Source organism: Cajanus cajan, chromosome 1, assembly GCF_000230855.2.
Source record: "Cajanus cajan strain Asha chromosome 1, NIPB_CcT2T_4, whole genome shotgun sequence".
Taxonomy (NCBI): domain Eukaryota; kingdom Viridiplantae; phylum Streptophyta; class Magnoliopsida; order Fabales; family Fabaceae; genus Cajanus; species Cajanus cajan.
The window spans coordinates 63,883,083-63,955,171 of NC_138517.1; the positions used below are offsets into that span (position 1 = coordinate 63,883,083).

General features: G+C 37.3%; 1 protein-coding gene and 1 long non-coding RNA gene across 2 annotated transcripts; one reads left to right on the forward strand and one right to left on the reverse strand.

The window, feature by feature from the left end:
- Positions 1-23,551: 23,551 nt before the first annotated feature.
- LOC145950411 (uncharacterized) lies at positions 23,552-26,356 on the reverse strand. The gene is made up of 2 exons (XR_014428370.1): positions 25,256-26,356; positions 23,552-24,067 (listed from the first exon to the last, which is right to left on the reverse strand). It is a non-coding gene; the product is annotated as an uncharacterized LOC145950411 (long non-coding RNA).
- Positions 26,357-34,892: 8,536 nt separating this feature from the next.
- LBD20 (LOB domain-containing protein 20) lies at positions 34,893-39,416 on the forward strand. The gene is made up of 2 exons (XM_020355451.3): positions 34,893-36,740; positions 38,957-39,416. The coding sequence occupies exons 1-2, from the start codon at positions 36,342-36,344 to the stop codon at positions 39,287-39,289; spliced, it is 732 nt and encodes a 243-aa protein (XP_020211040.1). The 5' UTR covers positions 34,893-36,341; the 3' UTR covers positions 39,290-39,416.
- Positions 39,417-72,089: the final 32,673 nt, after the last annotated feature.

The following is a 72,089-nucleotide window of genomic DNA, read 5'->3' on the forward strand; positions in this document are numbered from 1 at the left end:
TAAAGATAAGAAATAAAAGGAAGAGAAGAAGATTAGCTGAAATACCTCTTGAACAAGCTTTATTGAATCTTCAAATATGAAAAAGGTGCTTTGTGGCGACCTTTCACACTACAGTATGCCTCACAAATCTCAAGAAATACAATAGGAGGGAGAGAGAATATAGAGATCCGACACAAATCTCAAAAAATATAATAGAAGGGAGAGAGATAGAGAATTTTCGTGCTCAAAGGAGTCTTATTCGAAATTTCTCTGGCCCCCCCTTGGTGAATTGTGCCCAAGACTTCAATTTATAGGGATCAGCAATGGGCCAGAACGGCCTGTTCCGGTTTCGGAACGGCCCGTTCTGGCCCAATTATTATGTGTAAATTTCGTACCCTGGAACGGCCCGTTCTGAAAACGGAACGGCCCGTTCCAGAGTAGAAAGTAACATAAATTTTCCTTTTCCAGAACGGCCCGTTCCACCCAAAATATTTAGTTAATTTCAGTTATGTTAGAACGACCCGTTCTTATATTGGAACGGCCCGTTCGGGGGTTCAGAACGGCCCGTTCCGATTTTGGAACGGCCCGTTCTGAGTTTTGGAACGGCCCGTTTCGATTTTGGAATGGCCCGTTCCGGGCTATTGAAATCACCTTATTTGGCTTTTAGGCCTTCTGATGTCTTGTCTTGTTGTTTGCCTACTTCGGAAGCCCCTTCCCTTCGTAATGGAGGTCCATTTCTTTGTTTGTGTGCCCCCCGGACGAAATTGGGTGTCTTATGGACCAAAAGGAACCAAAAGGAATAGGATGATGGACCATGGGCCAAGGGCCCAATCACTAGAGCTATGGCCACCTTGAAGACTAGTAGGCTTTCCAAGCCCAAGGAACTCTTCAATTTGGACCACTCTATCATGAAGAGAAGGCATAGTTCTAGTTGTAAATATCTTGTACATAGTTCACATGTATAGGCTTATTTTTGCCTTTGTATTTGTAAGGCACTTTAGTTTCTTTTATTAGTCATTGTATATTGATTCTAGGGTGGGTTACTTGGAGAGTTTGACTCCATTTAACCTCCTTTGTTGATACACTCATTTTCTATTTTTTCAGTAGGAAAAGAGGGGTGGAATTTAGCAATGCTTGAGGGTGTGACTAGTAATTGGGCCAAAATTGGGCCTAGACAAAATTTTACATATTAGACTTATTTTGCTCCTAATTTTTCATAGATTTGATTTAGGTAGGTTTCATCATCATTGGATGAACCTAACTAAACTAAATCAAACATTTTTGAAATAATCAAAGTGAGCAAAATGACACATGGCCGCCCACCTTGCCTAGCTCCTTCTTTGGCCGAAATTGCTTCTCTACTTCTCAAGGAGTTTAGAAGCTTGTGCTACAAGCTTCTCCTTAGCTTGCTTCCCAAGCAAGCTAAGTGAGAAGTTTTCTCCACAAGTTTCTAAACTCACCTAGAAGGTCAACTAACCTTACCATGGTTACTAGTGAACCATGGTTAAGGTTAGCTTGCTCCTTAAGCTACCTACCTCTATATATTTGTAATTTCTACTCTTGTAATCACTTTTGTCAAATTTGAGAAATAGAATTCAGAATTCTCTCTCAACTTAAGAGTCCCTAATCCGTGGAGAACAATTCTCCTCGCTCTCTCTCAAAGGTTTTTTAACCTTGAAGCTTGGTTTATCAAGCTTCCTTACTTTTTTCAAGAGGTAACCGAACCTCTTTGGATGCTTCTCCACCATTGGAGGCTTCTCCAAGGTGATTCCGCCACCTTTAAGAGAGTCTAACCTCAAAGAGCTAGGTCATTGGAGATGGAGCAATGAAGAATCATCAACGTTCTTCCATAGTTCTATCACCTGTTATAGGCAAATTCTATATGGGGCAACTACTTATCCCAAGATTTGTGGTTTCCTTAAAGGACCGCCCTCAACATGGTAGATATGGATCTATTAACTACTTCTGACTGCCCATCAGTTTGGGGATGACAAGTAGTTGAGAAAAGTAGTTTAGTTCCTAGCCTACTCCAAAGAGTTTTCCAAAAATGGCTAAGGAACTTAGTGTCCCTATCTGACACAATTGTTTTGGGTAGACCATGAAGTCTAACCACTTCCTTGAAGAAAAGTCTTGCTATGTTGCTTGCATCATCTATCTTGTGGCATGGTATAAAATGGGCCATTTTACTAAATCTGTCCACTATCACAAAGATAGAATTCATGCCTCTTTGTGTCCTGGGCAAGCCCAATATGAAGTCCATACTTATATCAACTCAAGGAGAGTTAGCAACAAGCAACAGTGTGTAGGAGCCATGAGGCATTACTTTAGAATTTGCTTGCAAGCAAGCTATACATCTAGAGCAAAACCTCTCAACATCCCTTTTCATGTGAGGACAAAAGAATTTGTCTTTAAGAAAACTTAGAGTCTTTTCAACTCCAAGATGCCCCATGAGACCACCCTTATGACTTTATTTCACAAAGAGTTTTCGAATGGATCCTTGGGATATACATATTCTTATTTCTTTATAAAAGTGCCCCTTAGAAACATAGAAACCTCCTTGAGGTTTTATTAGGCATTGGGTATATGATTCATTGAATTCAGAGTCATTGGAATACAACTCCTTAATGTGATCAAATCCCAAGATTTGAGATCCGAGGGAGACTAATAAAGCATGTCTCCTTGAAAGGGCATCAACTACAACATTATTTTTTCCTTTCTTGTATTTGATCACATATAGGAATTTTTCCAAGAACTCCACCCATTTAGCATGCCTCTTGTTGAGTTTGCCTTGAACCCTCAAATATTTTAGTGACTCATGGTCACTATGAATGACAAACTCCTTGGGAATAAGGTAGTGTTCCCAAGTTTGAAGGGCCCTAACTAAAGCATAGAGTTCTTTGTCATAGGTAGGGTAGTTAAGGGAGGCACGTTTAAGTTTTTCACTAAAATAAGCAATTGGGTGCCCACCCTGTAACAAAACCACCCCTATGCCAACCCCAAAGGCATCACATTCTAGCTCAAAAGTTCTTGAAAAATCCGGAAAAGCTAGAAGTGGTGCATGTGTGAGCTTATCCTTTAAAGCTAGGAAGGCTCTCTCTTGTTTATCTCCCCATATAAAAACATTTTTCTTTACTAACTCATTCAATGGGGAGGCAAGTGTGGAGAAATTAGGAACAAATCTCCTATAGAAGCTAGCCAACCCATGGAAGCTCCTAATATCTCCAACACTTTTAGGAGTGGGCCATTCTTGGATGGCCTTGATTTTCTCGGGTTCCACATGAACCCCTTTTTTACTAATAATGAAACCTAAGAATACTACATTATCTACACAAAATGTACATTTTTCTAAATTTCCAAAAAGATGATTTTTCCTAAGAATATTAAAGACTTGCCTTAAGTGTCCTATGTGATCACTTAGGCACCTACTATATATAAGAATATTATCAAAATAAACTACAACAAACTTTCCTATGCAATCCCATAGGACATGATTCATGAGGTGCATGAAAGTACTAGGAGCATTGGTGAGCCCAAAGGGCATCACTAGCCATTCATATAATCCAAACTTGGTCTTGAAAGTGGTTTTCCATTCATCTTCTTCTTTAATTCTAATTTGATTGTAACCACTTTTAAGATCAACCTTAGAGAATATGATGGCTCCATGAAGCTTATCTAGCATGTCATCAAGCCTAGGGATATGATGTCTATATTTAATAGTGATGTTGTTGATGGCTCTACTGTCACAACACATTCTCCACTTGCCATCTTTCTTAGGAACCAACAACATTAGGACAACACAAGGACTTAAGCTCTTTCGAACCCAGCCCTTCTCCAACAAATCTTGGACTTGAGACTCTATTTCTTTAGTCTCTTGGGGGTTGGTCATATAGGCTGGCCTATTCGGTAGGCTAGCCTCAGGCACCAAATCAATTTGATGTTCTATTCCTCTTAAAGGAGGAAGGCCCATTGGACCTTCGGGAGGAAATAGATCATCAAATTCCTTTAAAAGAATTTTGAACCCTTTTGGTAGAGTCTCATGTCCACTAGATGTGGCAGTGCAAGTTAGAGTCCCTGTGCACAATAGGATAAAAGAAGGTTGTTTGATCAAGAAATTTTTTTTTGAAATGTCTTTTCCTTGATCAACAACTTCTAGGGAGGGGACTCGTTTCTTCCTAGATTTCTCTTTATTCCTAGTTTTCATGGACTTTTTCTCTCTCTCTATTTTCTTCTTTTATTTGAAGTCTTTTTTCACCTTCTCTTTTGAGTTTCATTTGTGCTTGATCCTCAGCCACCTGTTGAGGAGAAAGAGAATGAAGCACAAATTTCTTTTCCCTATGTGTAAAGGTTATCTCATTAGTAAGGCCATTGTGCATGGTTTTCTTATCATATTGTCATGGCCTTCCTAACAAGATATGACAAGCTTCCATTGGTACTACATCACATAACACCTCATCTTCATACTTCTCAATGGAAAGCTTGACTTTTACTTGTTGGTCAACTACTAAGTCACCATCCTCATTAAGCCAATGAAGTTGATAAGGTTTAGGATGGGAACTAGTAGTTAAACCCAACTTTTCAACCAGCCTAGTGCTACAACATTTGCACCATGATCCACTATCAACAATAAGAGAACAAACATTGTTTAAAACATTACATCTTGTATGAAAGATGTTCTCTTTTTGTGATAGGGTACCACTAGGTTGGTTGTTGAGGAGTCTTCTAATCATTAAGAGCTCCCTTTCATAAGGAAAAGTAACCTCCACATTCTCTTCATGCTCACTTGCTTCTTCCTCACTATCACTAGAGGAAGTAGTAGTCTTTTCTTGACTACTATAAGTGTCATGCCCCCTCATGATCATAACTTTCTTTGTGGGACATTGGGAGGCAATGTGGTCTCTCCCTAGACACTTAAAGCATTTAATAGCACTAGTCCTAGAACTAGTGTGTGGAGTAACCTTCCCTTTTCCATTGTCTTTTTCTCTAGCTAGATCCTTGGAGGGTTCAAAAAAAAATTTTCTTTTCAATAGAATTTCCCTCCCTCTTGTAATCTTTCCTTAGAGATGAGGAGTGGAAGCTTTCTCTTTTAAAAGAGGATTTTCTCATTTTTTATTGTTCTACCCTTACACAAAGTTGGACCAAGTCATTTAGGTCCCTTTAGGGTAGTAGCTCCACTTGGTCTCTTATCTCTAAGTTAAGACCACTCAAGAATCTAGCTACAGTAGTAGCTTCCTCTTCCCTTATACAAGCCCTCATCATGTAAAGCTCCATTTGTTGCCTGTACTGATCTACAGACATAATTCTTTGTTGGAGCCTTTAGAGCTTATTCATAAGCTCCATTCCATAATAGGTGGGAATGTACCTCCTCCTTATGGAACTCCTAAGGTCATTCCAATATTGGATAGGAAGGTCATTATGGAGGCGCCTTTCTCTCTCTAAGGTTGTCCACCAATACATGGCATGCCCTTGGAAGCTAAGGGTAGCTAGATGGACTTTCCTCTCTCCACTTACCTAGTGGCAAACAAAGAGTTGCTCAACCTTCATCTCCTAATCTAAATACAACTCCACATCATCCATTCCAAAGAATTGTGGGAGGTCAACTTTGACTTCCCTAGGCTTAATAGTTCTCCTAGGTGTGGGTTGGTAGTGATCCCCCATGTTCAAACTTTCATTTGGGGATGAGTATTGGGAGTGTGAGCTCGTACTCCTTCTCTTTTGTTTTCTCATATCTTCTTTGAGTTTTTCTTCTTCTTGTTTAAGAAGTCTCAATTCTTCTTCTAAGAAAACAAGTTGGACTTCTCTTTCAATTTTCTTCTTCTCTTTTTGTATGGCCTTTGTTTTCTCCATAGTTTAAGTGATTTTAGCTCTTTAGTGATGGAAGAAAGACTTTTTGGAGAGCTATCACTTTCACTAGGTTCAGAGTCTTGAGACATTTTAAACAGAAGATATTTTCAAAAAAAAAAGTTTTTAAAGAAAATAATATCTTTTTTTGAAGTGCTAGACTTGACACTTAGAGATTTAAGAGTACAAATTGAACTATGGAGGGAGGTAAGCTACAAAGAGCCACTTAATAACCAAGCCTCTTCAAGTAAAAATCTCTAAACCCCCATATACTTTGCCTTGCACAAAATGTTTTCACAAAGTATTTTTCAGAAGAAAAATTGTTTTAGAAAATAATGGCTCAATCCAAGAAGGGGGGTGAATTGGATTCTATGACACTTAAATTTTTTTTAGAGTTCTAAGGATCTTTATTTCAACTTAAACTTTTCTAATATGAATTCTCAAAGAAGTTCCTTAAAAGACTTGCCAATAGGAATTAGTCCTATATGTTTTCTTGATTAATCTTGATTAAGTTCAATGTTAAGAACACTTAATATGCAACACTTTGGGTTAGTTTAAAGTAATGTTATGCATGCAAACATATTAATCAAGATCAGCCACTTTAACACACAACCAAGATTTTGCTCAATGTAAAAGATAAGAGTGAGAGAGAAGAATTCAGAAGTGTTTTATCCTGGTTCAGCCACTCCAAATGTGACCTTCATCAAGTCCTCAATCATAACCTGATCAAGATTTGTTCCACTATCTTAATGAAGAAGTTTTACAAGCACACAATACATGCATATACTCATACATTCAAGATAACCACTTTCTTTCTCCCAATAAAACACTTCTTGTAGAAACCCACTACAACAATTCCTTACCACTTGAGACACCTACTCAAGATTTCCCTTACACTTTTCACAAAGAATTAAAGGAACGAATTCACCTGGAAGCTGAACAAATCAGACTGTGAATTCCAAAAGAAAATCTTAATCTTTCTCTCCCAAGAATGTAATGATGATGATGATCTATCAAAGCATTTCAAAATGTTTTACTTCTTGGTTTCACAAAGAAAACACTCCAAGAAGGTCATAAAGACTTCACAATATAGTTTTTCTCTTTTTGATTCTCAATTCATTCTCTGTTCTGAAGTTTCAAAGTGTGAAAGCTATTTATAAAAATTTCAGAACCAGATAATCGATTATTTTAAAGGATAATAGATTATTTTGGTCTTCATGATTTATAAAAATCACTCAAGGCTCTTTTCACCTGTTGCTAGAATAATCAATTACATTTAATGATAATTGATTATTTTGAGTTAGTTTTCAAAAACTCAATTTTATACTTAAAAAAATCTTTCCAAGTATTTTAAATCATCATCATACTCACTCTCAATCAATTTAGATTAAAATTAACTCATGCACAAAGCACACACATGCAAAATAAGCTAATCAAACCAATACAACTCATAAGAACTTATAAACTATTCCTATTACACATCATAATAATCATATCTTCTTCTTAACTTGTTTTTGACTTGTTGATGTCCTTGGTCAGCTTTCATTCTCAGAATCCACCCTTTGTTATCATCAAAACTTTCATACTCCAAATCTGAGTTGATTCACTACTCCATGAATCTCAACAATCTCCCCCTTTTTGATGATGACAAACCATACAAGCCACTATGTTTTGCAAACCAGCATTTCACATTTTTAAATATGAGCTTATCATGCCTTATTCATATTTAGTCCTGTAAAACAAACTCAAACCTTTCTCCCCCTTGGGACAACATAAAAAACTAACAAGTATATATATATATGTCCAGATATAGATTTATAAATTTTGCAGATTGCACATGTATAGATTTATGCACAAGAGTCATTTGCTCAAAATCAATGCCACAAGACTAACTTAATACCAAGAAATCAGTAAAGCATTATCACCATAGGCATTGTTCCAATTAATCCAAATTAATACCAGAATTTGTATCAGAGATTTTGATACATTATGAACACATATGTACTTCATACATCAATGATTCCACATGATACATCAGCTACAATCAGCATCATCTCAAATATACCAGTAAACATCAACATATATGCATCAATACTATCACATATCAATGTTCAAACCAGAATATAGCAGTATCAAACATTCAAATCAATGTTACCATAACCAAATCATATCAAACACAATATAACCACAATTAAATTCATATTGCACCAGAATTGAAATTGTTCAAACCAAGATAAAACCAAAATAAGCAAAATGTTCAAAAATTAAAATGATTACAACCCAAATGAAATTTAAAACAGAAATTTAAAACTAAAACTTCCAAAATAGAACACTAAAAAATCCTAAACGCATCACTCCAAGTCCTCTTGCATTCCAAGCTGAGACTTAATCCTTGCAATCTCATGATCAAGGTTATCAAACCGATCAAGAATCCCAGAATAATATGACTCATGCTTCCTTGACATCTCCATCACAGCATCAAGCTTGTTAATCATAATTTTTTCAAACGGAGAAAATGCTTTAGGCTCCGATTCCTACTCTTGTTCAGGTTCAATCTCCACTTACGGTGGCTGTTCCTCATCATGAGATGGAACACCATCTTCATTCGTTGTCGGTTCCGGTGTTGGAGGAACATCACCTTTGAATACCCATTTATCTTCCTATTTTAGCATCCCCATATGATGCAAAGAAGATTTTTCAATCTTGTTTGAGGCATGGAGAATTATCTTTTTCTCCCCATGAAGATCCACACCAGCTTTCTCAAAAATCTTGGATAGCAATAAAGCATATGGTATTGGACCATCCTCCTTTCTCCTAGCCTTCCAGATACAATCATTCACAACAGACACCCAATCTATCTTTTCCTTTTTCTTAATGACATGCATAAGCAAAATATCATCTCTAGACATTTGAGCATGGTTATGAAGTCTAGGCTTAAGCATCCAAGCTATTATAAAAGAAATCAACCTAGAGTTTTTCTTCATACCTCCAGCTAGAAATTTGTTGTAATTTGTGGTCTCCAGGTTCCTTTGACAATCTCTAAAAGTTGTCAGGTCTTCAAAGTCACCAAAATTGAAGGGTTGGGGTTTCATACTCCTGGTTCCACTCAGCCCAGCCGCTTCCTTCAATGTTGGTCCATCAAGCTTTATGAGCTTGCTTTTCACCACAGATTGCATTATCCCCTCATTGCTTGAGGTAAAACACAAGAACAGCCTTATAAGGTCAGGGTAATACAGACCTTCCAATTCCAAGAACTTCCCAAGCTCTTGATGCTCCAAGAAAGGAGGAAAACTGAAACCCTCACTCTTGAACCAATCCAACTTCAGAGTTTTCAAAGGGATGATTCTCCTTCTCGCATACCACTCAAAATAGTATTCTTGGGACTCTTTATCAGCAAACCACTTGGTAATCAGTTGATCCACTCCGGTGGGCAGAGGTCTTTTGCTCCCCCTGACTTCAAGCTTCTTGATTCTCTTGGAATATGAGGCCAATTTTTTATTAAAGATGGGTTCTTGGTTGGAGAAGAGAAGATGAAGAAGAATTTGAGATAGAGGGGTTAAGGTTTGTGTATGAGAGTTGAGAGCATGTGTGGGTTATTTGTAGAATAAGAGGGTTAGGTGTTATTAAAGCCCTAGACACCAGATTGGGTAGAAGAGAGGTGTCACTTATGAAGGAAAGTGGGAGGTTGGGGGTTGGCACGAATAAAACCATTCAAAAACCATATGGAAAACCAAGGGTCGCGCAAATAATCGATTATCCATACAAATAATCTATTATTTGTATCAGTAAATTTTTTTGAAAAACCCTTTTTGCACTAAAAATCAATTGTTTTTGGAATAATCGATTATTTCAGAGGGTCATTTCCTCTCACTTGCCCAGATAATCGATTATTACCCAAATAATCGATTATTCTAGAGACTTCTGGAATTCCTCTTCTTCCAGATAATCAATTTTTTCCCTAAATAATCGATTATTTTCCCAGGCTTACTTACAATAATCAATTAAATTTTAGAATAATCGATTATTTCAGAGAATTTTTGTTTCTCTTATTTTGAACCTTTTAAACTATTCCTGATCCATTTGAACTCTTAAAAACCGCTCTTTTATGCATCATATTTCAATGTTTTATACACACATCAACCAAGTTTCAATGAAACAATCACACTCAAGTGCACATTCACAATCAATTCAAACAAGACTCATTGATAAATCCAAGTCCAATTCTCAATTTGATTAAATCTTTCTTTTGGTAGAGGTTTTGTAAATATGTCAGCTAATTGTTTATTTGTTTCAACAAACTCTACAACACAATCATTCTTTTGAACATGATCTCTTAAAAAATGATGTCTTATTTCTATATGTTTTGTCCTAGAGTGTAAGATTGGATTTTTGGTTAGATTGATTGCACTTGTGTTATCACATCTTAAAGGAATTTTATTCAACTCAGTTCCATAATCTTTTAGTTTTTGTTTCATCTAGAGGATTTGTGCATAACAGCTGCCAGTTGCTATATATTCAGCCTCAGTTGTACTCAAAGCAACACATGCTTGCTTTTTGCTATGCCATGAAACTAGTGCACTTCCAAGTAGGTGACAAGTACCACTTGTTCTCTTCCTATCAGGTCTAGAACCAGCATAGTCTGAATTCGAATAACCTATCAGACTTAGTGAGTCTCCTTTTGGATACCATAGACCTACATTTGTTGTTCCTCTTAGATATTTAAGAATTCTTTTGAAAGATTTCATATGAGACTCTTTTGGATTTGCCTGAAATCTTGCACACAAGCACACAACAAACATTATATCAGGTCTACTAGCTGTCAAATATAAGAGTGATCTAATGATACCTCTATATTTTGAGTTGTCAACAACTATCCCTTTTTCATCCAACTCAAGATTGCATGAGTTTGATATTGGTGTTGCAGCCTCCTTACACCCTTCCATACCAAACTTTTTCAACAATTCATTACAATACTTGCTTTAACTTATAAAGATTCCATCACTCATTTGTTTGATTTGCAACCCCAAGAAAAATGTAAGCTCTCCCATCTTTGACATCTCAAATTCACCTTGCATGGTCCTAGCAAATTCTTTGCATAGAGAGGAATTAGTAGATCCAAAAACAATGTCATCCACATAGATTTGAACATACATTGTATCATTTTTAAATTTCTTACAAACAATGTATTATCTACTTTACCTCTAACATAGTCATTCTCAATCAAAAATTTGCTCAACCTGTCATACCATGATCTTGGAGCTTGTTTCAAGCCATAGAGTGCCTTTTTAAGTTTGTACACATGATTAGGATACTTAAAATCAACGAAACTTGGTGGTTGCTCCACATACACTTCTTGTATTAAACCATTTAGAAAAACACTTTTCACATCCATTTGGTAAAGCTTGAAATTCATTATTGAAGCATAAACAAGAACTAATCTAATTGCTTCTATCCTTGCTACAGGGGCAAAAGTCTCATCATAATCAATTCCCTCTTCTTGATTATACCCTTTAGCCACTAACCTTGCCTTATTTCTTATAATGATTCCAGATTCATCAAGCTTATTACTAAAAACCCATTTAGTTCAATAATTAGATAATCACTTGGTAATAGAACTAAATCCCAAACTTCATTTCTTTCAAATTGATTTAGTTCCTCTTGCATAGCCATTAACCAATGTTCATCATGTAGTGCTTCATCTATTGTCTTAGGTTCAACTTGTGAAACAAAAGCCATAGTGTTACAAATATTCTTGATGGATCTTCTAGTTGACACTCCTTTACCAATGTTTTCCAATTATATTTTCCATTGATAAGTCCTTAGAATTTTTCCATTCCTTAGGCAATTGTTTACTTATCTTTTTAGTGGTTTCAATTGATTCACTCTCTTTAGGCATTTCATTTGGTTCACTTTCTAATGGTGGTTAATCAAGAAAATCAGTCAAGTCCTTTATTTCAGTTTGCTTTGTTTCTTGCTTGTTAGTCTCATCAAACACAACATGTACGGATTCTTCAACTATTAGAGTTCTCTTGTTATATACTCTATAGGCTTTGCTATTTTTAGAATAACCCAAGAAAATTGCTTCATCAATTTTAGCATCAAATTTACCAAGTTGTTCCTTACCATTATTCAACACAAAACATTTACACCCAAATACTCTAAAGTATGAGACATTAGGCTTCCTTCCATTATAAATCTCATAGGGTGTTCTTTTTAGAATAGGCCTAATTAGAACCTTATTTAACAGATGACATGCTGTGTTAATTGCATCAGCACAAAATTATTTAGGTAGTTTAGTCTCATTTAACATAGTCCTAGCTAATTCCTCAAGAGATCTATTTTTCCTTTCCACGACCCCATTTTGTTGAGGTGTCCTAGGTGCTAAAAAATTATGATTAATGCCATGCTCTTCACAGAATTTTTGGAACAAAACATTTTGGAATTCACCTTCATCTTCTAATTAAGGTGACATTTATGTTTTTCTCATTTTGAACAAGCTTAGCAAATTTCTTAAAAGCATTGAAAGCTTCACTTTAATTTGCAAGAAACATAACCCAAGTGAATCTTGAATAGTCATCTACCATAACCAGCCCATCAACAAGCAATACATTTTCAATTAATGCTGAGGAGGAAGAGTTACCAATATTTCCATGACCAAGAATCTTCCCTTTGTTGTTGTCACCATATGTAACAAATCCTTCATTCTTTAATTTCAGACTTAAGAATTTTGAAGGATCTCCAGTCATATGCCTTGAGCAGCCACTATCAAGATACCATAATAAGCTTTTGGCTCTCAAGCATTCTATTGTGTCTTGATTAGCTCCAGCCATCAAACATAAGTTGTTTTCCTCAAATTCAGATTCATCACTTGCTGTGCTTGAGTCATTGTCTTCCCAAGCTATGTAGGCTCTTTTTCCTTTGTTGTTTTTCTTCCCTTTCTTTTCTTCTTGTTGCTTCTTTAGAAGGTTTGGACATTCAGCTTTTATGTGGCCTTGCTTTCTAGATTCAAAACAATTGTAAGAGGATGTGCTTCATTTTTCTTTCTTGTTGGCCTTCTTGTTGAACTTGTAGGGGGAACTCCTATTCTTTCTTAGGAATTTTCTGAACTTCTTCACTAGCAAGTTGAAGTTCTCTGAATCAGAATCTTTGGAGCTTAAGTCTTCACATATTTCTTTGCTTTTGACTGATTTCCAAGCTCTTAGAGACACTCCTTTTCCCTTTTTTTCTTGCTGATCATTTTCCTAAAAAATGTACAGCTTTTGCTCATGCTCTCTTAGCTTTCCAAAGAGAGTTGAAAGGGTCAATGAGGTCAAGTCCTTTGATTCTTCTATTGCAGTAACCTTTGCTTGCCAAGATCTATCCAAGCATTGTAGAACTTTTAAATTTAGTTCTTCCTCTTCAAATTTCCTTCCAAGATCAACAAGGTGACTTATCAAGTGTGTAAACCTTTTTTGAAAATCAGAAATTGATTCACCATGATTCATTCTAAAAAATTCATATTCTCTTATAAGAGTATGCTTTCTAGATCTTTTTACATCACTTGTTCCTTCATGAGTAACTTGTAATGTGTCCCACATTTCTTTAGCTGACTTGCATTGAGAAATTCTAAAAAAAACTCATCAATAGACAATGCAGATGTAATAATAATCTTTGCTTTATAGTCATATTGAGCTCTCTTTCTCTCATCATCACTACACTCACTCCAATGTTTTTCTCTCTTTCCTTCACCATCATTGGTCATAGGGATATAGGGTCCATTTTCAATTGCATCCCACACAGCAATGTCAATTGCTTCAATGAAAATTCTCATCCTAATTTTCCAATAGACATAGTTTTCACCATTGAAAACAGGAGGTCTATGAATAGACACACCCTCACCATAGGGTAGGTTGCTGTTGGCCATTTTTGAAATCTTGATTAACACTCAAGAACCTTGCTCTAGATACCAATTGTTAGAAAAGAATGGTTCAATCCAAGAGGGCGGGTGAATTCGATTCTATGACACTTAACATTTTTTTTAGAGTTCTAAGGATCTTTATTTCAACTTAAACTTTTCTAATATGAATTCTCAAAGAAGTTCCTTAAAAGACTTGCTAATGGGAATGAGTCCTATATGTTTTCTTGATTAATCTTAATTAAGTTCAATGTTAAGAACACTTAATATGCAACACTTTGGGTCAGTTTAAAGCAATGTTATGCATGCAAACATATTAATCAAGATCAGCCACTTTAACACACAACCAAGATTTTGCTCAATGTAAAAGATAAAAGTGAGAGAGAAGAATGCACAAGTGTTTTATCCTGGTTCTGCCACTCCACATGTGACCTACATCCAATCCTCAATCATAACCTGATCAAGATTTGTTCCACTATCTTAATGAAGAAGTTTTACAAGCACACAACACATGCATATACTCCTACATTCAAGATAATCACTTTCTTTCCCCCAAGAAAGAACTTCTTGTAGAAACCCACTACAAGAATTCCTTACCACTTGAGACACCTACTCAAGATTTCCCTTACACTTTTCACAAAGAATTAAAGGAACAAATTCACCTGGAAGCTGAACAAATCAGACTGTGAATTCCAAAAGCAAATCTTAATATTTCTCTTCCAAGAATGTAATGATGATGATGATCTCTTTCAAAGCATTTCAAAAATGTTTTATTTCTTGGTTTCACAAAGAAAACACTCCAAGAAGGTCATAAAGACTTCACAATATAGTTTTTCTCTTTTTGATTCTCAATTTATTATCTGTTCTGAAGTTTGAAAGTGTGAAAGCTATGTATAAAAATTTTAGAACCAGATAATCGATTATTTTAAAGGATAATCGATTATTTTTTTCTTCATGATTTCTGGAAATCACTCAAGAATAGAATAATCGATTATTTTGCAGGATAATCGATTATTCCAAGAATGCTTCCTGGAATAATCGATTATTACAGCAAGGCTCTTTTCACCTATTGCTGGAATAATCCGTTACATTTAATGATAATTGATTATTTTGAGTTAGTTTTCAAAAACTCAATTTTATACTTCAAAAAATATTTCCAAGTATTTTAAATCATCATCATACTCACTCTCAGTCAATTTAGATTAAAATTAACTCATGCACAAAGCACACACATGCGAAATAAGCTAATCAAACCAATACAACTAAGATTACACTATAGTAGATTACAAAAATAAAATCTAAGATTACAAAACAAAACAAGACACAATCTCAAACAATGTATGGCTGGAAATATTTTAAAAATAAGCAACAATAAGCCAAAATCGAGAGCAATTTTCAAACAAATTTCCCTACTCCTTGGCTTTTTCTTGTGTTCTTTCTTTTGTTTTCTTTTGTAATTATTTTGGTAACTCTTTTCACTTTCTTTTTCTTTTGACACAAGAGTTTAATGCCTTTTCAAAACATTTATAAGTCTCGTATTTGGTAATGACAAGGTTGCTAAACAAATTGCACAAACAAGAGGTAAATAGGTGTGTGTGTGTGTGTTACAAGTGCTCACAATTTAATCACAAATTTGTTAAGAAATTTTTAGGTAAAATTTTTCTTTGAGTTTCTTGCACTTTTATACACCTAATACCTCTGTTTTTCCTCTATTTTAATGCACAAAAAATAGAACAAGTTTCAACCATACAAGAGATTGAAGGAAGAAACCTAATAGGAAAGTGTTTAGTAATTTTTTGTGACAAACTTTTTAACAAGACATAAAGGAAACCTAACTCTAGGAAATTTGCTAGAACTAATAGCAAGTTAAGAACTCAATCATGTAAAGAAAAAGAACATTTAGGTCAGCCAAAGATTATGAAGCAAAAACCGCACCAAATAATAACTCAAAACAATGCAACAAAAATTAAGGTTTAACAAGCTAGTCTAGGATTCAATGACATATAAAGGACTACACGTGACTCTAGACAAAGCATAAGATTCAAAACCAAAAAACATGCTAACAATTATTAGTGTCCAGTCACGGACTCATGTTATAGGAATGGAGAAGACTCAAGCAACAACAAAAATGCACAAGAACAAGAACACCTGGTGCACAAAACAAATTGATTCAAGGAATTAGGAAACAAGCAAACATATGAATCAATTAACAATATGAGACAGAAGGATCCATCAAAATGTTTAGAAGAACTAGATCCATTCAGCAAACATGATTTATGACATAGAAAAAGGAAGAGAACAACACAAATTCAAGCTTAGAGAAAAAGACACATAATCTCAAGAGCACCAAAGCTCTAGATACCAAAAATGATGGAACCTCTTGAAGATGATTGTTGTTTCTTCAAGTTGAACCATCCAAGATCTTTCTGTTAAGTCAGATGAAGAAATTCCCAAAAAGGTTTTGAATGAGACAAATATAATATATGTTGTTATCTCTAACAAGTGAGTTAGTGTTTTCGAAAGACATAAGAAAAGGAAAATGACGAAGAGGCATAAGAATCAGACGATACAAAATGAAAGGACAACATAAGCACTCAACAAGCCAAATCAAGAACAAGACCATGCCAAACACAATCTAAGGCAGCACATAAAGACTCAGACGAAAGATGGTCAACGACCAAGAAGAAACTCCAGAAGAAATGGAAAGCCTGACCAGATACAAGGTTGACCAAGACGAAAGGAAAAGTCAAAAAGCTGATGATCAGACAAAGGTCGAAGTATTAAATTAAATGTCGACTACCAGACAAAGACAAAAATTGTCACGCAATCACCTGAGGAATCAAGCTTCAAAGGACAATTTGAATATCGTTCACACTCACAAGAGAACTCACGAAGTCATCGAAATTGTAAGAAGAAAAGAAGAAAGGAGAAAATCAAGCTCAGAACTAAAAGCATGCTTGTGTCAGGAAAAGTACATCACTTTTTTTAGGCAAGGACAAAAGTTCCACAACTATAGGATCAGAAAAGGACAAAAAGTTTCCTAGGATTCTGCTACATTCAGATACAGCTACTAACTGAGCAAGAAAACTTCACACATTGTCTATAAACAGGAAACAACATTTAATGCAAGAATCAAAGCATTAAATGAGAAGATCAAACTAGTCGCAAACGACTATATTTGTTTCAATGGACACTTGCAACGGGCAGAATCAACAAGAATATATATATCACTACTTCAAACCTCAAAAGGCTGGCTTTTGATTAGAAGAAAAAGAGTGATATCAAGACCACTAGACAGAGACCAGAGATAAGTGTTATTAGTTATTTGAACAATGTAATATTGTATCTTTATCTCTGTAGACTAAGGTGTTTGAAATGAATGGACTAAACCTTAGTGAGTGTTGTAAACCTATGTATCCTCTCCATGAGAGTAACCCAAACACTTAAACACAAGTCTCTGTAAGACTAAGGTAGAAAACCTTAGAGAGTGTTGATCCTATATGTATCCTCTTTGGGAGAGTAACCAAAACACTCAAACATGATTATGCATCTATCATTTGTAAAGCTTGAAGAGGCTAGGGAAAGAATACTTGTAAAGCCCGGAGGGGCTTGTCAAAGAATACTCACTGCTAGCCAGAAGTGGCTGAGAAGAATATACTAGCGCTGGTGAGTGAAGCTAGCGAGCCAGTAGTGGTCGAGAATACTTGGAGAACCAGAAGTAGTTTAAGAATACTAGCGTTAGTGAGTAAAGCCAACGGGTTAGGAGTGGTCGAGAATACTCAAGGCCAGGAGTGGTCGAGAATACTCAATGCTAGCCTAAAGAGGCTGATAAGAAGATACTAGCATTGATGAGTGAAGTCAACGGGCCAGAAGTGGTCGATAATACTTTTGTATTGAATTGCATATCTAGTGGAACCCTTCAGTTGAAGAAGACTAGAAGTAGCTCAGTTGAGCGAACCAGTATAAAAATGCTTGCATTACTTTTCCTGTTTAACTAAGAACAAATCCTCTTTACTGAGTAAATCCTTGTGAAAAACTTCGTCCAACATTTACATATAGTCAAAACCAATCTTCAGACGAAGACGCAATTTTGTTTAACAAGCATATTACACTAAAAAACTTTATCTGCTGCCTGTCCTTGAACAAAACTATTTTCAAAAAGGAAAATGCAAGAACTTCAATTATTATTTTTATGAAACATTTTCTGTAGCAAACGATAAACCTTTCTGACACATTGACCTTATGTTAAAGAAACTCAGCATAACAATTTGACTCTTAAAAATGTACTGGACAAAGAGCATTCCACTTGTGAAAACATCTTAAAATTTCCTCATTTACACACACACACATATTCAACCCCCTTTCTATGTTTTTTTCATGTCTAACTTCACTTTCTCCGCTTGAAGATAGACGTGCCAATGAAGAGGAACCTCCTTTGAAGAAACTTCAATGGAGGATGAACCACTTGAGAGTGTTCGACCACTTCTTGAGAGAATGAAGAAGCTTGAAGAAGCCTAAGGAGAATGTTCTCCACAGATTCTAGGTGACTCTGATAAGAGAGAATTTGTGAAAATTCTGAAATTCATTCATCAAAAGTGAGGGAAAAGGTTGGAGTTACAAATATATAGAAGGAGGTAGCTTAGGGAGCAAGCTAACCTTAACCATGGTTCAAGTGAACCATGGTTTGGTTGGCTTGATTGTCCAAGCTAGTTAGGAGGCTTGTTGAGCAAGCTTCTCACTTAGCTTGCTTCCCAAGCAAGCTAAGGAGAAGCTTGTAGGACAAGCTTCCCAAGCTTGAAGAAGGAGAAGCAATTCACGGCCAAAGAGAAGCAAGGCAAGCTAGGAGGATTTGGCTCATTTTGGCTCCTTGAATTAATTTCAAAAATGTTTGGTTTGGTCTAGTTAGGTGATGGAACCAACTTCTCCATGAGGGCTAGTGGTTGATTTCTTCTCTTCTCCAAGGTTAAGATGACATGAAGGGTGAACTCTTCAAGGGTATGGAAGTTGTGGAGATGGTGTTTAGGTAGGTGAAAGGTTGACACACAAAATGGAGGGGAGGAAGGGAAGGTGTTTGGTGGTGTAACTCCTTTAGGCTAGCTCACTTCACTTAGGATGATGAAGGCCAACCAAGGAAGACCCAAGCTCACTCAAGGAAGAAAGGAGAGGATAGGGGTCCATGGAGTTCCTAGGGGACTAAGGAAGGAATAAAGAGGCACAAGGCTCACTCAATATCATTAATTTCCAAAGTGGCTACAAGGTGGGTGACCTAGAGTACTTATAGGGAGAGAAAGGCATCTAGGATTTCTTGGGTGCATTTGGCCAAAATTTTGGAGTCCAAATGCATCCTAAATGAGCCCTAAATGCAGCCCAAACGAAATAACTATCATTCCTCCTAAAAGACTAAAGTACCCTTAGGCCTAGAAAAAGAAAGAAATGGACTTTGAGCTCATAAATTAAGGTTTAAGTCCTAAAATAAATCCTAAGACTAATTTTGCCCCATAATAAAAAGGCTAAATATAAATACAAAATAAAATCCTAATATTTAATGTACCCCAAAATACAAGGGAAAAATAGGAAAAGAAAATAACAAACTAAGGAGAGGGCTCAAAATCCACACATATGATGATCATGACTTTTGGTGTGGTGTGTTCTTCATCTTCCTTTACTCTCCTAGCCATGGACCTTGTGATAGGCCCTATATGATGCTTTAAGGATGGTCCTCCATCATTAGGTCCATCCAAAAATTATGAAACCTAGCTAGATCAAACCTATGAAAAATTAGGAGCAAAATGAGTCTAATATGTCAAATTTTGCCTAGGCCCAATTGCTAGTCACACCCTCAAGCATTGCTAAATGCCACCTCACTTCTACTACTGAAAAAATAGAAAATGAGTGTAATTCAAAATTAGGTTAAATGGAGTCAAAGTCTCCAAGTAACCTACCCTAGCTAGAAACAATATACAATGATTAATAACATGAAATAAAGTGCCTCACAAATACAAAGGAAAAAATAAGCATATACAAGGAATCTATGTACAAACTATATATAATTAGAACTATGCCTACTATTCATGATAGAGTAGTCCAAATGAAGAGTATCTTGGGCTTAGAGAGCCCACTGGTCTTCAAGTTGTCCAACTCTTCTTGTATGCTCTTGGTCATAGCTCTAGTGATTGGGCCCTTGGCCCATGGTCCATCAATACTATAGAAAAGACAAGTGAACAATTGCCTAAAGAATGGAGAACTTCTAAAGAATTATCAATTGGAGAAATTGGTAAAGGAGTGACTACTAGAAGATTTATAAAGAACATTTGTAATACAATGGCTTTTGTTTCACAAGTTGAACCCAAAATAATAGATGAAGCATTACATGATGAACATTGGCTAATGACTATGCAAGAGGAATTAAATCAGTTCACAAGGAATAAAGTTTGGGATTTAGTTCCATTACTAAGTGATCATCCTAAAATTGGAACTAAATGGGTATTTAGGGACAAGCTTGATGAATCTGGAATCATTATAAGAAATAAAGCAAGACTGGTTGCTAAGGGGTATAATCAAGAAGAGGGAATTGATTATGATGAGACATTTTCCCCTGTAGCTAGGATAGAAGCTATAAGACTATTACTTGTCTATTCTTCAATAATGAACTTCAAGTTGTACCAAATGGATGTAAAAAGTTCTTTTCTAAAAGGTTTTATTCAAGAAAAAGTTTATGTTGAACAACCACCTGGGTTTGTTGATTAAAAGTATCAAAATCATGTATATAAACTTAAAAAGGCACTCTATGGTTTAAAACAAGCACCAAGATCATGGTATGACAGACTGAGCAAATTTTTAATTGAAAATGATTATGTTAGAGGTAAAGTAGACAACACATTGTTTGTGAAGAAATTTAAGAAAGATAGAATGTATGTTCAAATTTATGTGGATGACATTGTTTTTGGTTCTACTAATCTCTCTCTATGTGAAGAATTTGCTAAGACTATGCAAGGTGAATTTGAGATGTCCATGATGAAGTTAGACATGAAAAACACATAGAAGGGGAGTTGAATATGTGTGTGTTAGTACGAAGGAATTTTATAAATGTTTTTGCAAGAGTAATGTTCTTCGTCTAATGCACTTTTGAATGTCAGACAGTTACACAAAATTTGGTTAACATAATGTCATTGCATTTGAAGGATTCATCGTCTACTGAGAAAAATGTTTTATAATGATAATTATTGAAGTTCTAACATTTTCCTTTTCAAGATAGTTTCATTTGAAGACAAGTAGAGGATAAAGCTTTTCAGTCTAATATATTTGTTAAACAGAATTTGCGTCTTCGTCTGAAAAACGGTTTTAATGAAGAATAGACAGTAGACGAAGATTAATTGTGATTTGACAATTGAAAATAATCTGCGTCTGAAATATAGATAGAGTAGTGCAATCACTTTTATACTGGTTCGCTCAACTGAGCTACGTCTAGTCTCCTTCAACTTGAAGGGTTCCACTAGATATGAAATGAAGAACATTTGAGTATTATCGTCCACTCCTGGACCTGAGTATTCTTGACCACTCCTGGCCCTAAGTATTCTCAACCACTCCTGGTGATGGAATCATGCCTAGAAGGGCAAGAGGTGATATCTTGAAGGAACCAAGAGGAATGGGCTAGACATGAAGATTTGGGCTAGTCATGGAAGGCCCAAGTTGAGCTTCACATGGGCCATCTCTTGATAAATCCATTTTTCTTATATTTTGTATATATTATATTAGTATAGGTTTCACATATTTTGGTCTTGTATTTTGGACCACATAGATTAGCATTTTTGGGCCATAGGCTTATTGGGCCTGTTTTTGGGCTTTGTGGACCTTTGGGCTTTGTAGGCCTTTGGGCTTTTGGTACCCAATATTGGGATCATTTTGTTTCTTTTATTATTTCCTAATGTTTGTATATGTTTGGCCATTGTATTTAGGCCATTAGCATAGGAATATTGAAGGAATACTAAAATAGACCAAGAAGCTAAAATCTAGGTTTCATTTAGTAGTCATTTGAGATGCATTTAGATCACATGTTTCTTGCCAAGCATGGCTGAACATGTGCAGCTACAAATACACTTTAAATGTCCCCTAAATGACATTTAGATGCATGGCAGCCCCATATTCACGGACTAAGCACATGGAGCCTTGAATTTGAATTCAAATTTCCATTTGAAATTTGAATTTTTGGCTCCAATCACTACTACAAAAGCACTGTTCTACATCGGTTCTGAAAGCTAATTTACATCGGTTATAAAACCGATGTAGAACAAACCGATGTAAATTTGCGTTCAAATCTACATCGGTTGTCAGAAAACCGATGTAGATTTGCGTTCAAATCTACATCGGTTGTAAATAAAACCGATGTAGATTTGAACGCAAATCTACATCGGTTATACCAAAAACCGATGTAGATGTGCATTTAAAAAAAAATTAATTATTTTTTTAGATTCTTTCTGGGTTACCTGTATAAACATATTTCATTCATAGTATAATTTCAAAATCTAATTATTGAGTTCCAGTTAGTTTCTTGAATTAGAGGTTATCAGATACAATAACTACTCTAATAAAGCTATAACTTTGAATTCCATTTTAAAAGAAGACAAAACAGGGTATTCATAAGAAGGCACTAAGTCCATGGTATACAATAATAAATATATTAACTAAACATAAAAGGTTCAAACCAGCACCAAGCTGGAAAAGATCCTGATCAAAAATTCAAAAAGAATACCTCAAATTTGACACTCTTATTGATATTACCCGAGTGGAACTCTACTCTGTAGCCAAAGATGTGTACAACTCAAGCCAGAGCTAGGAATGAGATCATCATTCATTGAAACTGACTAGTTTATAGTATATAATACAATTATATCGAAGGATGAAAATTTGAATTCTTTCTTCAACAAAAAAATCTGAAACGTGTCTTTCTCCTTATGTCGTTTAATATTGTTTGCCTAGATTTTAAGATTGCGTAATGGGTAGAGGACCAAAATGCCTACTATTCCTTCAATCAAACCAAATGCCTACTAAAGACAAACAAAATCCCAACAAGAAATGATAGAGGACCAAAATAGAGGAATACAGCTCAGAAACAACACATGCAACCAGAAAAACCAACACTCAGTTCAGTACAAGTCACTCAAACCATGAAACCCAGCAGAGAACATGTGAACAGGAAAACACACAAACCAGAAACAGGGGAAGTAAAAAATCCACAAACTCAGTCCAATTAAGAGTATCCACTTGAGTATAGGAGGATATACACGATGCACAATCAACACCATTTTTTTGTTGCTCTAAAAATGGGCAGGTTTAGGTGCCTTTACTAATAATAAACAACTATTTCAAAAGAAAAGAAACTAAAAAATAAAGGCAGAAAATTGTTTTGGAACGTAAGGAGAGACCTTTCAATTATCCTGCTAAGATGAAGAACAACAACGTTCAGACCTTTTGCAAAAAATGATATGATTACACTACAATTATTTGATTTAAGTAAAATTTAAAATTATAAATTAAAAGAAAAAATGAAAATATAATATAAAATTATAAATGTAATTAACTTTTAGGCATAGCAAGACACGTATTCTTCCAGCTATGTTCATGCATTTAATCAAGATAAAGTTAGATGCTAGGCTCTGAGCTGGGACTAAATCATTGCTAATCATATATGATATTTTTTTAGATTTGCATCATATATACGCGTATCCTCTATGTACTTTACTTTCACCAAAGAATCCTCTGTGTACACCAGAATTCCGTGTGCATAAATATATGAAAATAAAAGCAGAAGCATAAAATGAACCAAAGCAAAGACAGTGAAAATTGTAAAACCAGGGAGGAGCTAGCAGAGGCATCCTCATTGATTGAACGAGTTTAGCAATAAGAAAACAAAAGTGGAATTGTTTATGGATAAATATGCACACATATGATATTTAATTAAAGAAAAAATGAAAATATAATATAAACTATAAATGTTCTTTACATAGCGGTCATTATCTTCAGGGCGTTGCTGCCAAAGAAATCACGTCAAGAGTTATGTCAAAATGACACCCATTTTATGATGGACCAATGAACTTAACTAAATTCACCAGTAGAATCTTAAATAATAACCAACCAACCATTTATCAAATCAAATGTTTATTAAAACCTTGGTTAAAAATATGGCATGTCCTATATGTCCAGTAATCATATCGCAGCACAAATGGAAGAATTAGGAAAAATATAAGATTCACAGTAAATAAATTCACACCTTTACGGTTGAGCTTGAAAGCATTGAGAGAACACTGATGCAGATAGAACTAACTGTCATCGCAGGGGACCATGAATCATACAATATATCTGCATATTTCCAAAGCATATAAAATGTAAGCTTACCATCAAAAAGCAGCACCAAGTCAATCATGTTTATCTAAATTGAAAAGGAAAAAATGGCTAACTATAAAGAATTGATAAACTAAAATAGATGGGGTTTCATAGCTGATACTCCAATTTTAAAACTGAATATGCAAATAAGAATAAAACTATTGATTATGTCAATGTACAACTCCATAAACAATAAATTTTCCCAGAAGAAAAAGGTTATCCATTTTAACTAATTTCAACTGACAAGCGGAAGAAAATAAAAGTTAATGCTTCTTAATTCCTCCTTAACTCTTACAGAAATTTCTTAATATAACTGACAACCACCACCCGAATAAGCAAAAGAAAGAAAGAGAGAAAAAAGAGCATTTGCCTAACCAGAGTCATGTACAATATCTCTTGGTCAAATATCGTACAATTCATTTAGAAAGTCAGACCATTTTGTAGTACAAACTCCTATTAGATTCATCCCACAGAATAGTAGGGGGAGAAAAGAAAACAAAAGAACCAGCTCAAACCAAAATTTAGACCCTTGGGAGGCAGAGACATCTCCAGATGAATATGAAACATTGAAATGTGATTGAAGTTGTCATAAGTCATAATTCTTTGCATGCTCCTATTAAATAATACTTCACCGTAAGAGCAATCTATTGTCAAGAACAATACAATGTTATGAGGTAACATCCTTCTTCCCATTAGCCTTAGGAGCCACAAAATGTTGCTGCTTGAAGTTTATATTTCAAAAGAACAAAAACATATATAAAAAATGCCGCAAAATAAGGTGCATATATATAGAATGCGCAGGTAACTGTATGATGCTTCTATTTCAGAAGAATGAAAATGGAGCAATGGAACAACCAAATAAGGAGCATGGAGCAAGTGAACGAGTGTATATGAAACCCATATTTCAAAAGAATGAAAAATAGAGAAATGGAATAATTGAATGGAAATATAGAATGGGTTTAATAGCATTTCTTCAATTTCGTGTCATTTGAAAATTTGAGCTTCTTTGAATTTTCAATTTCTCTTGTGAAAATTAGAACAAAAAAAAACAAAATTATTGAATGGGTTGTTTCATGCCTATGATATAAAATCACATAAATTCCAGGATGCATCATTAAACCCTAAACTAATTGAAAATAGGGGGACAGAGCAGATGAAACTCACCCAAACCTTAAACGATTTAGGGTTCCTTGCGCGCACAACTTCAACAATGGCACTGAAGCTTTTGCAGATGAAGATGAGGCTTCCAGAGACACTTCTTCGGGGGAAACGGCTCGCGCTGGTCACCAAACAAACGGAACAAGATGGGGCTTAAGCTTATACGACAATGGCGATTCTGGGGCGTGCGTAGTTTGGGTGTTCAAGAAGATGCTTAATGTTCTTCTATCTCGTGGAGAAGGGGCGCGAAAGCGAGTGTGAAAATTGGCCTCGTACTACATCGGTTTCTAAGAGACCCGATGTAGATATGTTTGTAATTAATCACAAAAATGCCACCGCGCTTTCAAAACGACATCGATCCCACCCTAAACGATGTAAAACACTCATCATTTACATCAGTCTCCTCTATAACCGATGTAGATATGATTTACCTTGTGCTCTTATTTACAATTATGCCACCGCCTTCATTTTTTACATCGGTTCTACATGAACCGATGTAGAATTGACGATGTAAATCAGAATCTTTGTAGTAGTGAATATTGGCTAGTGAAGTTGCCGCCACCTAGCTTGCTTCTAGGATCTATAAATGCTTGTTCCTTCACTCTTTGTAAACACTTTGAATCATAATAGAAATTTCTGAATTTTCATTCAGCCAAGTCTCTCTCAAAGTCTCTCTCAAAGGTTCATAGCCTTAGCCTTAGGAATCCTAAATTCTAGGCTTAGTCCGTGATCTTTCATTTGAGTTTCTAGCTAGGATACTTCCATCTTAGCTTAGGAATTCTTTCACATTTGATCTCCATTCTACATTCAAGTCCAGAATTCATCATCAAGGAAGAAAGGTCCATAAGCTTGGAGGAGGCAAGGGAAGATCAAGTTTCACTTCACCTACCGACTTCCATCATTTTTGGTATCAAGAGTTTTTCTTCCTTGAAGGTTAAGTGTTCATTCTCAACGATTGGAATCTAGATTTTCATTTTAAATTGTCACATCTTGAGTCTCCTTGTGGATCTATAAATTTTTGAAATCAATTCTCCATAGATCCAAATGTTTGATTGCATTTTGGTTCAAATCCACAATCAAAATATGTTAGGATTCAACTTGTGCCAATTTTCTTTGATTTGAGTCATTGTTAGTTTTGATTGTTTGATTCGGTCAATTTGAGTCATATTCATGTGTTTTCTTTTAATTTTTGAATCTTAATTTTGTCTAAGTCTTGTTTAGTTATTGAAAATGTCAAAAACTTTCAAGATGTGGTTGTGATTTTGTGCTGAAAATTTTTGAGTAATTTTTGAGTTTGGCCGAGACTCATATTTTCCTATATGTGCTTTCCTTGTGTGCTTTTATCTTTACATTTTTGAGTTCATATTCATCATTAGATCATTGATGAATTCCTAGAGTTAGGTTTCCATTGTGTTTAAAGAGTTTTCAAATTTCAAATTCCAATTCAAATCTTAATTCAATCATTGTTTCTTTGAAGTTTTTAACTGATATACCTATTTCTAGTGCATTATTTGTTTTGGATTCAAATTCTGGAAAATCGATTGCTGGAAAACAGAGAAAATACAGAGAAAATTGAATCAAAAGAGTTATAAAAAGAAAAGAAAACAAAATACAAAAGAATCCAAAACAACTTCCATCATTAATGTACTAGAAATTGAAATTTTCATTTGAAACTTCTAATGATTGTAAATCTGGTTCGTGACCATTTATTTTTGTGAAATTTTTGGTGTAAAAGGAAATTTATCTTCTCTGGAATTACATTTTGAATTTAGAAAAATAAAAGTTAAAAAAATAAAGAAAGAAAACAAAACAAAAAGGAAAAAGCCGAGAAGACTACAAAAGTGAGAATCAAAATTTCACTAAGTGTTTGGATCTACTATTTTGGTGATTGCTTCCAATTCTTTTTGGTTTTGTTAATCCATTCTAGTGTTTATCTAGGAACATTCCTTTTGAGTGCTAGCCATCATTGGAGTCTTAATTTTTAGATTTAAATTCTTGGCTAACTTTGAGTCTTGTCTAGATACACTTAACTCTTTGATTTTTGGTATAAGCTTGTTCTAATTGTGCTTTTGTTGCTTGTCCAAGTTTTTTTTCAAAACTTTCCAGTGCTGGAAGTGGCATTAAATCCCTGCAAGAAACTCAAACATTGTCTCAACAAGATTAGAAAAGAAGGATTGCTATGTCTAAGGCAAATAAGCTTAAAATTTGACCTAATTTTGTTGACCAAAAACTCCTAAACTTTCCATCACAAGAGTGAACCTTCCTAATTATTGTGAGCAGCCATTGTGTCTTCTACTTTGTGTTTAATAATGTGCAGGTTGCAAGGAGGAGAAAGGACTTCAAGAGGAGTGACGGATTAGAGTACAAAATTATTGTTGGAAAAATTCGTCACTAAAATCGTTGCCATTTCCGTCTCTAAATTTTTGTTTTTTTAGGCTAGTTTAATTTTCTTGCATTTTCATTGATTCCAATAAATTTGTAATAGCTTGGAGGGAGTATTAAGAAGCTGGTCAGGTATATCTAAATCCCTATAAATTACTCACGCTTAGATCTAGTGGAAGTGGCTTGAAAATTTCATATGATTTCAAGCTTCCACCTAGGGAACCGACTAGCTTGTTGATCTTGATCTTTGCTATTGTTTAATTGTTAGTATTGATTGCTGTACTTAGTTTCTTCGACTAGTTTTGAGTAGCTTTTGATTTCTCACGTTTAGATTGAAGTCAAGAAAATATTTGAAAATCATAAAGCATCAAATTTTTTGTGAAAAGATTTGTGGAATTGAAGCTAACATAAGGGGGTTTAGTAATTTTCACTTGAAAAGGCTTGGTTATTAAGTGGCTCTTAGTAGCTCACCTCCCTTGATAGTGCAACTTGTATACTTAGACCTCCAAGTGTTTAGTTTTGTTCCTTGCAAACAAAAATTCATTTTCTTTTTGCATTGCATTTTAAAACTTCTTGAGATTTAACTAGTTTGCTTAACATTTTCTCTTGTTTTTAAGCTTTCAAATTCAATGTTTTAATTGTCAAGTTTGCTATATGTTTGCTATTTGAAGTTTAGGGAAAACAATTTCTAAGTTCTAAAGGCTTAGTGTTGTTTAAGAACCACGTTTAACTAAATTTAAGATTATGGGGGAGTTTTGTTGGATAATCTTAAATTTCTAGAGATATCCGAGATATCCGAGATATCCGAGATATTCGAGATATCCAAGATATCCGGGATATCCGATTTAGTTATCTGGAATTATTTGATTTTGAGTTATTTTGTTTCAGATTAGATAAGATAGTTTTTTGGTAAGTTTTGATTTGATAAGATAATATCTTTAGCCAACTTTTCTTTAGGAATTTTTTTAAAAAGTTTCTTTTTGAAAACTCTTTTTGTTTAATCATGAGAAAACATTCCTCAAGTATTAGTGAATCAAGCTCTTCAAAATATTTTTCACAGCCTACTCAAGAGCTTAAGCCATTAACACTTTGGACAGAGCAAGAAGTGTTAACAAGAGAAAATGAAAAACTTGAAAGAGAAGCACGACTTGCAATTTTGGATATCCATTTTCTTATATTTTGTATATATTATATTAGTATAGGTTTCATATATTTTGGTCTTGTATTTTGGACCATATAGAGTAGTATTTTGGGCCATAGGCTTATTGGGCCTAGTTTTGGGCTTCATGGGCCTTTGGGTTTTTGGTACCCAATATTGGGCTCATTTTAATTCTTGTAATTTTTCCTTTCCATTGTATTTGGATGGCCATTGTATTTAGGCCATTAGAATAGGAATTTAAGAGGAACAAGTATTAGGCATGAATCATAGAGTTGTAATTACATTTAAGGATAATTTGAGTTTCATTTGAGTCACATGATTTGGGCCAAAGGTGGCTGCACATGAGAACACTTAAATGAATCCTAAATTACCTCTAAATGCAATTAGGATTCTAGAAAGGAAGGTTACACATGGGATGGACAAGTAGACGTTCAAATTTGAATTCAAATTCAATTTGAATTCAAATTCAATTTGAATTCAAATTTGGCGCCACTTGTAGCACATGGAGTTGGAGCCAATTTTCGTTGGATCCATGGCCTTAAATACTCATTCCTTTCACTCTTGTAATCACTTTGACATATATGAAAATTTATGAAAATTTCTTCAGCATTGTTCTCTCCCTCAAAGTCACCTAGAGTTCATAGTTTTAGCCTTAGGAACCTTAGTTTCTAGGCTTGACCATGGGCACTCTTTTGAATTCCTTGCTAGGATACTTCCATCTTAGCTTAGGGAATCATATTCTTCTTGTCTTCAACTCATCCTTCCATCTAGAATTCGTGATCAAGGAGGAAGATCTGGATGCTTGGTGTAGGAAAAGGAAGCAACACCTTCCACTTCACTTACCAACTCTATCATGATGGGAGAGCTTACATTTTTCTTGGGGTTACAAATAAAGAAATTAAATGATGGTATCTTTATAAATCAAAGTAAGTATTGCAATTAGTTTCTGAAATAGTTCGGTATGGATGGTTGTAAGGAGGCTGCAACACCTATATCAACCTCATGCAATCTTTTCTTAGATGAGAAAGGAACAGCTGCTGACAATTCAAAATTCATAGGTATTATTAGATCATTATTGTATTTAACAGTTAGTAGACCTGATATAATGTTTGTTGTGTGCTTGTGTGCAAGATTTCAAGCTAATCCAAAAGAATCTTACATGAAAGTTGTTAAGAGAATACTTAAATATATAAGAGGAACAATAAATGTAGGATTATGGTATCCAAAAGGAGTCTCACTAAGTCTGATAGGATATTCAGATTCAGACTATGCTAGGTGTATACTTGATAGAAAAAGTATAAGTGGCATAGTAAAAAGCAGGTATGTGTTGCCTTAAGCACAATTAAGGCTGACTATATAGTTGTTGTACACAAATCCTTTGGATGAAGCAACAGTTGAAAGATTATGGAATTGAACTTAACAAGATTCTATTAAGATGTGACAATGCTAGTGCCATTAATCTAACTAAGAATCCAATCCTTCATTCAAGAACAAAGCATATTGAAACTAAACATCATTTCTTAAGAGACCATGTTCAAAAGAATAATTGTGTGGTAGAGTTTATTGAGAAAAATAAACAACTTGCTGATATATTTACAAAACCACTACCAAAGAAAAGATATAATCAACTAAGAATTGAACTTGGTATAATAAATGAGTCTTATTTGAATTGATTGACTTGATTGCTAATACTTATTGATTGAATGATATGTAATTGATATGTAATGAATTAACTAAAGATTTGAAGAATTGAAGTGTACTAGAAAATTTTTGTGTGTTTGATGGATGAATGGAATAATCGATTATTCTGGAAAGAATCGATTATTTAGTGCAGAACATGTTTTTAAGTTGCATTTCTGATACAAATAATTGATTACTAGTGTAAATAATTGATTATCTAGGCGCGACTCTTCAATTTCTAAGTGGTTTTGAATGGTTATAACTCCGCGCCAACTTCCAACCTTCCACCTTCCATCATTAGTGGCACATATTTTGTCCCCAATCCGGTGCAAGAGTCATTTAAGCCTCTCATTACTCACATTTTATTTTAAAAACCCACCAAGTCTCTCATTCAACCCACAAACCCTAAGCACTCATCTTCTTCTTCTTCTTCTTCTTCTTATTTTCTCCAACCAAGAACCTATCTTTCTCTACAACAATGGCCTCATCCTCCAAGAGAATCAAAAAGCTTGAAGTGAGGGGGAGCAAGAGACCACTAGTCGTTGAATCGGAAGTCTTGATCAGTAAATGGTTTGCTAGTCAAGAAGCCCAAAAATACTACTTTGATTGGTATGCGGGTAGGAGAATCATTCCTCTGAAAACCATAAAGTTGGAATGGTTCAAGGATGAAGGATTTAGTTTTCCAACATTGCTATAATACCAAGAATTTGGAAATTTCTTGGAGCTGGAAGGTTTGTACTATCTTGATCTTGTTTGACTATTTCTCTATTTTTCTTCTAGCCATGAAGGAGTTACTCATTCGGTGGTTAAAGGAAAACGTATAAAGCTAGACGGGCCAACCTTGAAGGATGTTGCCGAGTTGATTGGAACCGGACACACAAAGCCCCAACCTTTCAATTTTGGCGGATTTAAAGAGTTGACCACATTTAGAGACTTTCAAAGGAACTCGGAGACCACCAATTATAGTAAGTTTTTAGATGGTGGAATGAAGAAAAATTCTAGGTTAATTTCTTTTATAATTACTTGGATGTTTAAGCCAAGATTGCATAATCATGCTAAAATGTCTAGAGATGATATTTTGCTAATGTATATGATTAAAAAGAAGGAAAAGATTGATTAGGTCTCTATTGTTAATAACTGCATTTGGAAGGCTAGGAGAAAGGAAGATGGTCCTATTCCTTATGCATTATTACTGTCTATAGTTATTGAGAATACAGGGGTAGGTCTATAGGGGGAGAAAAAGATAATTCTCCATACTTCAAATAAGATTGAGAAATATTCTCTACATCATATGGGGATGTTGAAGCAGGAAGACAAATGGATTTTCAAGGGTGATGTTCCACCTACACCTGAACTGGCGACTGATGATGATGGTGTTCCATCTCATGATGAGGAACAACCACCACAAGTGGAACAAGAACCAGAACTGGAGCCTAAGGCATTTTCTCCATTTGAGCAAATTACAATTAATAAAATTGAGGTTGTCATGGAGATGAGTAGGAAGCATGAGTCACAATACTCTGGGATTCTTGATAGGTTTGATAATTTAGATCATGAAATTGCAAGAATCAAGGCCCAACTGGGAATTCAAGATGACTCGGAGTGAATAATTAGGCTTTTGTTCTGTTGTTTAGGAGTTTTTAGTTTCAATTCGATTTTTAAATTCCTAGTTCTAAGTTTCAATAAGTTTCATTTTAGTTGTAATGGTTTTAATTCTGGAAAAATTTCATTTGGTTTAATTTTGGTTTGGTTGTAATTTGAACAAATTTAATTCTGGAACTATTTAACTCTGTTTACAAGTTTGATTGCAAATTTTGTTATTTTAAAATGTGATATTTGGATGATTTAGTATCATGTTAATCTTTATGATTAAGTAATTTGAGCTTTGATGCATATTTGTAATTCTTAAAATGATGTAGTTGATATGATTGATATGTGATATATTTGTTGGTGCATTTGGAATTTTGATCATATTAATCATAGCTTGAGAGTGATAATTTGAAATGTTGGACTAACTTGTGTAATTGTTTGTCTTGAGATACAATTCTTGAATCTACAATTTTATTTCTCTACTTGGACATATTGGTTATTATTTGGTTATATTGTATGTTTTTAATGATGTCCAAAGGGGGAGAAAGGTTAAATTTGTTTTGCAAGTCTGACTAAGCATAGTTAAGCATAGTTATTATGATAAAACAAAGCAAGCAATTTAAACTACTGTCATGAGTCATGGTGATCTTCTTAATTGAGAAAAACATGTTAGAGTTTGTCATCGTAAAAAAGAGGGAGATTGTTGAGATTCATGGATGGTGAATCAAGTTCTGAAGGTTTTGATGATAACAAAGGTCATGAATGAACAAAAGAGAAGATATGAAGACCATGAATGAATACCAAATGTAATAGGAGTAGTTTATGTGTTCTTATGTGTTGAGTTGCTTTGTTGGTCAATTTTATGTTCTATGCATATTTGTGCTTTGTGCATGAGTTAAGTCTTAATTCTAATTGTCTAAGAATGAGTATGATTATGATTGAAAGTAACTTGGAAAGGTTCTGAATGTGTGAAATCGAATTTTGGGAACTAACTCAAAATAATTGATTATTACTAACTATAATCGACTATTTCTGCTTTGTTTTTCAATAGATTGAGAAACCTTGCTGTAATAATCGATTATTTTTGAAATAATCGATTATCCCAGAATGTGCTCTCTAGAATAATCGATTATCTTGTGAAATAATCGATTATTCTGTTCTTGAGTGATTTCTATAAATTTTGAAGAACAAAATAATCGATTATCCTTAAAAATATTCGATTATCTGACTCTGAAAAACTTTATAAAAAGAGCTCTCACATTCAGAAACTTGAAGAAAACAAAAAGAAAAAAAAATTGAAAAGAGATAGTATACTTTTGATCTTTGTGATCTTCTTGGAGAGTTTTCTTTGTGAAACCAAGAAATAAAATACTTTGTTAAATGTTTTGAGAAAAATCATCATCATCACTACATTCTTGGAAAAGGAATTAAGATTGGTCAAGAATTCACAGTCTGATTTGTTCAGTTTGCATGTGAATTCATTCCTTAAATCTTTTTGTGTATTGTGGTAAAAATCTTGAGTAGGTTTCTCATGTGGTAAGGAATTCTTGTAGTGAGTTTCTACAAGAAGTACTTTCATGGGTGCAAGAAAGGGTCTATCTTGTGTGTTGAAGTATGTGCATGAGTGGTATGCTTGTAAAACTTCTTCATTGAGATAGTGGAACAAATCTTGATCAGGTTATGATTGAGGACTGGATGTAAGTCACATGTTAAGCGGCTGAACCAGGATAAAATACTTTGCATTCTTCTCTCATCCTTATCTTTTATATTGAACAGTTTTTAATTAAATGTTAAAATGGCTAGTTATGATTAATATGCTTGTATGAGTAATACGGTTTAAATTGGAACATAAGCACTGCATGTTAATCTGTTCTTAAATTGATTCATTAGTGTATTAATCAAGAAATCATATAGGTGTCATTCCCATATATCAAGAAGGTTCAATATGCTTCATTTGGAAATTAATTTAGAAAAATTTTAAAGAAATTAAGATCCTTAAACTCGGATAAATTTTTTAAGTGTCATTAAATCCAATTCACCCCCCTCTTGGATTGAGCCATTCTTTTATAACAATTGGTATCAGAGCAAGGTTCTTGAGTGTTAATTAAGATTTCAAAAATGCCTCATAATTAATAACCTACCTTCTGGTGAGGGTGTTTCTATTCATAGACTTCTTATTTTCAATGGAGAGAACACTAGTACAAAAGAGGTGTACTACGTCGGATATTTTAGGCTTTTTACATCAGAAAACGTACCGACGTAGAAGCGGGAGACGTAAATTTTACATCGGACCTGCAAACCCGACGTAAATTTACGTCAGACATTACGAAATATGACGTAAAAAAGTAGTAAAAAAACAAAAAAAAAAAAACATAAGAACGCAGGTAAAACGGCCCGTTCTGCTTGTAGAACAAGCCATTCTGCTTCGTAGAACAACAAAAAAAACGCCCACTACCTATACAAATAGAACAACCAAAAAATCGAATAAAATAGATAGCCAGAGTAGCAATGCTAAGTAGAAAAGTGCTAACGAAACCTTGTTTCATACCTGAGGAGCAGCAACAATGTGCAAATGAGTAACAAAGAGTTCATCCCTCTGCAAAAAACAAAAAAACGATTCAGTAACAAAGGAGAGGGAGAGGGTTTATAGAGAAAAAAATGAAAAGTGATGAAAAGTGAATGCGCACGGTGTGCCTCGCGCTCTGTCATTCAAATTTGCATTTTTTTTTACGTCGGACCTGGTAGGGTCCGACGTAAAATGTCAAATCTACGTCGGACAAACATACCTCCAATGTAGATTGGACTTTTTACGTCAGACCCTACCAGGTACGACGTAAAAAAGTTCGCAAAAATTACAAAAATGCCACCGCATTTTTTTACGTTGGATTTTCATATTTCCGACGTAAAAGGGGTGACGTAATATGTTTATTTTCTACTAGTGAAATTATGTCTATTAGAAAATTAGAATGAGGATTTTCATTGAAGCAATTAACATTGCTATATGGGATACAATTGAAAATGGACCTTATATTCCTATGGCCGAGGAGAATGATGGGAAGAGAAAAAAATATTGGAGTGAGTGGAGTGATGATGAGAAAAAGAGAGCTCAATATGATTATAAAGCAAAGAAAGACAATAAGAAAGACATCGTTCTTACATTCGTCACTCCCATCCAAGATGTTTGTTCCAATATCTAGTAATCACTCTTTTTACTATATCACGACTCAAGTGGAGAGAATGTTTCATTCGTATCGAGGCAGGAAAGACTTCAAATCCACGATGTTCGTTTCAACATTGGATAATCTCTCTTTTTCTCTCTCTAACAATATTTAAGCGGAGGTAATCTCTCTCTTATTGTATCGCGATTCAAGCGAAGAGAATGTTGCATTCGTATTGAGGTGGGGAAGGCTTCGAATCCATGATATTCATTTCAACATTGGATATATAATTTGTCTTTTTCTATCTCGGGATTCAAAATGGAGAAATAATGTGAATCTATTTATTGGTACACAGAGACAATACCAAAATCCCTCAACTTTTGAGGGTACAATAACAATCCTTTATTTGAGAATTTTAGAGTTTAGAATTTAAAGTTTAGATTTTAAAATAAAGAAATATATATATATATATATATATATATATATATATATATATTTCTGCATAACACATGTATCCACACTAGCTATATATATATAATAACATTCAATCATCCAGTTCACATGTTCATTCATACATAGTCTCACTCTGAGTTCCATCCGCCTTCCCAAACTCATTCTTGTTGGCTTACAATTGTCCTTATTAATTAATATTCTATTATTTAAAGATGAAAAAAAATAAAGAAAATAAAAATGAAAAAGAAAACAAAAAGGAGTAATCTTGGATGAGTGTCTCTAGCCACGAGAACCATGCACGTCTGGTTCTACCATCCCACACGCGAAGAGCAACAAAGACTTCGCAGTTCTTGTGCATTCCCCACAAAGACAACCTTTTTCAAAGTTTCACACAACAACTCTTTCATCACAACCTTAATATTATATACATACAATCTAACAAACATGCCAACAGCAACAACAATTTCACCACATATGCACGTGCTCCTTCACACTCCCTCACCAACCTCAAACGTTTTCTTTCTCAAACAACAAAACTCTCACCACATTCACCTTGCCAACCCACTCACAAGACCAACGTGCACTCCCCCACAACACCCCCATATATGTATCAACTCCACTTCATTCTCTCTATCATCCCCAATAGTAGACAAATTAACTATTTATTACCATGGCCGAGCGTAGTAATGATAGTGGTGACAATGATAATAGTAGCGCCTCTGGAAGCCGACGAAGAGGCGCCACTTCAAGGCGTGTCATAACAACAACATTGCAAGAGGAAGCATTTGTGGTACCTTCACCAGTGACACCATGTGGAGCTTGCAAGTTCTTGAGGAGGAAGTGCATTGGAGGGTGCATCTTTGCACCCCACTTTGGAACTGACCAAGGTGCAGCCAAGTTTGCAGCTGTGCACAAAGTTTTCGGAGCTAGCAATGTCTCAAAGCTCTTGCACAGCATTCCGGCGAACCTCCGCCATGAGGCGGCAACAACCATATCCTATGAGGCTCAGGCAAGGCTGTCTGATCCGGTTTATGGTTGTGTGTCTACCATACTTGCTTTGCAACAACAGGTATTTTTGTTTTCATGATTTTTAAAGTAAAAAAATTATATATATATATATATTGTGAATAATGTGGTTTTATCTATCACGGCTAAACTACAGGTAGGTTAATTAATTGGAATACTTATCACTTAATTTGCAGCTTCTGTTTAGTGTTATATATTTTTTTAATTGGTTAAATTTTATTTTATATTATTATTTATCATTATAAAAGATTTATATTTTTATCAACTAAAATTATTGTAGATATAAATTTTAAATTAATTTTTATAAAAGTAAATAATGCTAAAATATATAAAAATCATGATTAAATACTGATATAAAAATTCCAGATAATCTTTTTTCAACAACAAATTATGGTAATCCACAAAGAACTCAAATTTTCTTATCTTTAAAATGAAAAATAACATTTCATAACGAAAAATGTTATGAATTAAAAAAATAATGTTATAATTAAAAAGAGTTATATAAAGATATAAATATATAAGTCGATCGATTGAAATTAAATTTATTGTTATAAAAATTAACAAACTTAATTATATAATTACATAATATTTTTTTATTTATAAAATTCGAGATCGGCTAATGGATAATAATCGATATACATATTTTTTTATCCAATAATCAATATAAATAAAATTCCTTGGTTAATGTACTTTACACCTATACATATATTACTATTTATTCATAAAAATACTAAATGTTACAAAAAGAATTCATGAATATGATACGACTGAACGGTTTCCGTTTATGATATATCTTTCGTATTTTGCAACTTACGAGAGTCCGTGATTTTTGCTTCAGTTTAATTTCATGAATGTCACGTAAACATTTTTTTGTAGCTTTCCTGAAATATTCTTCGTACTAAACTTTTTTAACTGATACTTTTATTTTTATTTTTTTATAAAGATGAGAAAGATTACAAAAATGATCACAATGAAAATTAAACTTAGATCTTCATGTTTCTAAATATCCTAAGTCCTCTCCACCCAATCATTAGACAAACTCTAGTAATTTAAAACTTTTCAATTAGAAGTACATAGGTAATACGATAAAGAAAAAACTAGTATATAAACGTCACGCTATATTTAATTCTTTGAGTTGTTATAATAACAATACTTTCAGTTGATATATAATAAATTATTAATATATTTTCTTTACCAAGTTTTGAACAAGGGGCTCTTAAAAAACGTTTTCTTTAGTGCCTAAATTATAGGTTAGTCAAGATCATGTCATTCATATGTCTGATTTTTAAAAAGGATAAGGAAAAAAAAAAGAATATATATATATATATATATATATATATATATATATATATCAGTTGGATCACAAATAACTTAGTTATTATTATATAATCTAAAGAGATTCATAATATATAAAATGGGGTGTTTCTCTCGTCTCGTATGTCTACAATTACTCTAAAACTTATTGTATTACTTTAAATTTCTTCCCGGAAATAACAGAATAACAAACGAGAAAGAAAAAAAATATAACATGAATTAGAATACTTGTTTAATTTGTGATACATTTTTCTTTACATTCTTAAGTGTTGAATCCTTCAAATTTAAAATAATTTTATTTTTTATTTTCAAATTTAAAATTAATATTTTATTTTTATAATTTTAAAAATGTTTATTTTAGTCTCTCTCGAGACTATTCATAACATCACAATTAATGATAGATTTAGTCAATTGTAGGACACATTTAGTTATAAGTGAATTTTGTTTGATGGATTTATTAACAACATTTGAAATGGAGAACTAAAATAATATTCTTTATAAAATTACATGAGCTAAAGAGAATAGATTTAAATTTGAAGAATTAAAATTAAATTTATCTTATATTCAAGAAATTTAAATTATTAGTTAACACAAATAGTAATGACTTATATTCTTTAACTAAGTTGTTCAGAGTTAAAATTTTGATCTTGGATATGGAATATTTAATTTGTGTATGTTTATGGTTCTTTACATAGATATTAGTCATTACTTTTAACAGTAAATATACTCGACACCAATATTATGATTAAAAAATTTATTTTTTATTTTATAATTAAAAAATGTCACTTTTTATTTATCTTTTAAAAGTTTTTATAAGTATTTCCTTTTATACAAATTTTTAAAATTATAAAAGAAAGTAAAAAATATAATATCATTTGTATAATTAAAAAAGTATTTTTTTTTTCAATTAACCAAAACTTCAAGCTCAAATTTTATCCAATTCAGGTGGCATCTTTGCAAGCAGAGTTGTCTATGTTTCAAACTCAGCTGATGAACAGTAGATTTGCCTATGCAAGTGCTCTTCAGACCACACAAATGCAACAACCAAACATGAATGCAGCAGCACTGCAACCAACATACTCCAACAACTCATGTGCTTCCACCAACCTCATGAACTTGAGCAACTTCAATACCAATAACTCTGGCTTTAACCTTGCAATGGAGACAGCACCCTCATCACACAGTTTGGAGCCTCTTCAACTCTCAAGGTTGTCTCAATATGAGGAAGAGGATGAAGAAGAAAGCAGGATTCACCAAGCCTTCAATCACCGTCATTAACTGAGTTGCCCTTTTTCTTCATTTTGTTTAGTGTTACTGTTTGTTGACTTTAATTCATATATACTATTAAATACTGTGGGAAACCTCAAGATGATGTTATTTTTAATTTCCATGATTTATTTTCTCATTGTGTTATAATACAAGGGCAATTGCAATTCTGTTTAAAAAAAAATTCCTTTCAGGGTGTAACTCTATTTTTGTTCTTTATAATTGGGAATGTGCAAATTTTGGTTCTTTAATTTTTTTTTTATTGCAGATTTAGTTTTTCTAAATTTTAAAATTAAATAATATTAGTTTATTATCGATATATCATGAAAAATTAAATAAAATAATGTTGTCATGTTCGTATGTGACACTATTTGACAATTACTTAATTTGGTTGGCTTTTTTGTAACAAACAATATTATTTTTTATTAGCTTAAAAATTATATGTAATACTTTTTATTTAATATTTTCAAAATATTTTCAAAAAAATAAAAAATAGCCATAGATCATTATAGATATCTACGAGTATTTATAAAATTTACTGATATCTATGCATAGATACGAGATAGATTTTTATTCAATATAATGGAACAGGAATGGGTACCCTATTACTCCCACGAGACCTTATTATCATTCCTAATTAAAACTCATAACCTTTACCGTAAAATTTACCATTTAATTCACTAACTTAATTTTTTAAGTTATAACTTAAAAATTATATTATATATAACATTATTACTTGATTTAATTATTTTATAAATTCCATATTTAATGTTTATAAAATTTAATACAATAAATAAATATACAATCATTTCTTTTACTTTATTTCCTTTTTAACTTTTTTTTATACCCAAATAATATTATATTATCTATTTTAACATTATAAAATTTATATTTTTTTTGTATGGAAAATGTTTTAAATAAAATATACTAATATTATATTATTTATTTTATATTATTATTGTATAAAAAAAATATATTAAAAAATTATATAATCATTTAAAAAATAATTAATTATAAGGTTATATAAAAAAATTAAGTGAGTTAATAGTTTAAATGATAATTTCATGGTGATAAGAGTTAGTCCTCATAAAAAATAATTGTACTATTTTCTACATAAATCTTATGATTTATTATCATTGATGTCATGTTGATGATTCTCAAGCTCAGCTTACATTTATTTATTTAAGAAAAAGTAGGGCTTGTAATGTACTTTTTTTTTAACTCTCTTCAACACATTTTTTGTAACGAACTGCCATGATCTCTACATTTAATAGAATTGCACAACTACTAGTGAACTAAGAAATATTAAAACTAGATAACTCATACATACAGGTATATATATATATATATATATATATATATATATATATATAATAACTAAGTTTCTATGTACAAAACTTAACACCATATATGTATAGTCATCCCAAAAATAATATCGCCCTAGTGCCGGTCAAGCATAGACAAAACAGTTACCCAAAATGGTAACTCTAACATGAGGACAAAACTCCTCGTCCCGAAGCGGTCACAGCAACCAGCTCCAACCTAACCTTGACCTGCTCCCATACATAGTATGATCATCGCAGTCTATCAACATGGAAACAGAAGGGTAAGCTAGAGTTCAAAAAGTAACTATACAAGTATAAAACAATAATCCATACTAGACAATCATCTAACTATCAATCATGAAGTCAAACATCATACGTTTCATCATAATAGCAATCATGCAACAAAATGCAACTCATGACAGATATCAATGCATATCAATCATTTAATGCATCGTCACACATACACCTAGGACATCTCCTTAACAGCAGAGCAGTATAAGTGACATCCCAATCCTACCGAAACCACCCCAACCGTTTTCACGCCCAATGCGCCCGTTCGGTCACAACTAAGCAGGATATAAATCCTCACTCGAGTTTACTCGGATGATGTCACTTAAACACTTGGAAGTCAGTTCCACCGTCAAGTATAGCACAATTGGGTATAGGCTTACCACGACCTTGGCATGCATTACCAAGTCACTTGTGGAGTTCGCCTACCAACTATTGCATGGAACCACGCACCTTCCCTAGTACTTGGTTAAGATAATCCTCGACCTCATACTCCGCTTCAACACTAGCTAAGGACTCAGAGGAGACTCACCCAAACTAATGGCCTACCTGAGCACCACTCTCACCCAAAACCAATGGCCTATCTAAGCGCACCACTTGCATTTATATTAGTGGCATATCCAAGCACCACTCTCAAGAGACTTTATGTGAGCTCTTCCAGTTCGAAAATATTATCCTCTCCTCAAGTCCTAGGCTAGACACATGCCATAAGGCATCACACGCAATAATGCATCATACATCATACATGGTCTATCCACCATCATGATCAATATTATTCTCATATGAACATATACACATGTCATATCATATTTAAACATTCATACATACCATTACCAAGCATACATATGAATCATACACCACCATACATCATATATCATCCATACATGATCAAAATCTCCAACTTTAAACATGCATAAGCATCATTATCAATCAACATTATTAAACATACTCACGCCCGGTGCAACCATCTCGCGCCCGACTGATGAGTCATTATTTTCCCCTATTTATTTATCTTTCTGTACTTATTTTAATTGTTGATTTGGGCTTAATCGCTTATTAATTGTACAGTTTTACTGTTTGGGCTTCATTGGGCCAGTAATTTGAATTTTAATTAATTCTGATTCACTTGGTCTAATTTTTATTTATCAATTATTTTCAGGTTAATTGTGGAGCATTTTTGGGCTTGGATATTAATTTTGGACTTCAAGAGATAAAGCGACACATCAGCGCCATGTCAGCACTACAGTGCCACATCAGCGCCAGATCAACAACATGCTTACATTTTTTGTTAACCTTGTATTATTCATTTTCGGGCCATACACATCCAGAGGGGGGGCCAATTTCGTTTTAGGTCATAAGAGTCTAGGTTATGGCTGACTTGGCAGCCACTAATATTAACAATCTGATGTGACCACGTTTTGGAGAGTTCTTCCTTCCCTTGTTTTAATGTTTTTTTGGCTCTCTGTTCTTGTATCTCCATTTTTTCACGTTTTTGCTCTCCAGTCACGTTTTGTTTTGCTGGTTGTATTCTGAGACTGAGTTTTTTGTTGAATGAATACAGATTGTTAGTTTCATTTTCTTCTCCTTCTTCGTTGCATTTTTGTTTTCATTTCTGTTGAATGGAAAGGTAAAACCCTTAGGGGTTGGCTCCTTGAGCAGATTGTAATCTCTATTTGGAGTTTTATTCGTATATACGTTCTGCCTTCTTCTTCTTCATTGAACCTCTGCATTGAACCGTTTTCAACACCTGTTCATGCTTAATGAATCAGGTTGCTCATAGGTTGCTTAATCTTGTGGGGAGGTTTAATGTTGTATACGTTTGCTTAATTCGTGTAGGGAAATCTTGAGTTAATCTTCGCTTAGTTGGTTAACTCGGATGGAACAAGGATTAAGTTATGAACTGAGAAATCTTTTGAGAACCAGGGATAAGAGAGTTGCAATCTGAACAGGGAGCCAACCCGTTTTTCATTTGTTGTGCTACCTACGTTTTATTGTGTTATAAACTGATAAATTTGAACGAAGCCCCCCCCACTTCGTGTGTGTATGAACCTTTGACAGAAAAAATATGGTCCTTGGGAGACGAACTAGGACAACTTCCTAGTACTGCATTTAATTGTTTTATTTGACCGGATACGGCTTCGATCACCGGCCTAATATCCAACCTGAGAGCTCTAAAACTCATCCACGCCCGACACGCTCAGCTTGTGTCGGCATCCTTGGAACAGAGACTCATTAGAGTCTCCACGCCCGGTGCACCCACCTTGCGCCCAACGTGCTCCAACTAGAGACCATCCTGAGTCTCTCCATGCCCAGTGCATCAATCCTGCGCCCGACGCCATCTTAGTAAAATTCCTCACCCAACCACTGTCTAATAATGCGCCCGGCGAGGTTCTTTTCACGCCCGACGTGAACTCATCCAGAGACCTCCATTTCAATTCATGTCTAGCGCGACTAGCCTCGTGGTCAGCGTGAGTTTGAAATGGTTTCCTCTGATAAATGCACGCCCAGCGCCAAGAACTGCGCCTGGCGCAAATTCAAACAGCAGCCTCCAAAACTTCAAAAATTTCCTCAAACACCTGAAAATAAAAAAAAATAAAAAAAATAAAAAAAACCAACCACATGAAAACCAAGAAATACAATGCATGGGCTCCATACAACTCAAAAACAAACTCAATTTCAATATGCACCCTCCCGATGCATCAAAATGACCCAAAAACCCTATTTTTGCCCAAAACCCCAAAATGAGCAATTTCTCTAATCCAACCATGGATTCTCAAAATTCATGCATCAATTGAGTTTCTTAACTCACATGCAACCAAACAACATATGTTCTAGCTTTCCTTACCTAAAGATTGGCTCACAATGGCCAAGAACTGAGAAGAAGTAGAATTTCCTCCCGAAGGTCGACCCGCGGACTTCAATCCACCAAAAGCAAGCTTCCTAGTCTGAATTCCAAGAGAGGATAGAAGAGATTAGTAATCTAGAAGAGATTAGTAATCTAGAAGAGAAGAGGAATCAGACAGAGAAATTTGGGAGAGAAAGGAGCTCACAGACCCAGAGTCTTTCTCTCTAAAACTTCTTTCTATGTTTTCTAAAGAACGAACTTATGAAGTTCCCTTCTCAGAGAAACCCTTATATACTTCTCTCTCTAGAGTCAACTAAACTCTGAAATCTACTCACTAAGTTACAATACCCCCCAACAAGCAGGAATTTGTGTCCCTAAAAATAGGCTTACCTAAAATGAGGAATGGATATCGTTCCTTGAACTGACTCTACACCTCCCAGGTCGCCTCACCAGTAGCTGTATCCCAAAGAACCTTTACCATGCTGATGGACTTGCCTCTAAGTTCCTTCAACTTGTGATCAACTACAGCTACCGGTCTCTTCTCATAGGTCAAGTTCTCTCTAACTTGCATGATGGCTTCCTCCTTCCATGGATGACGTAGAGTATGAAGGGGAAGACCTTGCCCTTGATCTTGTTCACCAAAGGGAAGACACAAAAGAAGATTTAGGGTGGAAGAAGGGGAGATAGGCGTGAAGGTGTTTTAGGGTGGCGGAAGGGTTTTAGAATGGTGGTGTATGGTTGCTCAAGTTGGCTCACTCCAAGTGTAGGTGGAGGCCACTCTAGGTTTCCTAGCAACAAGTCCTTTTTGGTCAATTTTTTTTTATACTATTTTTTTTTTGTTCTATTTTCACGTCCAAATTTTGATGTTCCTTGGGTCCAAGTTCTTTTCTTTAATATTCAGCCCATTGTTGCTTAGGTTTTGCACTTGTGGGTGGTGAAAATTAGGTCAAATTTTAGGGGAAAGAGAGGAGGACAAGTGGCGTGATTTTAGAGGTGATTAGGGTATCTTTTGAGTGGAAAATGACTTGTACTATCTAGTACAAGTTGTTTGCACAAAATTTTTCAGCACACCTCTTAGATTCTTTTAGGGTTTCTTTAGGCATAGAAAATTGACTAAATTAAGTGAGAATGCAAGGGAAAGTGGGCGGTTATGCATGTGCAAGGAAATGTTTACACATGGAAATCAAAAATCACATAGAACATGCTAGGACTAGGTAGCATGCATGAATGACTCCTAGAATGAAAGCTATATGTCACGCCCACTATATCATGCAATATGGCATATTTTTTTTTTGTTCATGTAATCATGCAAAGTGTTTGGCACATACATGGAATTTTTGTAGACAAAATATAGGAAACATAAGATGACAAAACTTAGGTAGATTTAAAAATCAAAAGCATGTTCATAGCATGTTCTTCAAGTTCATGTGAGACTCAAGAAAATGAAAAGCATGGCAACACCTAATAATGGAAACCTAAAATGACAAGGAAGGCTCACAAAGAACAAGGTGTGAACCCAAAACTATTCGGCCACACAAGAGAAGACAAGGAGAAGAGAAATGATCGAATAGAAAAAGAACACAAGAAGACAATAAGGACTAGATTTTACCCTTGATGAACCTTGGCTCTTGATACCACTTGATGGCTTCCTCCTTCCATGGATGACGTAGAGTATGAAGGGGAAGACCTTGCCCTTGATCTTGTTCACCAAAGGGAAGACACAAAAGAAGATTTAGGGTGGAAGAAGGGGAGATAGGCGTGAAGGTGTTTTAGGGTGGCGGAAGGGTTTTAGAATGGTGGTGTATGGTTGCTCAAGTTGGCTCACTCCAAGTGTAGGTGGAGGCCACTCTAGGTTTCCTATTCTCCAAGGGTGGAGATAGGAGGAGGTTAGCCGAAACTAACTAGTGACTAAGGATGGATTTTGAGGCATAAAAGGCTCACTCAATATCATATAATCCAAAGTATTTACAAGTGGTGGGGTGTTGGGTATTTATAGGAGGGGAGGCATCTAGGGTTGCATTTGGAGTAGGCAAATGCATTCCAAATGAAATGCAAATGAACCCTAGATGCAACTTGGTGGCCAAGGATGGAATCTTTGGGTTTAGATTGGCTATATCTAGGTGCATGATAAGACCATGCAACCTTTGCCCTCCACTTGGGCCTAAGCCTTTCTAACACCAAAAATAGACCCAATAAGCACCAAAAATGTGTCACCCTCTAATTAACACCCTAGCCCAAAATTAAAAACCCTAATAATCTAGAGCACCCCATAATACAAGGGTAAAATGGGAAATACAAAAGAAAATAAATTCTAAGTCCTAAACACCCCAAAATACAAGGGTAAAATTGGAAATACAAGTAAAATAAATTGTATGACTAAAATACCCCAAAATACAAGGGTAAAATAGGAAATTAAAGACAAGGGCAAAATAGGAATAAAGAAATAAATGCTATAAAACCTAGGAGCTAAGGTCCAAAAATGGCCTTACTATCCCATTCATCTTGCCTCCTTTAGTATATCACCTCTTGGTCTTCTCGACCTTAGTGTTATTCCATCATTCCCTCCCTCTTGAAAAGGATTTGACCTCAAATCAAGAGGTTCTTTATGGTGGACGTCATGACCAACAAAAACATAAAAGTAAGCATGAGAGGTAATAGTATATGATATAGATGGAAAGTGCATCCTAAGAGGAGTGCCACTAAAAATGCTAGAAATATTTTCTAAACTAAAAAGACTAGACTCCCTAATGCTAAGGATAGGATCCTCCGCATGATGAAGTCTAGGTGTATAACTAAAACCTAAAAAGGTAAAAAGACTAAAACTATAGCACACTAATGCATTAGTCCTAAAAACTAGAACATCTTGCCTAAAGTACCCTATGTGGTAACCTAGGCATTTCCTAGAAAACAAAGGAAATACAACTAGAAAATTTCCTAAGCAATTTTGGATTATATTATTTGTTGGATAGTTATGAAAAGAATTTGTCACAAGGAACCTTGAAGGTTCATATGTTATATCCAACAAATAATATATTCCATAAATTGGGTGCATTATTGACACAACTAAGGTAGGAAAAGTCCTACACAAAGGAAGGCTATCTACCTTGGGCACCACCAAGGAAGTAGCACAAGAAGTGGAACTAAGTGAAGTCCATTTCTTCTTCACTAAATCTTGAAGTTGAGATTCTTTTTCTTTAAAAAGGGTTTGTTTTTGAATCTCTACTTCATGACTAGTGGCAACATGGGAGAAAGAGTTGAGGTCTTGATGAATAAAGAGAGTTTATTTTAAATCATTTTCAATGGGAAAGTGACTCTCTTCAAGCATAAGCCCTTTGGAGGAAACATTATCCTCCTTACTCTTTTCTAAGAGTGTTTGTTGTTTTTCATTTTCTAACCACTCTTGAACTTTTTCTATGCTTTTCTTCATTTTTTCTTTCTTTTCTATTTTCTTTTCTTTTTCTTTTCTTCTAAGTTCTTCCTCTCTTTTTGTATTTTCCTCCTCATGCATACTCCTAGGGACTCTAACTTCTTTTCCTATTTGAGATCTAGTTGGAACAATCCTAGGTTTGGATCCACTAGTTTCTACCAACTTTGCAAGTAAATTTCTTATTTCCTCATTATTCTTTTCAAACTCTTTTTCTTTTTGTCTTAATTCTTCCTCTCTTTTTATATTTTTTTTTAGGTACTCCTTGAGTTGCCTAAGTTCATCCCTAACACTATACCTAGTACTACAAGAATTATGACCATGTGCACTAAAATGATCACTCATCTTTGATCAAGAAAAAGGTTTTCACAAATTGTTTTCAAAGGGGTTAGAAGAGTTTTCACAAAGAGTGAGTGATAAAAAATGGTTTTCACAAAAGGTTTTCAAAGTGCAAGATAGGTAGGAAAAGGCCTAAGTGTACAAAGTGAACTTTCAAGGGGAGGTGGACTACAAAGAATCACTTAATAACCAAGCCCTATCAAGTAAAAATCACTAAGCCTTTTCTACTTTTCTTACAAAACAATTTGGCACAACAATAAAGTGTGTGTGTGCACGTTACCCCTAGTAGGCAAATAGCAAGCCTTCTAAACGAATTTGAAGACAAAGATAAAAGCCTAAACAATTATACTACCAAAAGCTCTAAAACATGCAAAAGGAAAACACTTAAAACATGTTCTAGTCGAGGTCCTAGGTGAAGGTTTTCAAATCACCTTCAACTACACGAACTAAAACCAAGTTGAAGAGGTTTAGAAATGGCCAAATTACAAACCAAAAGAATGAAACTAAGGCCAAAAACAACAAAGAGGCCGAGAGAGAAAAGTAAGCAAAAAATTAGACAAAAACAAGAATTTAAGTCTTCAAACTCCTCCAATTGGGTTCCTTCACAATGAACAAACGTGTTAGACCTCTCCAAGTGTTTGTTCACTCCTTTATGTGTGGTGTAAGTCCCTCCAAAGGCTAGGCTTGGATTCGGTTCACCCCTCCACTCAAATCCACCAAAGGTGTGAAAATTGACTAGAGTGGTTTTTCACCTACAATCAAAATGAAACCAACCCAAAGCAAGAGTCCAAGAAATAAAACTGAAAAGCACAATTAGGAAAGGCTAAACTCAGAGAGAATTTATGGAGACAAAACAAAAGAGGCCAAGAAAGACAAGCAAAAAAAATTAAGACTCAATCAAAGAAAGGAAGCACTCAAAGAGTAATCCTAGAAAGGCACTAGAATTAGGTTAGTGTTTAGTCCACTTGATTAAGTTCTTTTTGTGTTTCGGTCCAGCCAAAGGAAAGTCCCAAAATAAGGTCAAATTGTCATAAGTCCAACTCCCAAATGCATAGGTATTTGTCCAAGTCCACAAGTCTAGCAACAAGTCCTTTTTGGTCCAAGAATTTTTTTTTTGTTCTAGTCTTTTTCTTTCTTTTCACGGTAATGTTTTCTTTTATATGTCTTGGGTCCGAAATTTTTTGTTAAATTAAGCCCAAATGTTGCTTAGGTTTTGCACTTGTGGTTGGTCAAAAATTAGGTTAAAAAAATTTAGGAGAAGAGAGGATGACAAGTGGCGTTTCTTAGTGGTTCCTTAAGGAATCTTTTTAGTGGAAAAGGTTTGTACTAGTTGGTACAAGTTGTTGGCACAATTTTTTTTTTCAGCCACCTCTTAGATTCTTTTAGGGTTCCTTTAAGCATACAAAATTAACCAAAACAAGTGGAATGCAAGGGAAAAAGTGGGCAGCAAGTTATATGCATGTGCAAGGAAGCATTTCACACATGGAAACTCAAAATTACAAGGAACATGCTAGGACTATTTAGCATGCATGAATGACCTCTAAAGAACTTCTAAATGTCACGCCCACTATCATGCAATATGGCATTGTCGCCACCGGCCCGAAACGGGCTTTCGGCATTCGCGAAGGATGGTTGGACTCTTTTGTTTGTTTAAAAATATGGATTGCTAGAATGACTTATTCTCAAACTAAGACCTTGTCAAACGAGCAATTTTATTAAAAGGCTCACCAATCCATGTTAATCCCAAGCGAGACCCTCCATGGATTAGCGGTTTTCATAAAAAGGAAGGGTTCATGGAGTCGCCACCAATGTTTTACTCAAAACATTGGAAAAAGAAGTTTAAGGCAATCGATTTCAAAAATCGACTTCGGCCATTACAACCAGAGTCGGGTAAGGGAGTCGGTTACGCGTGGGGAAGGTGTTAGCACCCCACAGCGCCCCTTTCGGGTTCCCTATGACAGATTATTTAACAATTATAGTGCGAAATTACTAAATTACCCCTATTTATTCTAAGCAATTATAAATTAACTATCTACATGATGACAGTTTAAATATGTACAATCAGAAAGCAGTAAAAGAAGGGATTTTTAGAAAAGACCTCTTGAAGCGTGCTTTTTATATATCAAGTAAAACTGGGAAGCTTTTTGGCGTTCCCTCGCTCTACAAGCCCGCTCACTCCTTCCTAAAAAATTTTAACTATGGAAATCCGGAGGATTTCCCTTCGACTAAGTTCGAATCTCCAAGCTAAGTGCTCGGAATTCCAGAACTTCGTCGGATCGACTCCCAGAGAGATTTCTAGGGCAGAACACTGCTCAAAAACCCCAGAATACTTAAGGAGGGAGTCAAAACTCAGTGTAAAAGTGTCAAATGACGTCCCATTGACGTCATATTTATAGGGATGAGGCTCAATACGGTTTAAGAGGGTCAATACGGTCAACATTGAAATTTTGAACTAATACGGCCGTATTGAATTCAATACGGCCGTATTGAAGTTCAAAAAACCTCAATACGGCCGTATTGAAGTTCAGTGCGGTCGTATTGAAGTTCAGTGCAGCCGTATTGAATTCAATGCAGCCGTATTGAAGTCCAGAAACTTCAATACGGCCGTATTGAGTTCAGTGCGGCCGTATTGAAGTTCAAAATGTTCAATACGGCCGTACTGAACCTCTGGGAGACCGTATTGGGCTTCTTTCCTCCCACTTTTCTTATTTTAGCTATCCTAAGACCTCTAGACCTATAGAGAACCCTCCTTGGGCCTTCTGGAAGTCCTTCTGGCTGATCTTCCTTCAGTCTTCGAGAGTCTTCAAGCTTTATTTCTGACCCGGACAATTTTAGGGGTCTACAGCTGCCCCCCCTTTACTTAGTCGGACGGCCTTTTGGTGTACCGGCTGACAAGTAAAGGAGTTGACCCAATTGTCCGGGTGATGTGCCAACCTTCTGACTTGTAGCGTCTTCCGGTGGAAAATTGTTGAGTAGCCTCTCCAGGTTGAGTTTGCCCTCTCCAGGGTGAGCATTAGTCGTCGCCTCTCCAGGCTCATTGCATACCTCGGTGCTCTGGACATCTGGGTAGCTGAGTATTGCCTCTCCAGGCTTGTGCATACCTCGGTGCTCTGGACATCTGGGTAGCTGAGTATTGCCTCTCCAGGCTTGTGCATACCTCGGTGCTCTGGACATCTGGGTAGCTGAGTATTGCCTCTCCAGGCTTGTGCATACCTCGGTGCTCTGGACATCTGGGTAGCTGAGTATTGCCTCTCCAGGCTTGTGCATACCTCGGTGCTCTGGACATCTGGGTAGCTGAGTATTGCCTCTCCAGGCTTGTGCATACCTCGGTGCTCTGGACATCTGGGTAGCTGAGTATTACCTCTCCAGGCTTGTGCATACCTCGGTGCTCTGGACATCTGGGTAGCTGAGTATGCCCTCTCCAGGGATTTGTGATAGTTTTGTCTCCACAGTCCACGATGCTGCTTCGACGGTTGTTTTTGATTTTGGTGCCGCTGAGGGCTGGATAACGCATGGATCCGTCTAGGGGATGTGCAGTTACTCATAGGTTCTTGTGTCCCAATTTTGCATTGCGTAATTGGTGCCCATTGAGGAATTTCTGTTTCCTTGGGGTGCAGACACAAAGATGCTCTTTCTGAGATGAGCGGTGCCTTATGGTTGGCTGACGTCCTTTCGACGTTGGTGGAGTATCCCGGTTATCCTTATTCGGGTATCTCTTTTGGATTTTCTGATTTTTGCTGCCTCTGTGTAGGCTGTTATCCGCTGGGGATTCTGGATGTTGATTTTGATTAGCCTCTTCTGTTAGGCATATTATCTTGATGTTCAATGTTTGGCTGAAAAGCCAGATTCCGCTTGGGGAATTGTTATTGATCTTTTGGATTTTTGCTTTTTGTAGGAATGCCTCTGTGTAGGCGACTGGGGATTTGAAGTTCTTATGTATCCCAGAGTATTATTTAGAAAGCCTCTTCAGGCTTAGCTTCACTCTTTGTTTGAGTTGGAAAGCTATCTTCCACTGAGGAAGTCTAAGTCCTTTGACTTGGATATTTTGTTTGGATCATGCTTCCGTTGGGGAATTTTGCTGATCTCGCTTTGATAGCTTTCACTGGGGAATTTGGCCCGTGAGTGGAAGCTGAGATATCTCTGGGGAGTATTATTTCGGCGAGCCTCTCCAGGCTCAGTTATTCTGAGAGAGTATTATTTCGGCAAGCCTCTCCAGGCTCAGTTATTCTGTAGGAGTATTGTTTCGGCAAGCCTCTCCAGGCTCAGTTATTCTGCATGAGTTTTGTTTTTTTGTTCAGCCCGAGAATGCGAGCTGAGACGTCTTTTGGAGAGTATTATTTTGGCAAGCCTCTCCAGGCTCAGTTTTGTTGGATTTTTCTGTATTTTGCCTTTTTGTTGGCTTTTTCTGTGTTTTTGCCTTTTTTGCTGGTTTCGGCTTTTTCTGTATTTTTTTGTTGATTTTGGCTTTTTCTGTGTTTTTGCCTTTTTGTTGGTTTTGGCTTTTTCTGTACAGAAATGTCTCTGAGGAGTATTATTTTGGCGAGCCTCTCCAGGCTCAATTATTCTGAGAGAGTATTATTTCGGCGAGCCTCTCCAGGCTCAATTATTCTGAGAGAGTATTATTTCGGCGAGCCTCTCCAGGCTCAATTATTCTGTGAGAGTATTATTTCGGCGAGCCTCTCCAGGCTCAGTTATTCTGAAGGAGTATTATTTCGGCAAGCCTCTCCAGGCTCAATTATTCTGTGGGAGTATTATTTCAGCAAGCCTCTCCAGGCTCGGTTATTCTGTATGGTGAGAGAGTATTGTTTCTGCAAGCCTCTCCAGGCTTAATTATTCTGAGGAAGTATTTTTTCAGCAAGCCTCTCCAGGCTCAATTATTCTGTACAAACTGAGGAGTATTGTTTGTATCCTTGCCTTTTTTCGTTTTCGGCTTTTGTTGACTGCTGTCATACACAAGCAATTTTCTATTTTTCTATTTTATGCGACTGCCTCATGATAAGGTCTTTGAATATGCAATTAATGTGCGTGATGCACAAAATGCAAGTTTAATTATTTTATTAATTTGTTGTTTTTTAGAAAAAATGAATGGCTCCCCCTATCCTCTTCTTCTTGGAGGAATTTTGTCATCGACGTGAGGGAAGATTTCTGTTATTGCCAATACGGCCGTTATTCATTTCAATATGCCCGTATTGAATTGAAAAATTTGTTCATAACCCTAATTTTGGTACGGGCGTACTGAACATGATACGGGCGTATTGTTTTTCTGAAGTTTATATATTTTTTTGTTTTTCTCAATAAACAGAGAATAAGTGATCTTCCATTACACCTATCATCTGTATGCATGTATGCAGTATGATGCACCTAATTCTATTTGATTCACTTTTCAAAAGAATTAACCGATGTGTTTTTTCTGTTTGGATTTTTGCCATTCCTCTAGACGGGCTGTGCGCTGCCGATTTCTGTAACCGAGGAATGATGCATGTTATATTGAGATTTGGTGTCATCAACCAAATGATTTTCCTTTCCTTTAGAAGATGTGTCAACCCTCTTATTGACTACTATATCTCCATGTTTCCACTAGATTATTCAAAAATCATTTGGGACGAGAGAGAAAAGAAGGAAAGGATATATTTTTTTTCGAAAGTTTGTGTTTTAGAGGGGATTATTTATTTTTGAAAAATGGATTTTGTAAGAATGGCTTGGCCAATGGTAGGCTTAAGTGTTTAGGCTTGTTTGTTTAAACATTTATGAAGTTAAGCACGTCTTGGTTATTAACATTTGTGATTTGACAACTTGGATAGCTTTTCTTGAGCCCCTTTGTTGAATTCAGTTGGTGGTACCATCATGGATTTATTCTGTTTTTCGATTGCCCTAACTTTTTGCCTAAAACACCCATTTGTGGAGTGTAGACCCCTAAAATTGTCCGGGTCGGAAATAAAGCTTGAAGACTCTCGAAGACTGAAGGAAAATCAGCCAGAAGGACTCCTGGAAGGCCCTAGGAGGGTTCTCTGTAGGTCTAGAGGTCTTAGAATAGCTCAAAATAAGGAAGTGGAGGGAATGAAGCCCAATACGGCCGTACTGAACCTAATACGGCCGTATTGAAGCTTCAATACGGCCGCAGTGAACTCAATACGGCGTATTGAAGTTTCTGAAACTTCAATACGGCCGTACTGAAGTCAATACGCCCGTATTGACACTTCAATACACCCGCAGTGAACTCAATACGGGCGCATTGAAATTTCTGAATTTCAATACGGCCGTATTGAACTCAATACGACCGTATTGAAGTTCAAAAATTTCAATACGGCCGTACTGCTCCTGTAGGCCGTATTGCGCCTATTCCCTATAAATATGACGTCAATTGGACGTCATTCCACACTTTTGAACATAGTTTCAACCCTCTCCTTGAGTATTCTGGGGTTTTTGAGCAGTGTTCTGCCCTAGAAATCACTCGGAGAGTTGATCCGACGAAGTTCTTGAGCCCCGAGCCATTTTGCTTGAGGATCGAACCTAGTCGAGGGGAAATCTTTTTGATTCCCTTAGTTAAAATTTTGTTCTAGGAGAGCGAGAAGCGGGCTTGTAGAGCGAGGGAACGCCAAAACGCTTCCCAGTTCATTTTTTGCAATATATAAAAGCACGCTTCAAGAGGTTTCCCTTCAATCCTTCCTTTTACCGCTTTCTGTTTGTTGCATAATTTAATAAGTCATCATGTAGATAGTTAATTTATAATCGTTCATAATAAAGGGGGTAATTTAGTAATTTTACGCTGTTATCTTAGAAAATAATCTGTCATAGGGAACCCGAAAGGGGCGCTGTGGGGTGCTAACACCTTCCCCACGCGTAACCGACTCCCTTACCCAACTCTGGTTGTAATGGCCAAAGTTGATTTATAAAATCAATTGCCTTATCCCTTTTTCCAATGTTTTGAGTAAAACATTGGTGGCGACTCCACGAACCCTCCTTTTGCGAAAACCACTAATCCATGGAGGGTCCCGCTTGGGATTAATATGGATTAGTGAGACTTTTAATAAAATTGCTCGTTTGACGAGGTCTCAGTTTGAGAATAAGTCATTCTAGCAATCCACATTTTTAAACAAATAAACGAGTCCAACCATCCTTCGCGAATGCCGAAAGCCCGTTTCGGGCCGGTGGCGACAGATGGCGACTTCACTGGGGAAGTTTAGAGAGTCAGTCCCATTTAGTGACAGATTATTTTTAACAAATAATAGTTAAAATTACTTCATTACCCCTTTGCTTGTATGATAACATGCTTTATATATTTGGCTTTAAATAACTGTTGTTTGTTTAAATTTCCGCAATTGTTTGAAATAAAAATTGCACACAAACCTTTGCACACAACAGTTCCCTCTATACCCGGGGGCATGAGTGGTAATCCATAGGGAGTGGATGTTAGTACGGCCGGTTGATGGGTTTATAGGAGCCTATGAGACCGTTGTCGGAAAAACATCACTCAAGGTGATAACCATGAACTCGAGTCCGACAGTGCGTTGGAGCTTTCCATCGGCTTACGACGAGAGGAATTGGGTCCCTATAATGGGGGCACCTTGGGGGCCTTTGACCAAGTGAGAACAGTTAGATCCTCCTTGAATATGCACTTTTCTGCAGGAGACCCCTACCTCGTGATTTGCTCGTGACTGTTCGTGGATGAGTGAATTGTTTGTGCATTGTTTATGTGAAATTGTTTGAGCATACATTGCATTTCTTTAAACATACAACATTCCTATCCTTTTAAAAAAAAATAATAATAATAAATAGGAATAAGGATCTTCTAAGTACATGGTGTTAACGTCTACCTTCATTACATTCATATAGGTAGTTTCCCTTTTCACCCAAAAAAACAAAAAGATACAAAATATCAAAAAAATAATGATATTTACCCAAACCAAGCAATATCATGCATCATGTTAGGAAAATCCCAGAAAACATGATAATGCTTAGTTAAATAAACACTATGCATGCATATTCATCTCCATCATCTCATATCATGCATTTTATTGTAGATCATGGAGGGATCTAGGGGAGTGCAAGGGCAATTGAAGAAAGTGGACTTCTTATTATACCGTGCCGAGAGGTTGGATCACCTCTGTACCTTGATGCCACGAGAGGCTCGTTTGGAGTTCGAAAAATCCTATGGACGAGTTCTCGACTTGATGAAGATTTGTGTGGATCCATCTTTTCTGAGAGCATTGGTCCACTTTTGGAGTCTCGATCTACATTGTTTCGAGTTCCCCCAGTTTGACCTAGTTCCTACTCTCGAGGAGTACGAGCTCATGCTACGATGGCCCAAATCAGCTGGGGTCTATATCTTTCATGATAACCATGTGGCCGTGGAGAGAGTTGCCACTCAGGTCAAATTACCATCACGATCAGCTGCCTTAGTGGGGAACGGCAGTATTAAAGGTTGGAAGCTTGCTATGATTGAAGACCACCTTTCTTCCTTGGCTGGTGAGGGAGATTGGTTAGCTTTCAACAAGACTCTAGCGTTAGCTGTATTTGGGATGATCCTTTTCCCCTTTTACGCTAACACAGTGGACCATGCTGCAATGGACGCTTTCTTCGCTTGGGACGTGCACATGAAGAGTCCCGTGCCTGCCATTCTTGCCGACACCTTGCTCTCTGTGCATTTGTCTCAACAGAAGCAAGGAAAAACCATTCGATGCTGCACCTCCTTGTTGTATGTGTGGGGCATCACACACTTTTATGCCTTTAGTCATATGGGGACTTTGCCCGATCCGTTGAGAAGTTTTTCGAAGATCCCCGTACGCCGCCGATATGCTTCCGAGTGGAAGGAGGAGATGGAACAGTGGAGTATTGAACACTTCACGTGGGTTTGCCCTTGGTTCCGTCCAAGCAATGTATTGATGAGATGCGGCAGTTATCCAAGCATACCATTAATGGGCCTCAGAGGTTGCATAGCCTACTCACCAAGATTGGTTATGAGGCAACTGATGAGGACTCAGATCATTCCTACTATAGAGGAGCTTGGAGGGTTGTGTTTCCCTTTCGATTATGAGCATCAGAAGGACATGCACGCTGTCATGAGAGCGTGGGAGAGACCAACCTATGAGGGAGATCTCGAACTTGGAAAGCCTCGGGTATCCGTCTCCATTGATTATGAGGAATGGAGGAGCAAGAGGGGGGTGCCTCAACCATCCACTTCTTGTGCAACCACAGCAACAAGGAAGGCATTGCAAGAACAAGTCGACGCCTTGACCAAAAAGCTGGAAATTATGGGAGCTCAAATGAGAGTTCTTGAAGAGAAAAATGAGGAATCCAGTTTTACTATAGATGGTCTTCAAAGGCAATGCAAGAAGAAAGACCACGAGATAGAGCGGCTCAAGGACGAGTGTGCTAACCTCAATGAGGAGACTACTCAGGTATCCAAAATGCCAAAAGTTGAACCGAGTAGTCAACTCCAAGAAGTCAACGCAAAGATAGCACACCTGGAAGCCGAACATGCAAGGCAGGCACAGTTGATCAAGAACATGCAAGAAGATCTGCTCTTGACTCGATCCGACGCACAACAATGGCGGGAAGTTGCTCAACAACAAACCGCAAACCTTTCCGATTTCCGCAAAAAGGAAAGGGAGGGACTAGCACAAATAGCTAGACTCCGAGAAGAGAAGGATCGAGCCGAAGACGAGCTTAACGAGTTGCAGGCCATGATCAACTATTACACTCAAAAGGCGAAGGATGCTCAGAAAAGTAGTGATGATATGAGCCAAGCCGTCCATATGCAAGTTGAAGCAATAGCACGCCATGTGGAGGAAGCCGAAGACGAATGGAGAAGAAAAATGAACCCGCCTGTGGGTTTTTATCGGCTTTTCTTATATTGTAAAAAATTGCTTCAAAGCATTGTATGATAAGTTGTACACTTTCTATGATCAATGAAATCAAGTGTTGTGATTTATGAAATCTCTCAATTGCCTTTGCATTTCATAGTCATTCATTTGCATTTATCTCTCCCGGTAATTTAATAATAAATGTTAATAAAAAGAAAGAAATAATCGATGCGTATGTTCAGAATGGATCGCACGCCATTGGTCATTAAATGCAAACCAACAACTGCGCAAAGCGAACACACGACGACGCCGTTGTTGGTAATCAAAACAGACGAAAGGGAAGGTCCGACGCCGTTAAGGATTGTCGCTCCAAGGCCTTTCCCCTACAAAACAAATAAGGCTGTGCCATGGATATACGACATCCGTTCTTCTGCCGACAGCGATATCTCCAACATCGCTGGACTTGGGGGCATGACTAGGAGTGGCAGGATCTACACTCCCGAAGATCTGCACGATAAAGCTCCCAAGAATAAAGGAAAAGAAAAGGAGAAAACCGAGGAAGATAGAGAATCCGAGGAGGAGACTGATGAGTTGTTAAAATTCATCAAACAAAGCGAGTACTCCATTGTGGATCAACTTCACAAGACACCAGCAAAGATCACTTTGTTGTCGTTGATCCTAAGCTCCGAACCGCATCGGCAAGCTCTGTTGAAGGTCTTGAACGAGGCATATGTGTCGCATACCATCTCCCAAGACAAGTTTGAGGGAATTGTTAGCCACATCACGGCTAATGATCACCTCACTTTCACCGATGAAGAAATCCCCACCGAGGGACCTAATCACAACAAGCCCTTGCACATCTCTGTAAAGTGCAAGGAGTATCACATCGCAAAAGTCTTGGTGGATAACGGATCTTCCTTGAATGTGATGCCCAAAAGAACTCTTGATCAAGTGGCAATCAAGGGAGTCCAAATGCGCCCGAGCAACATGATCGTTCGAGCTTTCGACGGTTCTAAAAGAGAAGTGGTGGGAGAAGTCAATCTTCCAATCCAAATTGGACCCACCATCTTCAACGTGGAATTCCAAGTGATGGATATTACTCCTGCATACAGCTGTCTCCTAGGCCGACCTTGGATTCATGATGCGAAAGCTGTACCCTCTACGCTCCACCAAAAAGTCAAATTCATTGTGGGTGACAAACTGGTGACCGTGCAAGCTGAAGACGACATACTCATCAGTAAGCCATCCAACATACCTTATGTGGATGCAGCAGAGGAAGCTTTGGAAACCGCCTTCCAAGCATTGGAAATCTCCAATGTTGAAACGTTTCCCCGAGAAATGAAGAAGGTAGCCCATATGCTCACAAAGAACGGATACTTGCCAGGACAAGGATTAGGCAAGAACTCCCAAGGAATCCCGGAGCTACCCATTATCAAGGACAATCCGGGGAAACAAGGGTTAGGATACAACCCTGTTAAAGATCAAAGAACGAAGAGGAATCAAGATCCTTCTCGACGTTCTTTAAGCCAAATCTTTAGGAAGGCTGGTTCACAAACGTCAAGGCCAGCTGTCGTCATCAAGTGTCCTTTTCCTTCTAATAGGGATGTGTAAATTCAGTGACTATTAGAGATCACTCCTCGGGGACAGCCCGACCCCCGAGCCTCTATAGGGCACATGTTTCCATCATGATTATAATAAAATCATTCTTCACTAATTCTTTATTGCTTCTTTTCTTGCTCGCAATAAAATTCTAAACCATATTATTTAACCCTGTTCGAACGAACATAAGTGAGGTTAAAATCGTCTTAATAATCAATAAACCCGCATCATTTTTATGTGGAAATGTGCATGACAGCTTGGAGCACCTTTTCTTGGCATCAATAAATGCCATCATGGATAAAGAAATCCTAAAGATAATAAGCTCGGCAGGAAACCCAAAAGGGGACTGCGCAAAATAAGAGCAAAAGACCCGCTAGGAATCCCACAAAAGGGTGACCTAGGCAAAAATTAGGGTTACAAAATAATGAACAAAAACAAAAGCCCGCTAAGACATCACAAATGGGTGTTTTAGGCAAAAGTTAGGGTCGTCAAAAAAGGGAACAAAATAAATCCGTGATGGTACCATCAATTGAATTCAACAAGGAGCTCAAGAAAAGCTATCCAAGTTGTCAAAGCACAATCATTAATAACGAAGATGTGCTTAACTTCATAAATGTTTAATCGAACAAACCTAAACACAATAAGCCTGCCATTGGCCAGCCATTCTTACAAAATCCATTTTTCAAAAATAAAACAATCCCCTCTAAAACACAAACTTTTGAAAAATATACCTTTTCCTTCTTTTCTCTCTTGTCCCCAACGATTTTTGAATAATCTAGTGGAAACATGGAGATATAGTGGTCAATAGGAGGGTTGACACATCTTCTAAAGGAAGGGAGAATCATTTGGTTGATAACACCAAAAATCAAATACGCATCGTTCCTCGGTTACAGAAATCGGCAAAGCACAGTCTGTCTGGAGGAATGGCAAAGATCCAAACAAAGAACGCATCGATTAATTCTTTTGAAAAACTGAATCAAAAAGAGTTAGGTGCATCTCATTTGCATACATGCATACAGATGATAGGTGTACTAGAAGATCACTTATTCTCTGTTTATCTTAAAAAAAAAAAAAAAAAAAAAAAAAAAAAAGAGAAAATCATAAATCAGAAAAATCCAATACGCCCGTATTGGTATTAATACGGTCGTATTGGAGTTAACGTTAAGAACAACGTTTCAACTCCAATACGGGCGTATTAAAATCCAGTACGCCCGTACTAAACCCCAATACGGTCGTATTGAATCCAATACGGTCCATATTGATTGTAAACTTTGTACATCAACGGAAAGGCCAATACGGCCGTATTGAATCCAATACGGGCCGTATTGGCGGAATTTTGCCTATAAATAAAGACTTCCCCTCCCTCATTTTGCATACCTTTCTTCATTCTCCACATTCCTTGCTTGTGAGTGCATTCCTACAGAGATTATCGGAAATGGCAGAATCTTCTCGCAAAAGGCAGAGAGCCCCAGCCAGACGTGTAATGACAGATCGACACCGGGACCGGCTACAGCTTATAGAGACGTTCACCATCGAGCCGTCAAGAGTGCTCGACTTTGAGCTTCTCCAAGCAGTGGGCTTGGAGAATGATGTCAGGAACTACTTCGACGCCATAGGATGGGGATTTGTCCTTAATCCACCATCCCAGCTATATTTGACGGCCACGAAGGAGTTCTTGGCTACAGTCGGCGTCACGGAGACGACTAACAGCTATGGGGAGGATGTTTGCGCGGTGGATTTCTGGATGAATGAAGGATACCGCTCGCTGACGTTGGACGAGTTCAACGTCCAGGCAGGGTTTTTCAGCCGCACTGATCAGCTGGCATTCCGAGATGCCATATGCGAGTGGCCTGATCAGTGGACTCCGGTTGAGATGTGGAGTTTGCTCACTGGCCGACGGGATTATCATTCAGGGGTGAAGGGCTCCCGGCTCCCGACTGCTCTTAGGATCTGTCACAAGATCCTCACCAGTACTATTCATGGCAGGTCCAAGAGTCCGGAGTCGATTACGCGACCGGATCTGCTGGCCTTATATTGCATGGCCACCGGCCGGAAGGCCAATCCTGGATATTTCTTCCTCGAGCACGTGAAGAAGCTTGGGGTACGAGAGGGAGGAGAGTCCAGACAGGGGTACATCTTGGTTGCCCCACTCCTCTCACAGCTGGCGGAGACATGGGGATGTCCCGATGGTGCAGAGCCAGGGGCATTGGCGCCAAAGTTGATTGGTGCCTCCACCCTGATTAACATGAAGATCATCGCTAGATCGCCAGGAGGGGGGTTTGTGCGAGTAGATGGCCTCGAGACCTTCGACGACCTCCTCAACAACCTCGACTTTGAGGGAGGCGACACCCCGCAGCCAGAGGCTAGCACGTCACGGTCGGACAGGGGATACTTTGACGCCCGCTTCGACACACTGCAGCAGAGCATTGACACGCGATTCGATGCTTTCCAGCAGAGCATCGACACGCGATTCGATGCTTTTCAGCATAGTGTCGGTACATGGCAGCAGAGTACCGATGCTCGACTAGATACCTTGGTGCAGGGGTTCGACAACCTCTCCGTCTGGATGCATCGCCGCTTCCCGGACTCGCCACAGGACCCGCCAGCAGAGGAGTGAAGACTGGCTTCTGTTTTATTGCTTTCTCATGTACTAGTTTGGTTGGGCTTAGCCCCATTTCTCAAATTTTTCTTGTACAAATTCATTTTTAATGAAATTTTCCACTTTTGAATTCAAAATTCTTTAGCAATTTAAATTCTGTACAGCAAAAGCCAAAAACATAAAAAAAGAAGGGCAGAATACAGAAAAAGCCAAATCAGAAGAAAAGGCAAAATACGGAAAAAGCCGAAAATAAAAAAGGCAAGGATATAGAAAATCCAACAAACAATTTGTACAGAATAACTAAGCCTGGAGAGGCTTACCAAAATACTCCTCATCCTCCATATCAAAGAATAACTGAGCCTGAAGAGGCTCGCAGAAATAATAATCCCCAGAGAAACCTCAACTCATACCCTTGGATTCAAAATCCCCAGCAAGAGTTATCAAGCAAGATCGTCAAAATCCCCAATGGAAGTACGATCTCCCAAGCAGAATATCCAAGTCAAAGGACTTAAACTTCCTCAGTGAAGATAGCTCTCCAACTCAAGTGTCGAGTGAGGCTAAGCCTGTAGAGGCTTCCTAAATAATACTCTGGGATACATAAGATCCCCAAATCCCCAGTCGCCTACTCAAGAGGCATCCCTGCAGAAGGAGAAAAATAAAAAAAAAATCAATAATCATTCCCCAAGTGGAATCTGGCTCTCAGCCAATCATTGAACGTCAAGCCGATATGCCTAACAGAAGAGGCTAATCAAAATCAACGACAAAATCCCCCAGTGGATAACAGCCTACACAGAGGCAGCAAAATCAGAAAACCAAAAGAGACACCCGAACAAGGATAACCGGGATACTCCACCAACGTCGAAAGGACGTCAGCCAATCATAAGGCACCGCTCACATCAGAAAGAGCATCTTTGTGTCTGCACCCCAAAGGAATCAGAAATTCCCCAGTGGGCACCAACTACGCAATGGAAAGTTGGGACACAAGAACCTATGAGTAACTGCACATCCCCTAGACGGATCCCTGCGTTATCCAGCCCCTAGTGGCACAAAATCAGAAACAACCGTCGAAGCAGCACCGTGGACTGTGGAGACAAAATCATCACAAATCCCTGGAAAGGAGATATTCACGCTACCCCCGTCGTCACAAACACGGAGGTATGCAGCTTCCGGCTCGGGCAATGAGCGAAGCTATCTCTGGAAAAGGGGTACTCACCGCTTACCGTTGTCACAAAGGTACTTAGCTTCCGGCTCGAACAAAGAGTGAAGCTAACCCTGGAGAGACGGTACTTACAGCTTCCAGCTTGGGCAACAAGCAAAGCAAGGCCTGGAGAGGCAAAACTCACACTGCTCACCGTCGTCACAAAGGTGCTTGGTTTCCGGCTCGAACAAAGAGCGAGATTAAGCCTGGAGAGGCGAAACTCACACTGCTACCGTCATCACAAGGGTACTTAGCTTCCGGCTCGAACAAAGAGTGAAGCTAAGCCTAGAGAGGCGGTACTCACAGCTTCCAGCTTGGGCAGCAAGCATAGCAAAACCTGGAGAGGCTACTCGACAATTTTCCACCGGAAGACGCTACAAGTCAGAAGGTCGGCGCATCACCCGGACAATTGGGTCAACTCCTTTACTTGTCGGCCGGTATACCAAAAGGCCGTCCGACTAAGTAAAAGGGGGGCAGCTGTAGACCCCTAAAATTGTCCGGGTCGGAAATAAAGCTTGAAGACTCTCGAAGACTGAAGGAAAATCAGCCAGAAGGACTCCTGGAAGGCCCTAGGAGGGTTCTCTGTAGGTCTAGAGGTCTTAGAATAGCTCAAAATAAGGAAGTGGAGGGAATGAAGCCCAATACGGCCGTACTGAACCTAATACGGCCGTATTGAAGCTTCAATACGGCCGCAGTGAACTCAATACGGCGTATTGAAGTTTCTGAAACTTCAATACGGCCGTACTGAAGTCAATACGCCCGTATTGACACTTCAATACACCCGCAGTGAACTCAATACGGGCGCATTGAAATTTCTGAATTTCAATACGGCCGTATTGAACTCAATACGACCGTATTGAAGTTCAAAAATTTCAATACGGCCGTACTGCTCCTGTAGGCCGTATTGCGCCTATTCCCTATAAATATGACGTCAATTGGACGTCATTCCACACTTTTGAACATAGTTTCAACCCTCTCCTTGAGTATTCTGGGGTTTTTGAGCAGTGTTCTGCCCTAGAAATCACTCGGAGAGTTGATCCGACGAAGTTCTTGAGCCCCGAGCCATTTTGCTTGAGGATCGAACCTAGTCGAGGGGAAATCTTTTTGATTCCCTTAGTTAAAATTTTGTTCTAGGAGAGCGAGAAGCGGGCTTGTAGAGCGAGGGAACGCCAAAACGCTTCCCAGTTCATTTTTTGCAATATATAAAAGCACGCTTCAAGAGGTTTCCCTTCAATCCTTCCTTTTACCGCTTTCTGTTTGTTGCATAATTTAATAAGTCATCATGTAGATAGTTAATTTATAATCGTTCATAATAAAGGGGGTAATTTAGTAATTTTACGCTGTTATCTTAGAAAATAATCTGTCATAGGGAACCCGAAAGGGGCGCTGTGGGGTGCTAACACCTTCCCCACGCGTAACCGACTCCCTTACCCAACTCTGGTTGTAATGGCCAAAGTTGATTTATAAAATCAATTGCCTTATCCCTTTTTCCAATGTTTTGAGTAAAACATTGGTGGCGACTCCACGAACCCTCCTTTTGCGAAAACCACTAATCCATGGAGGGTCCCGCTTGGGATTAATATGGATTAGTGAGACTTTTAATAAAATTGCTCGTTTGACGAGGTCTCAGTTTGAGAATAAGTCATTCTAGCAATCCACATTTTTAAACAAATAAACGAGTCCAACCATCCTTCGCGAATGCCGAAAGCCCGTTTCGGGCCGGTGGCGACATGGAGTTTTAGCGGGCTTTTGTTTTTGTTCATTATTTTGTAACCCTAATTTTTGCCTAGGTCACCCTTTTGTGGGATTCCTAGTGGGTCTTTTGCTCTTATTTTTGCGCAGCCCCCTTTTTGGGTTTCCTGCCGAGCTTCTTTTATTTTAAAGGATTTATTTTTATCCATGATGGCACTTGTCGAGGCCAAGGAAAGGTGCTCCAAGTTGTCGTGCACACTTCCACACAAAATGATGTGGGTTTATTGATTATTAAGACGATTTTAACCTCACTTATGTTCATTCAAACAGGGTTAAATAATTTGGTTTAGAATTTTATTGCAAGCAAGAAAAGAAGCAATGATGAATGATTTTATAATAATCATAGTGGAAAACATGTGCCCTATCGAGGCTCGGGGGTCGGGCTGTCCCCGAGGAGTAATCTCTAATAGTCATCAGGCCTATACATCTCTATCGGAAGGAGAAGAGCACTTGATGACGACGACCGGCCTTGACGCTTGTGAACCGGCCTTCCTGAAGATCTGGCTTAAAGAACGTCGAGAAGGATCTTGATTCCTCTTCGTTCTTTGATCTTTGTTAGGGTTGTATCCTAACCCTTGTTTCCCCGGATTATCCTTGATAATGGGTAGCTCCGGGATTCCTTGGGAGTCCTTGCCTAATCCTTGTCCTGGCAAGTATCCGTTCTTGGTGAGCATGGAGGCTACCTTCTTCATTTCTCGGGGAAACGTTTCGACATTGGCGATTTCCGATGCTTGGAAGGCGGTTTCTAAAGCTTCCTCCGCTGCATCCACGTAAGGTATGGTGGATGGTTTGCTGATGAGTATGTCATCTTCAGCTTGTACAGTCACCAGTTTGTCACCCACTATGAACTTGACTTTCTGGTGGAGCGTAGAGGGTACAGCTTTCGCATCATGAATCCAAGGTCGGCCGAGGAGACAGCTGTATGCGGGAGTAATGTCCATCACTTGGAATTCGACATTAAAGATAGTGGGTCCAATTTGGATTGGAAGATTGATCTCTCCCACCACTTCTCTTTTAGAACCATCGAAGGCTCGAACGATCATGTTGCTCGGGCGCATTTGGACTCCCTTGATTGCCAATTGCTTGAGCGTTCTTTTTGGCATCACATTCAAGGAAGATCCATTATCTACCAAGACTTTAGCGATGTGATACTCCTTGCATTTTACAGAGATGTGCAAGGGCTTGTTATGATTCGGTCCCCCAGCGGGGATCTCTTCATCGGTGAAAGTGAGGTGATCATTAGCCGTGATGTGACTAACAATCCCCTCAAACTTGTCTTGGGAGATGGTATGTGATACATATGCCTCGTTCAAGACTTTCGACAGAGCTTGCCGATGCGGTTCGGAGCTTAGGATCAACGACAACAAAGTGATCTTTGCTGGTGTCTTATGAAGTTGATCCATGATGGAGTACTCGCTCTGTCGGATATATTTTATCAGCTCGTCTGTCTCCTCCTCGGATTCTTTATTTTCCTCGGTTTTTTCTTTTTCTTCTTTTTTCTTTATTCTTGGGAGCTTTATCGTGAAGATCTTCGGGAGTGTAGATCCTCCCACTCCTAGTCATGCCCCCAAGTCCAGCGATGTTAGAGATATCGCTGTCGGCAGAAGAGTGGATGTCGTATATCCACGGCACAGCCTTATTTGATTCGTAGGGGAAAGGTCTTGGAGCAGTGATCCTTAATGGTGTTGGACCTTCCCCTTTATTCGTCTTGATTACCAACAACGGAGTTGATGTGCGCTCGCTTGGCGCGGTTGTTGGCTTACACTTAATAACAAATGGCGTGCGATCCATCTTGAACATACGCATCGATTATTTCTTTCTTTTTATTAATGTTTATTAATGATTTATTGGGAGGGATGTATGAAATGCAAACCTAGATCCCTCCATGATCTTTGATAAGAATGCATGATATGAGATGATGACGATGAATATGCATGCATTGTGTTTATTCAACTTAAGCATTATCATGTTTTTAGGATGTCCCTAAGATGATGCATGATATTGCTTGGTTTGGATAAATAATATTTTTCTTTATTTTTTTTCTTTTGGGTATTTTTTTGTATTTTTTGGGTGAAAAGGGAAACTACCTATATGAATGTGATGAAGGTAGATGTTAACACCGTATAATGGAAGATTCTTATTCCTATTTATTCTTTTAAAAAGGAATGTTGTATGTTTAAAGAATGCAATGTATGCTCAAACAATGTCACATAAACAATGCACAAACAATTCACTCATCCACGAACAGTCACGAGCGAATCACGAGGTAGGGGTTTCCTGCAGAAAGGTGCATATTCAAGGTGGTTCTAACTGTTCTCACCGGTCTGAGGCCCCCAAGGTGCCCCCATTATAGGGACCCAATTCCTCTCGTCGTCAGCCGATGGAAAGCTCCAACGCACTGTCGGACTCTAGTTCATGGTTATCACCTTGAGTGATGCTTTCCGACAACGGTCTACGGGCACCTATAGACCCATTCGACAACCGGCCGTACTAACATCCACTCCCTATGGCTTACCACTCATGCCCCCGGGTATAGAGGGAACTGTTGTGTGCAAAGGTTTGTGTGCAGTTTTTATTTCAAACAATTGCAAAAATTTAAACATACAACAGTTATTTAAAGCCAAATAGGTAAAACGTGTTATTATACAAGCAAGGGGTAATGAAGTAATTTTAACTATTATTTGTTAAAAATAATCTGTCACTAAATGGGACTGACTCTCGAGGCTTCCCCAGTGGAGTCGCCATCTGTCGCCACCGGCCCGAAACGGGCTTTCGGCATTCGCGAAGGATGGTTGAACTCTTTTGTTTGTTTAAAAATATGGATTGCTAGAATGACTTATTCTCAAACTGAGACCTTGTCAAACGAGCAATTTTATTAAAAGGCTCACCAATCCATGTTAATCCCAAGCGAGACCCTCCATGGATTAGCGGTTTTCATAAAAAGGAAGGGTTCATGGAGTCGCCACCAATGTTTTACTCAAAACATTGGAAAAAGACGTTTAAGGCAATCGATTTCAAAAATCGACTTCGGCCATTACAACCAGAGTCGGGTAAGGGAGTCGGTTACGCGTGGGGAAGGTGTTAGCACCCCACAGCGCCCCTTTCGGGTTCCCTATGACAGATTATTTAACAATTATAGTGCGAAATTACTAAATTACCCCTATTTATTCTAAGCAATTATAAATTAACTATCTACATGATGACAGTTTAAATATGTACAATCAGAAAGCAGTAAAAGAATGGATTTTTAGAAAAGACCTCTTGAAGCGTGCTTTTTATATATCAAGTAAAACTGGGAAGCTTTTTGGCGTTCCCTCGCTCTACAAGCCCGCTCACTCCTTCCTAAAAAATTTTAACTATGGAAATCCGGAGGATTTCCCTTCGACTAAGTTCGAATCTCCAAGCTAAGTGCTCGGAATTCCAGAACTTCGTCGGATCGACTCCCAGAGAGATTTCTAGGGCAGAACACTGCTCAAAAACCCCAGAATACTCAAGGAGGGAGTCAAAACTCAGTGTAAAAGTGTCAAATGACGTCCCATTGACGTCATATTTATAGGGATGAGGCTCAATACGGTTTAAGAGGGTCAATACGGTCAACATTGAAATTTTGAACTAATACGGCCGTATTGAATTCAATACGGCCGTATTGAAGTTCAAAAAACCTCAATACGGCCGTATTGAAGTTCAGTGCGGCCGTATTGAAGTTCAGTGCAGCCGTATTGAATTCAATGCAGCCGTATTGAAGTCCAGAAACTTCAATACGGCCGTATTGAGTTCAGTGCGGCCGTATTGAAGTTCAAAATGTTCAATACGGCCGTACTGAACCTCTGGGAGACCGTATTGGGCTTCTTTCCTCCCACTTTTCTTATTTTAGCTATCCTAAGACCTCTAGACCTATAGAGAACCCTCCTTGGGCCTTCTGGAAGTCCTTCTGGCTGATCTTCCTTCAGTCTTCGAGAGTCTTCAAGCTTTATTTCCGACCCGGACAATTTTAGGGGTCTACAGGCATATTTTGTTCATGTGTTTCATGCAAAGTGTTTGGCACATACATGGAATTTATGTTGACAAAATATAGGAAACAAAAGAAATGACAAAACTTTAGGTGGATTCAAAAATCAAAAAGCATGTTCTTCATGTTCATATGAGACTCAAGAAAAATGAAAAGCATGGCAACCCTAAAAAAACATGGAAACCTAAAATGGCAAGGAAGGCTCACAAGGACAAGGTGTGAACCCTAAAGCTATTCGGCCACACAAAGAAGGCAAGGAGAAAGAAAATGACCGAAAGCAAAAAAAACAAGAAGAAGACTCAAAGAAGACACAAAAGTACTAGATGTTACCCTTGAAGAACCTTGGCTCTTGATACCACTTGATGGAGTAGTTCCTTCCATGGGTGATGACAATGGTTGAAAGGAGACTCCTTGCCCTTGATCTAGGCTCATCAAAGGTAGGACAAAGGGAGGTTTATGGTGGAAAAAGGAAGCTAGGTGAGAGATAGTGTTTAGGGTGGCGGAAGCATATGGTGAGAGATAGTGTTTAGGTTACCCTTGAAGAACCTTGGCTCTGATACCACTTGATGGATTCCTCCTTCCATGAATGACGTAGGGATTGAAGGGAGAAAGCCTTGGCCCTTGATCTAGGTTCAACAATGTAGACAAAAGGAAGGTGTATGGTGAAGAAAAGGAAGTTGGCGTGAAAATGATGGTGTTTGGGCGAAAGCACTTAGGGTGGTGGTGTTTGGGTGCTCAAAGTTGGCTCACTCCAAGGTAGGTGGAGGCCACTCTAGGTTTCCTACTCTCCAAGGGTGGAGATAGGAGGGGGATAGCCGAAACTTACCCTAGGGACTAAGGATGAGACGTTGAGGCATAAGAATGCTCACTCAAAATCTATATAATCCAAAGTATTTACAAGTGGTGGGGTGTTGGGTATTTATAGGAGGGGAGGCATCTAGGGTTGCATTTGGAGTAGGCAAATGCATTCCAAATGAAATGCAAATGAACCCTAGATGCAACTTGGTGGCCAAGGATGGAATCTTTGGGTTTAGATTGGCTATATCTAGGTGCATGATAAGACCATGCAACCTTTGCCCTCCACTTGGGCCTAAGCCTTTCTAACACCAAAAATAGACCCAATAAGCACCAAAAATGTGTCACCCTCTAATTAACACCCTAGCCCAAAATTAAAAACCCTAATAATCTAGAGCACCCCATAATACAAGGGTAAAATGGGAAATACAAAAGAAAATAAATTCTAAGTCCTAAACACCCCCAAAATACAAGGGTAAAATTGGAAATACAAGTAAAATAAATTGTATGACTAAAATACCCCAAAATACAAGGGTAAAATAGGAAATTAAAGACAAGGGCAAAATAGGAATAAAGAAATAAATGCTATAAAACCTAGGAGCTAAGGTCCAAAAATGGCCTTACTATCTCATTCCTCTTGCCTCCTTTAGTATATCACCTCTTGGGCTTCTCGACCTTAGTGTTATTCCATCAATATAATCCAAAGTATTTACAAGTGGTGGGTGTTGGGTATTTATAGGAGGGGAGGCATCTAGGGTTGCATTTGGGACATGCATGGCCGAAATTCATAAGGCAAATGCACTCCAAATGACATGTCAAATGAACCCTAGATGCTACTTGGTGACCAAGTATGGAATCTATGGGTCTAGATTGGCTACAACTAGGTGCATGATAAGTCCATGCAACCTTTGCCCTCCACTTGGGCCTAAGCCTTTCTATCACCAAAAATAGATCCAATGCTCACCAAAAATAGGCGTCACCCTCTAATGAAATACCCTAGCCCAAATTAAAAACCTAATCATCTAAAGCACCCCATAATACAAGGGTAAAATGGGAAATACAAAGAAAATAAATCCTATGACTAAAATACCCCAAAATACATGGGTAAAATTGGAAAATAAAATAATCCTATACTAATGAGGCTTAGGAGAGAAACTAATACTCTATGATCATGAGGAGAGTGTCCCTTTGTGTGTGAACTCCCTCATCTTCTTCAACTCTCCTAGCCATGGACCGAGTGATGGGGCCCACATGTGTCTTCAAGGATGGTCCTCCATCATCCCCTCCGTCTTGAGAAGCATCTGTCCTCAGATTAGATTCCTCATCCATATCCTCAGCTCCTAAAAATGGTGTGAGATCACAAACATTAAAAGATGAGCTAGTGCCATAATCTGAAGGAAGGTCTAATTTATATGCATTGTCATTTATTTTATGAAGGACTTGGAATGGTCCATCTCCCCTAGGGTTTAGTTTTGACATCCTTTGAGTGGGAAATCTATCCTTCCTCAAATGAAGCCAAACCCAATCCCCAACTTCAAAAGTGATTTTCTTTCTTCCTTTGTTGTTGTATTTGACATATTTTTGAGTTTGTTGTTCAATTTGACTCTTGATCTTTTCATGATATTTCTTAATGAAGTCCGCCCTAGATACTCCTTCTTTGTGAAACAAGGAAGGGGTATTAGGGAGGGGTAAAAGATCAAGAGGAGTGATTGGATTAAAGCCATAGACAACTTCAAAGGGGGAAAGATTAGTAGTCTTATGGACTACTCTATTGTATGCAAATTCTAAGTGGGGGAGACAATCATCCCAAGTTTTCTTATTTCCTTTTAGGAGTACCCTTAACAAGGTGGATAGGGATCTATTTACTACTTCGGTTTGTCCATCGGTTTGAGGATGACAAGTAGTAGAATAGAGGAGCTGAGTTCCTAGTTTTTCCCATAAAACTTTCCAAAAGTGACTAAGGAACTTAGCATCCCTATCGGACACAATTGTCTTGGGTAGACCATGCAAATGGACCACTTCCCTAAAGAAAAGTTTAGCTATATAACTAGCATCATCCACTTTGTGGCATGGTATAAAATGAGCCATTTTGCTAAAACGGTCCACTACCACAAAGATGGAGTCAAATCCTCTTTGAGTCCTTGGAAGACCAAACACAAAGTCCATGCTAATATCTACCCAAGGGGAGCTAGCTATAGGAAGGGGGGTATAGAGTCCATGAGGCATTACTCTTGATTTAGCTTTCAAACAAGTAATGCACTTGGAGCAATGCCTTTGGACATCTATTCTCATGTGTGGCCAATAAAATTGAGCTTTTAAGAAACTTAGGGTTTTATCAACCCCAAAATGGCCCATGAGACCTCCTTCATGACTCTCTTTGACCAAAAGTTTTCTAATGGATCCTTGGGGTATGCAAAGTTTTCCCATTCTAAAAAGATACCCCTCAAGAAGATAGAATCCATCAAAAGGCTTTTGGAGACATTTGGCATAAGTGGCTTGGAAGTCTAAATCAAGCTCATACAATTCCTTTACATCATCAAAGCCAAGTATTTGTGTTCCTAAGGTGGAGAGCAAGGTGTGCCTCCTTGAAAGAGCATCGGCTACCACATTGCTCTTTCCCTTCTTATATTTGATGATGTAGGGGAATTGTTCAAGATATTCCACCCACTTTGCATGCCTTTTATTCAACTTCCCTTGCCCTCTAAGATACTTGAGTGACTCATGGTCGGTGTGAATAACAAATTCCTTAGTCACCAAGTAGTGCTCCCAAACTTGAAGAGCTCTTATGAGGGCATAGAGTTCCTTGTCATAGGTGGGATAATTCAAGGTGGCCCCA

Coding starts and splice junctions, on each gene's coding strand:
- LBD20 (XM_020355451.3), top strand. CDS start 36,342: ATGGCCGAGCGTAGTAATGATAGTGGTGACAATGATAATAGTAGCGCC. Junction 36,741..38,956: donor TACTTGCTTTGCAACAACAG/GTATTTTTGTTT, acceptor TATCCAATTCAG/GTGGCATCTTTGCAAGCAGA.